Source organism: Protomyctophum parallelum (assembly GCF_964188405.1).
Source record: "Protomyctophum parallelum genome assembly, chromosome: 8".
NCBI classification, from domain to species: Eukaryota; Metazoa; Chordata; class Actinopteri; order Myctophiformes; family Myctophidae; genus Protomyctophum; species Protomyctophum parallelum.
In genome coordinates this window covers 53728153-53800241 of record NC_139703.1, presented here as the reverse complement: position 1 = coordinate 53800241, position 72089 = coordinate 53728153, and the positions used below count along the sequence as shown (strand labels likewise).

General features: G+C 42.5%; 3 protein-coding genes across 4 annotated transcripts; 2 read left to right on the top strand and 1 right to left on the bottom strand.

Moving 5' to 3' along the window:
* Positions 1 to 13867: 13867 nt before the first annotated feature.
* On the bottom strand, positions 13868 to 26956 carry rrp9 (ribosomal RNA processing 9, U3 small nucleolar RNA binding protein; the record flags this gene model as incomplete). Its single annotated transcript, XM_083771209.1, has 15 exons — positions 13868 to 14305; positions 17453 to 17526; positions 17734 to 17813; positions 18973 to 19130; positions 19545 to 19607; positions 19741 to 19875; positions 21217 to 21317; positions 22613 to 22705; positions 23141 to 23265; positions 23716 to 23842; positions 24017 to 24058; positions 24312 to 24379; positions 24497 to 24612; positions 25505 to 25599; positions 26885 to 26956. 15 exons carry the CDS (start codon positions 26954 to 26956, stop codon positions 14041 to 14043), a joined length of 1614 nt encoding a protein of 537 aa, XP_083627335.1. The 3' UTR covers positions 13868 to 14040.
* Positions 26957 to 27823: 867 nt separating this feature from the next.
* On the top strand, positions 27824 to 43590 carry LOC310863194 (uncharacterized protein). The gene is made up of 9 exons (XM_083771367.1): positions 27824 to 28009; positions 31237 to 31510; positions 32490 to 32546; positions 32727 to 32787; positions 35831 to 35961; positions 36293 to 36443; positions 37113 to 37297; positions 42573 to 42804; positions 43141 to 43590. Exons 1-9 carry the CDS (start codon positions 27825 to 27827, stop codon positions 43272 to 43274), a joined length of 1410 nt encoding a protein of 469 aa, XP_083627493.1. The 5' UTR covers position 27824; the 3' UTR covers positions 43275 to 43590.
* Positions 43591 to 46890: 3300 nt separating this feature from the next.
* LOC310863333 (uncharacterized protein) lies at positions 46891 to 61394 on the top strand. 2 transcript variants are annotated; one of them, XM_083771586.1, is made up of 6 exons: positions 46891 to 46935; positions 50381 to 50563; positions 50818 to 50971; positions 53090 to 53268; positions 54985 to 55216; positions 60989 to 61394. In XM_083771586.1, the coding sequence occupies exons 2-6, from the start codon at positions 50393 to 50395 to the stop codon at positions 61135 to 61137; spliced, it is 885 nt and encodes a 294-aa protein (XP_083627712.1). In that variant the 5' UTR covers positions 46891 to 46935; positions 50381 to 50392; the 3' UTR covers positions 61138 to 61394. The 2 variants fall into 2 exon arrangements, with proteins under 2 accessions (XP_083627712.1, XP_083627711.1); XM_083771585.1 differs by having other exon boundaries at positions 50381 to 50575.
* The last annotated feature ends 10695 nt before the right edge of the window (positions 61395 to 72089 follow it).

Below are 72089 nucleotides of genomic sequence, written 5' to 3'. Positions count from 1 at the left end.
CCTCCAACCCCACAAGGCCACTGGCCATGACAATATTCCCTCCAGATTTCTCAGAGACTCAGCCTTTTCCATAGCTCCAGTCATCACCCACATAGTTAACCTCTCCATCAAACAGGGACAGGTCCCCCAAGATTTTAAACTGGCCAAAGTAACCCCCTTGTACAAAAAAGGGAGTAAATTAGAACCCGGCAACTACCGCCCTATTTCTATTCTAAGCTCCATCTCGAAAGTGATGGAAAAAATAGTCTATGAACAGGTTGAAAAGTATCTTGCCACTAATAAATTGCTGTACGAGTTCCAATCTGGTTTCAGAACATCCCACTCCACTGACACATGCCTCCTCTATTTGAGCGACCACATCAAACACGAGGTGGATGCTGGAAAATACTGCGGCATGGTCATGCTGGACCTCCAAAAGGCTTTTGACACCGTGAACCACTCCATACTGGTTAACAAGCTTAAAGCTATTGGTTTTGATAGCACATCAGTGAGCTGGATGCAATCCTACCTGGAGGGGAGAGAACAGATGGTGGAGGTGAACGGAACACTGTCCCCTCCCCTCCCAGTGAGCTGTGGCGTCCCACAAGGAAGCATACTAGGGCCTTTACTGTTCCTAATTTATGTTAACGACATGACTTCAGCTTGTGACTGCAACTTGTTCCTGTTCGCAGATGACTCAGCACTGCTGGTCTCGGACAGGAACAAACTGCAGGTTGAAAAGACCCTCAGCTCTGAACTCGGTAGAATCTGCACCTGGCTCGCTGATAACAAACTATCCTTACACCTGGGAAAAACTGAATCCATCCTCTTCGGATCAAATAGTAAACTCAGCAAGGCAGATGGCTTCTTGGTTAGAGTGGGTGACAATATTATCACACGAAAAGATGAAATTACCTATAGGTTCCATCCTGGAGGCCAATCTTTCCGGTGATAAAATGGCCACCAACGTAATCAAAAAAGTCAATCAAAGAACAAGATTCCTTTACAGGATCTCCTCACTGGTCAGCAAAAACACCTTGAAGACCTTAACAGGAGCCCTCGTACAAGGTTTCTTTGACTATGCATCCACCTCTTGGTACCACAGCACCTCAAAGGCCCTTAAAACAAGGCTCCAGACCTCTCAAAACAAACTGGTCAGGCTCCTACTTGGCCTCACCCCCCGAACCCACCTCACCCCTGCCCACTTTGACAGGCTGGGATGGCTTAGGGTCGACGACAGAGTACAGCATCTTGCAATGGGTCTGGTCCACAAGATTCGATACACCACCAAGATACCCATGTACCTGTCTAAATACTTCCTTAATGTAAACAAAGTCCACACCCACAACACCAGAGGGAGTGCAACAAACCATGTACAACCCAGATTCGGCACAAACAAGGGACTAAATTCTTTTCGCTCCTATGCCACCAAAATGTGGAACGCCCTACCAACAGTCATTAAGACATGTGAATCCCTTGACTCCTTCAAAACCGCTCTCAAAGGGCACCTACGGATGGCTGCAATTCGAAACTGGCCTCTGTAAAATCTGAATCCCCCCCACCCCATTTTCCCTCACTGTATATTGTATCTTTTCCCTTTTTTGCTTCCCACATGATGAATTCCTGTTCTGTTCTTTACCTACAGAGAAATGTCTATTTGTATGTCTCTAAATGTTTGTATGTCTTTAAATGTTTTGATGAATTGAACAATGTGGACCCTGTTGTAAACAAGTGTAATGCTTAATTGGGTCGTCCACTCACAGTTGACAGTCTTTGTATTGAGTTTGTGCTTAAAATGTACTGTAAATTCTACAAACTGTTAATAAAGATTTCAATCAATAATCAATCAATCAATCAAAAAAACCGTCCGTGTTTAGCCCACGGCACAACGTTAAGGCGCGCAGCGCAGCGTCCGTGTTTAGCCCACGGCACAACGTTAAGGCGCGCAGCGCAGCGTCCGTGTTTAGCCCACGGCACAACGTTAAGGCGCGCAGCGCAGCGCGCAGCACATCTAGCCGACTGGAACAGGCAAGAGAGATAAAACATTGGATGATGATATGATCCAACTTAAACCGTCTTACCTTATTGTAACGTGCCTTGCGTCATGCGGTGTGTGTGCGGGTTTCCGTGCATGCAGCTCAGCTGTGCGCGCTTCTCTCCCACGGCGTGGTTTCATGTGTCCAAATGTAGTTCACTTTAAACATAGGCTATAAATGTCACGCAGGGCTGAGGCACCCTGTCCTGTCCGCGGTTCTGAACCCGGCCCGGGATGAAGCACCTGTCCTGTCCGTGGTTCTGACACCCGGTCCGGGATGAAGCTCCTGTCCTGTCCGTGGTTCTGACACTCGGCCCGGGATGAAGCACCTGTCCTGTCCGTGGTTCTGAAGTGTGCTTCACAACGGCCAAATCCCTCCTCGTGCGTTGTTCTTATATAGGCTCGCCTCGACGCCTATATATAATATATAACCAAAGATGAATTCAGCTGTTCAGCTGTCCCGATCGATACACGAGGTTATTGATAACCAATTATTCCCGTTTCCTTGTGAATACATGTGAAGTTAATAAGCTGCTGCCAAGCGGAAGATTCTCGCAAGACAACTAACTCCACCTCCATCCATTCATGCCTTTCAGAAGTTCTTCTGGTCGACAGCAGAAGCACTATGCAGCCACTCTGCTGGCGGTGGCGCGCTGTGTGTGCGCTGTGTGTGCGCTGTGTGCGCGGTGTGTGCGCGGTGTGCGCTGTGTGTGCGCTGTGTGCGCGGTGTGTGCGCTGTGTGTGCGCGGTGTGCGCTGTGTGCGCGGTGTGTGCGCTGTGTGTGCGCTGTGTGCGCTGTGTGCGCTCCGCTCTCATCTGATCTGAGACGCCAGGAGAAAAACCTCCTGATTCTCTGTCATCTGTACGTCGTGTCTGCACGACATGGTGGCCGGTGTATTGAATGGATAGGATTAGGACGTGATGATGAAGACAAATACAAATATGAATCCTTACTCTTTCATAATTCATCGTATGTAATGTTAATGTATAGGCCTACTGGATACTGGATGGATGGATGGATGGACTGATAAGTAGTATAGTGATATAAACTCACGTTCACAACATGCTATTTTTGAATTGCCTGAATAGAGAATATAGGAATATGTATAAAATATGTTTTATGTTTTGTTACATAAAAATGTTATTGAAATAATTGAACATTTAAAAAGTGGAGTAGGCGCAGTAGGCTATAAAGTATAGCCTATACAATTTGCCTCTGAGATGTATGAGTAAAATTATAGTAAAACTATTTGCTACTCAAGTATAGCCTACAACTTTCCACCTATACCAGGGCCGGGTTAACACCTCTGAGGGCCCCTGGGCACTGAAGCTCGAAGGGCCCCCCTTCACCCGCGCGCAATTTTTTTTCTGTTTTTTGGAGCCGTTTTGGGGCGGTTTTATGCCGTTATATTGGCCTATTTCCGGTCGCCTACCCCCCCCCCCCCCCCCCCCCCCAGAGTGACAGCCAATCTAGCGCATTGGTGCTGCTTTAGACACACAATTTGCACTTTTCAGCTGCCCTTAATTCTCACCAACAAATGCAACAATAAAACACTAATCTTTTTAGACACCATTTATTTCATTCGGATTAGCAGGGACATTTTCTGTGGGATTTCTTTTTATTTTATTTTTTTTTGAGGGGCCCCTGGGCACCAGGGGCCCCTGGGCACGTGCCCAAAGTGCCCATATGGTAGATCCGGCCCTGAGCCGCCCATCATCATCATCATCATCATCCTAACCATCATCTGTGTTGCCAGATTCAGCTAGGGAAATAAATATGCAGGCAATTTGGCCACTGACTCCATCCATCAAAACATAATTAAAATCCCTGTAGAACTGCTATTTTCAAACTGCCAATATATGGATTAAAGTGTTTCAACAAGCCTAGATTAGTAACTAGACCTATATTTGAGAAACAACCCCCCCCCTCCCCCGCCCCCCCCACCCCCCCCCCCAAATAAAAACAAACAAAAACAAAACAATGCAACCTGTAACTTTCAATATATTTTAAGTGACTTTACAGGAAACCAAGCCCAACGTTACAGTTTATATTATAATAAGGAAAACAAGCCCAACGTTACAGCTTATATTATAATAAACAGACTTGACAACACTATGCCTAGAAATAAAAGTTCTTTCACCAAATTTGGATTGGAAGGAAGGAAGTGGAAGCGCACGCATGTGCTCCAGAGATGATATATATATCATATATATATATATATATATATATATATATATATATACAGTATGTATTTATGCAGTATTACATCTAAATAGACCTTTTCACTCACAAACATTCAAATATAAATGGGTCACAGTTGATTTCCCGTCCCTGTCAGCCTGTTGCAGCTTCTGGATTTCAGTAGCTGACGAGAAGTATAGACATTATCACACGCCCCCAGATCATAATACTGTAATTAGATTAGTAATATAGAAGTAAGTAAAATAGAAGTCCTAAATCGACCCCAATATATCAGGCAGACAGGGTGCGTGCAGTGTTTGCGAATATTAACCCATTCTGACCTGAGATCAGATTCATACGAGGTTTCCGCCGGACACACACTGGTCTGATGAACCCATTCTGACCTGAGATCAGATTCATACGAGGTTTCCGCCGGACACACACTGGTCTGATGAACCCATTCTGACCTGAGATCAGATTCTAAAAATGTCAGTCGCTCTTCGATTTTTAAAAAATAGCAGACCTACAAGCTCTTATCGCGCCACTCGGTGGCGCGATAAGAGCTTGTAGATCTGCTATTTTTAAATAGCTAAAGCATAACATGATGCTGACACCAAAATGGGTGCCCGTTCAGAATGGGTTAATATTGGACACAAGCTGTTCCCTTTGACAAGATCTATGTGTAGGGATGCATAATTATTTAATCAAGTGCAAATCTTTATCTGTTTATAAGGGGGCTATATTGAGCTCATTACGTTCTGTGCTTGTTTAATCTTTATGGGCTGTTGAACCCCCCCCCCCCCACTGATGTGGTTTTAACAACTTAAAGTCCTATAATTATATTACTTCTCTTACAGTGAGTAGTGTAAATAGATGATCTGCAAACATGTCCAGATTAGTTTAATCTGTGGGCTAATTAAAGTTCATTCTATATAGCAATAAGCTGTCCTATTCTAAACCATTCTGACCGGGCACCCATTTTGGTGTTGGCATCATGTCGTGCTTTAGCTATTGAAAAATAGCAGATCTACAAGCTCATATCGCGCCACCGAGTGGCGCGATACGAGCTTGTAGGTCTGCTATTTTTGAAAAATCGAAGACACTTTTAGAATCTGATCTCAGGTCAGAATGGGTTAATAATGAAACTGTCAGGATGTAATAGACATTTTTAGAATCTGATCTCAGGTCAGAATGGGCTAAACATGGCATGCCTGGTGTCTCTCTTCTCTGTCTCCACAAAATAACATTACATCAGCAAACCTTCCTGTTTAATTAGTCAGGGAATGTGGAGAAAAAGCCAACCAATTAAGAGGTACACAACCCTATTAATCCATTCTGACCTGAGATCAGATTCATACGAGGTTTCCACTGGACACACATTGGTCTGATTGACCCATTCTGACCTGAGATCAGATTCTAAAAAATGTCAGTCGTTCTTCGATTTTTCAAAAATAGCAGACCTACAAGCTCGTAGCGCGCCACTCGGTGGCGCGCTACGAGCTTGTAGATCTGCTATTTTTCAATAGCTAAAGCATAACATGATGCTAATACCAAAATGGGTTCCCGTTCAGAATGGGTTAAAAGGAACACGAGCAGTTAAATGACAGCCAATTAAGAGACAACCTGGAAATGAGGACAGGGGAAATAATGTGAATGAATGAGGATTTTATTTCAAATGCTTTTTCTTCATTCATCTCTTCATTCATTCTTTCCTTTCGATAGAAACACAGTCAGAAGTTTCACAGTCACGCACACACACGCACACACGCACACACACACACACACACACACACACACACACACACACACACACACACACACACACACACGCACACGCACAACACACACACACACACACACACACACACACACACACACACACACACACACACACACACACACACACACATTGCCCCATTCTAGACAAATAACAGCTATATGGTTTGCAACAAGTGGTGTGTGTGTGTGTGTGTGTGTGTGTGTGTGTGTGTGTGTGTGTGTGTGTGTGTGTGTGTGTGTGTGTGTGTGTGTGTGTGTGTGTGTGTGACGTGATGTGCATGTGTCTTTTCTTATGTGCAGTGGCAATTAAAATGACTAGCTGTCCTCGCTGGTTGCATAATAGCCCTCAGCTAACACAAAGGGACCAATCAGCCCTCCGCTAACACAAAGGGACCAATCAGCCCTCCGCTAACACAAAGGGACCAATCATCTCCTGAAATAGAATTGTAGTCCCTCTTCCAATAGTCAGCGACTGGTGGGAGGAGGACACACATGCTCGGATTGGAACATGTCAATTAATGTCAATTTATCACCACTGGGTCTCAAGCTGTGGCCCAGGGCCCACTGGGTCTCAAGCTGTGGCCCAGGGCCCACTGGGTCTCAAGCTGTGGCCCAGGGCCCACTGGGTCTCAAGCTGTGGCCCAGGGCCCACTGGGTCTCAAGCTGTGGCCCAGGGCCCACTGGGTCTCAGGCCCAGGGCCCACTGGGTCTCAAGCTGTGGCCCAGGGCCCACTGGGCCTCACGCTGTGGCCCAGGGCCCACTGGGTCTCAAGCTGTGGCCCAGGGCCCACTGGGTCTCAAGCTGTGGCCCAGGGCCCACTGGGCCTCACGCTGTGGCCCAGGGCCCACTGGGTCTCAAGCTGTGGCCCAGGGCCCACTGGGTCTCAAGCTGTGGCCCAGGGCCCACTGGGCCTCACGCTGTGGCCCAGGGCCCACTGGGTCTCAAGCTGTGGCCCAGGGCCCACTGGGTCTCAAGCTGTGGCCCAGGGCCCACTGGGTCTCAAGCTGTGGCCCAGGGCCCACTGGGTCTCAAGCTGTGGCCCAGGGCCCACTGGGTCTCAAGCTGTGGCCCAGGGCCCACTGGGTCTCAAGCTGTGGCCCAGGGCCCACTGGGTCTCAGGCCCAGGGCCCACTGGGTCTCACGCTGTGGCCCAGGGCCCACTGGGTCTCAAGCTGTGGCCCAGGGCCCACTGGGTCTCAAGCTGTGGCCCAGGGCCCACTGGGTCTCAGGCCCAGGGCCCACTGGGCCTCACGCTGTGGCCCAGGGCCCACTGGGCGACTGCGAGGACATGGCAATTGGTCAGAATAAGAAGGAAGAAATCATTGTGATGTCAATAAGGCATACTATGTCCAGTTGTCCACATTCCAAATCTAACACTGGTTGTGTTTATAACCCCCCCCCCCCCCCCCCCCCCCGGGCAAATTAGGGTAAGTTTTAGTTATAGTTTTACTGAGGTCATAGGTTGGGTTTAGTCATAGGTCATAGGTTAGGTTTAGTTATAGTTTTACTGAGGTCATAGATTGGGTTTAGTCATAGGTCATAGGTTAGGTTTAGTTATAGCTTTACTGAGGTCATAGGTTGGGTTTAGTCATAGGTCATAGGTTAGGTTTAGTTATAGTTTTACTGAGGTCATAGGTTGGGTTTAGTCATAGGTCATAGGTTAGGTTTAGTTATAGTTTTACTGAGGTCATAGGTTGGGTTTAGTCATAGGTCATAGGTTAGGTTTAGTTATAGTTTTACTGAGGTCATAGGTTGGGTTTAGTCATAGGTCATAGGTTAGGTTTAGTTATAGTTTTACTGAGGTCATAGGTTGGGTTTAGTCATAGGTCATAGGTTAGGTTTAGTTATAGCTTTACTGAGGTCATAGGTTGGGTTTAGTCATAGGTCATAGGTTAGGTTTAGTTATAGTTTTACTGAGGTCATAGGTTGGGTTTAGTCATAGGTCATAGGTTAGGTTTAGTTATAGTTTTACTGAGGTCATAGGTTGGGTTTAGTCATAGGTCATAGGTTAGGTTTAGTTATAGTTTTACTGAGGTCATAGGTTGGGTTTAGTCATAGGTCATAGGTTAGGTTTAGTTATAGTTTTACTGAGGTCATAGGTTGGGTTTAGTCATAGGTCATAGGTTAGGTTTAGTTATAGTTTTACTGAGGTCATAGGTTGGGTTTAGTCATAGGTCATAGGTTAGGTTTAGTTATAGTTTTACTGAGGTCATAGGTTGGGTTTAGTCATAGGTCATAGGTTAGGTTTAGTTATAGTTTTACTGAGGTCATAGGTTGGGTTTAGTCATAGGTCATAGGTTAGGTTTAGTTATAGCTTTACTGAGGTCATAGGTTGGGTTTAGTCATAGGTCATAGGTTAGGTTTAGTTATAGTTTTACTGAGGTCATAGGTTGGGTTTAGTCATAGGTCATAGGTTAGGTTTAGTTATAGTTTTACTGAGGTCATAGGTTGGGTTTAGTCATAGGTCATAGGTTAGGTTTAGTTATAGTTTTACTGAGGTCATAGGTTGGGTTTAGTCATAGGTCATAGGTTAGGTTTAGTTATAGTTTTACTGAGGTCATAGATTGGGTTTAGTCATAGGTCATAGGTTAGGTTTAGTTATAGTTTTACTGAGGTCATAGGTTGGGTTTAGTCATAGGTCATAGGTTAGTTTTAGTTATAGTTTTACTGAGGTCATAGGTTGGGTTTAGTCATAGGTCATAGGTTAGGTTTAGTTATAGTTTTACTGAGGTCATAGGTTGGGTTTAGTCATAGGTCATAGGTTAGGTTTAGTTATAGCTTTACTGAGGTCATAGGTTGGGTTTAGTCATAGGTCATAGGTTAGGTTTAGTTATAGTTTTACTGAGGTCATAGATTGGGTTTAGTCATAGGTCATAGGTTAGGTTTAGTTATAGCTTTACTGAGGTCATAGGTTGGGTTTAGTCATAGGTCATAGGTTAGGTTTAGTTATAGTTTTACTGAGGTCATAGGTTGGGTTTAGTCATAGGTCATAGGTTAGGTTTAGTTATAGTTTTACTGAGGTCATAGGTTGGGTTTAGTCATAGGTCATAGGTTAGGTTTAGTTATAGTTTTACTGAGGTCATAGGTTGGGTTTAGTCATAGGTCATAGGTTAGGTTTAGTTATAGTTTTACTGAGGTCATAGGTTGGGTTTAGTCATAGGTCATAGGTTAGGTTTAGTTATAGTTTTACTGAGGTCATAGGTTGGGTTTAGTCATAGGTCATAGGTTAGGTTTAGTTATAGCTTTACTGAGGTCATAGGTTGGGTTTAGTCATAGGTCATAGGTTAGGTTTAGTTATAGCTTTACTGAGGTCATAGGTTGGGTTTAGTCATAGGTCATAGGTTAGGTTTAGTTATAGTTTTACTGAGGTCATAGGTTGGGTTTAGTCATAGGTCATAGGTTAGGTTTAGTTATAGTTTTACTGAGGTCATAGGTTGGGTTTAGTCATAGGTCATAGGTTAGGTTTAGTTATAGCTTTACTGAGGTCATAGGTTGGGTTTAGTCATAGGTCATAGGTTAGGTTTAGTTATAGTTTTACTGAGGTCATAGGTTGGGTTTAGTCATAGGTCATAGGTTAGGTTTAGTTATAGCTTTACTGAGGTCATAGGTTGGGTTTAGTCATAGGTCATAGGTTAGGTTTAGTTATAGTTTTACTGAGGTCATAGGTTGGGTTTAGTCATAGGTCATAGGTTAGGTTTAGTTATAGTTTTACTGAGGTCATAGGTTGGGTTTAGTCATAGGTCATAGGTTAGGTTTAGTTATAGTTTTACTGAGGTCATAGGTTGGGTTTAGTCATAGGTCATAGGTTAGGTTTAGTTATAGTTTTACTGAGGTCATAGGTTGGGTTTAGTCATAGGTCATAGGTTAGGTTTAGTTATAGTTTTACTGAGGTCATAGGTTGGGTTTAGTCATAGGTCATAGGTTAGGTTTAGTTATAGTTTTACTGAGGTCATAGGTTGGGTTTAGTTATAGGTCATAGGTTAGGTTTAGTTATAGTTTTACTGAGGTCATAGGTTGGGTTTAGTCATAGGTCATAGGTTAGGTTTAGTTATAGTTTTACTGAGGTCATAGGTTGGGTTTAGTCATAGGTCATAGGTTAGTTTTAGTTATAGTTTTACTGAGGTCATAGGTTGGGTTTAGTCATAGGTCATAGGTTAGGTTTAGTTATAGTTTTACTGAGGTCATAGGTTGGGTTTAGTCATAGGTCATAGGTTAGGTTTAGTTATAGTTTTACTGAGGTCATAGATTGGGTCGCAAATGTGCTTAAGGTTTTCAAGTGAAGGCCTGATACGGCGTTCTGTCACAAGTGTACAAATGGAACCAAATTGACACATTTGTACACTTGTTAAATCAACCCTGAGGATGTTGCAGTGTAGATTATGAATATGGATCAGAATCCTCTTTATTGTCACATTCATACCAGAGAGCTTTGCTGCGATTAAAACGAATCCTGCTGCGCACTGTCAGAAAGTGCACTTCGTTTGTCAGGTGTGAAGGCTCATTCGAATCCTAATGCGCAGCAAATAACCGCATTTTACTCCGCCCAAAAACGTGGGTTTCGCTTCGCTTCGAATCGAATCGCACTTGACTACGATTCGGTGCAGGTGTGAATGCAATCCGCAGTAAATAAAGGAAATGAAGCAAACATAATGTGGCGGGTGAGGAGCTGAACACAGTTGGAGACGGAGAAGGCATATTTTACGCAACGCAAAGATGTCCCGTTAACTGTGGATAGACGTGGTCGAATAAGGAGACTGAAGCCCTGATCGAAATGAGGACGTGTACATTAATCAATTGCTTAAGAAAACACATAAAAACACTGCAGTGTATTATAGCCTACATAATATTCTGTCTGTCTGTCTGTCTGTCTGTGCGTGCCGTAAACATGGAGTGCTGTCACTGTGTGGGACTGGGGAGTTATATCAGTGCGTTCATGCAGCGCTGTGCTGCATGCCCAAAAGAACAGTGTTTTGGCGGATGCGTGCGTAGAGAGAGAGAGAGGGGGGGGGGGGTCCCAGACGGCACGACACATGCACGTTATGAGTGTAATTTTATCACCATAGATTTCACTGTGTAGGCTATAGTTTATGAATGGAACACATTGATAAAGGTCCCCCCTGCTGCGTTTCCAATTGCTGCGAATGACAGTGTGAAGGCAAACCGCAGCAAATTAAATATGCAAGAATCCCAATTTCCCCGCCCATACGGATCTGAGTCTACCGAAGTATTAGGTGAGAATGTGACCTCAGAGACCTGTGAGGTTCCATTTGGACCCCTGGTGAGGCATGGACGGTGAACCAGTCAGTCAGTGTCCTGTCCATGTGTCTGATGTTCTGTTTCTCTGCAACTGCCCAGATTAAAGGACAAAATCATTTAGAAAACCAATCTGTTTAATGGCAAAAGGAATACAACAAATACAAAAGGATACAAACTTTATGCACTGTTTTTGATTGATTGATTCAATACTTATTAACATGCTTATTGACAGTAAAAACAACATCATAAGCCCATGCAGGGGATTGTTTCCATTGTTCATTATCAGTAATATACATGATACAGACAATACCCATTGCAGTCAGAACTGCAGCATCACTCCCAATCTTCCGCCGTAGCCTGAAAACCCACCTTTTCAGACTCCATCATGGCCCATAGCACTTACCCCACCCCCCTTAGATAGCATTTCTGTAGACTTAGATAGCATCTGATACAGACTTATAGCATGTTATGTAGACAGCACTATAATTGCATTGTATATAGTCATAGCACGCCATAGTACATATGTATAGCATAGTAGTATATAGTTTATATGTATAGTCTCATAATATATATATTCCACTGTTACTTTCTTAGCTTACGCATGTTTCATGATAAATGTTTTTATGTGATGTATTCCCATGCTTTTTGTTCTTGCTTAATGTAAGTCGCTCTGGATTAAGAGCGTCTGCTAAATGCCTAAATTGTAAATTGCAATACAATACAAAATATACTGCACAACAAATTGAATAAAACTCGTTCAAAAGGTATATAGACGGTGCTAGGGGCGGAGGGAAGGGCATTCTACGATCAAGGTGTTCACGGACATTCACAACGTTTCATCCCCAACAGAATCATCTTCTATATTATTATTTTATTTCATCCTTTTATTGCTATTCGAAAGAGCTTTTTCCCCCCAAGCCATTAGACTTTTGTCCCCTAACCGTTTCCTCCCATATGCTGCTATAAGGACTCCTATTATGCAATATCTGTCTCTCTATGAACTAATGGTGCTTTTTAATTCATTTGTTTTTAATGGTGGATTTTAGATTTTAATAGTATTTTAGTTTATCTTTTAACCCATTTTGGTGTCGGCATCATGTTATGCTTTAGCTATTGAAAAATAGCAGATCTACAAGCTCATATCGCGCCACCGAGTGGCGCGATACGAGCTTGTAGGTCTGCTATTTTTGAAAAATCGAAGAGCGACTGACATTTCTAGAATCTGATCTCAGGTCAGAATGGGTTAATCAGACCAGTGTGTGTCCAGTGGAAACCTTCGTATGAATCTGATCTCAGGTCAGAATGGGTTAACTAGCATACTAAAAGCCAGTGAAACGACATTTCGTTCTCTTATGCATTTTATGTATCTGCTGAATGACAATAAAGTTATCTATCTAAGATGGCTGCCTCTACAAGAAAGAATGGGGGTTGACCAGAAATGCAGAAACTTTATTTTCTGATTTAAACGCCCAATGCATTCTCTATGGCAATAGCACAAACTTTGGCATGCTACTAGTCCTACATACTTAAACCTACCAACCCCATTCTAGCCTACTTAGGTTCATCTTACGGTGGACATGTTTGCCTGAAAAGGAATCTTTGAAATCTTTCAGTTTTAGAAATATAGTGCACAAACTTTGGCATGCTACTAGTCCTACATACTTACACCTAGAAACCCCATTCCAACTATTTAGGTTCATCTTACGGTGGACATGTTTGCCTGAAAAGGAATCTTTGAAATGTTTCATAGTTTTAGAAATATACGGCTTTCAAATTTGAGACATTTAAAATGGGGCTCAATGGCAGCTCTATAGGCACGTCAAAAATCATTTTCACCTAGAAACTCCATTCACACTTTTTATTATTCAGCTTATTGTGGAGACACATGCTGGAACTTTTTACTTTGAAATGTTTTGTAGTTTATGAGTTATTTAACTTAAACGCCCAATGCATTCTCTATGGCAATAGCACAAACTTTGGCATGCTACTACTAGTCCTACATACTTACACCTAGAAACCCCATTCCAACCTATTTAGGTTAATCTTATGGTGGACATGTTTGCCTGAAAAAGAATCTTTGAAAGGTGTCATAGTTTTAGAAATATAGTGCTTTCAAATTTGAGACATTTAACATGGGGCTCAATGGCAGCTCTATAGGCACGTCAAAAATCATTTTCACCTAGAAACTCCATTCACACTTTTTTATTATTCAGCTTACTGAGGGCACACATGCTGGAACCTTTTACTTTGAAATGTGTCATAGTTTTAGAAATATAGTGCTTTCAAATTTGAGACATTTACAATGGGGCTCAATGGCAGACATTGGCACGTCAAAAAATCACTTTCACCTAGAAACTCCATTCACACTTTTTTATTACTGTGGAGACACATGCTGGAACGTTTTACTTTGAAATGTCTTGTAGTTTCTGAGTTATTTAAGGTAAAAAAAAGGGGGGGTTTTGGGCATACATGGTTTCCACCCGACAGACTATCTCATTATTTATCTACACAAAGTCACAATTAAGGCAATCTGTGTCGACTGTTGAGAAATAGTATATCCTGTATTGGCAGAAAAAGGTGCACTTTCACGCAATGTGGACGGCAAATCAATGAACAAAAACGGAGGAACAGGTGGTGACAATTTCTTATTTTATTATAGGTATTGGTGTGCGGCTTTTCCCTAAAGGGAACATTGAACTGTACACAATATAACAGGGATTTTATAAAGCTTCTCCAGTGGGACTAACTTTGCTGAAAAAAAACAAAAGAGCGAGTTCAATGCAAAATAAAAGAAAAATGGAATACATATTAAACAGTCTCCTGCTCTCTTGGCTCCACGTTATCATGCTTGGACTCATCCTTTTGAAGAGCGTCTTCAGTTTGAGGAGGGTCTTCAGTTTGAAGAGCGTCTTCAGTTTGAGGAGGGTCTTCGCTGTGAGGAGGGTCTTCAGTTTGAGGAGGGTCTTCAGTTTGAGGAGCGTCTTCAGTTTGAGCAGCGTCTTCAGTTTGTCTTTTAAGAGGGATAATGTAGATCCCATTCTTTGCTTCTTTCAATCTCCACCACCGGCCCAACCTTGAAGAAATGCAAAGAACAAACACATCAGAGCGAGAAAGAGAGGCACAGCGATACAGAGAGAGAGAGAGAGGGCGAGAAAGAGAGGCACAGCGCTACAGAGAGAGAAAGAAGTCTGTCTGTTGGCAACCAGACACTGAGGATGTTATGCATGCTGATGCATTAGACTAGAGCTATAAAATATATAGAAAAAAACATGCAGTAATCCTGGTCTCTATACTGCCTCCCCCTGGCCATCCGGTGCGCCTGATGGAGGGGAAAGGAACTGGTCTCTATACTGCCTCCCCCTGGCCAGCCGGGGCGCCTGATAGAGGGGAAAGGAACTGGTCTCTATACTGCCTCCCCCTGGCCAGCCGGGGCGCCTGATGGAGGGGAAAGGAACTGGTCTCTATACTGCCTCCCCCTGGCCAGCCGGGGCGCCTGATGGAGGGGAAAGGAACTGGTCTCTATACTGCCTCCCCCTGGCCAGCCGGGGCGCCTGATGGAGGGGAAAGGAACTGGTCTCTATACTGCCTCCCCCTGGCCAGCCGGGGCGCCTGATGGAGGGGAAAGGAACTGGTCTCTATACTGCCTCCCCCTGGCCAGCCGGGGCGCCTGATGGAGGGGAAAGGAACTGGTCGGAATAACGTGTTCCTTCCACGCGCTACGTCCAACCAGGGAAACTCCCCCCTGTCAGGTGTAAAGGAGCAACTTGGACACTCAAGCATGAAGGAAGCATGAGTTCAAGTCCGTTGCTCTCCCCTTGTCCCCCATATATGGGGACTAGGTTGGTCTCCCCTTGTCCCCCATATATGGGGACTAGGTTGGTCTCCCCTTGTCCCCCATATATGGGGACTAGGCTGGTCTCCCCTAGTCCCCCATATATGGGGACTAGGTTGGTCTCCCCTAGTCCCCCATATATGGGGACTAGGCTGGTCTCCCCTTGTCCCCCATATATGGGGACTAGGTTGGTCTCCCCTTGTCCCCCATATATGGGGACTAGGTTGGCGGAGGTTGTGTAGAGCCCAGGATCACATTAGATGATTGACACAGGGGTGAAAAATCAAAACAAAATTGTGGGATAAAAAATATTAAAAAGTATATATATATATATATATTTTTTTTAACAATACCAAAATTAAACGCAATTTCAAATCTAAAGCAATTACACCATGCAGCTCTGGAGATCCACGTGGAAACTGCATCACAGAGCAGTGTGGGCAGGCGATGAGCGCCATAGATGACATATCCATGATGTATGCATTGCTATTCAAATGTATCATCTGTAGTGGTATTTATCTAATGTCTAATTATGTATCAGCAACAAAACAATGCCTTCGAGTACAATCCCATAGCGCCATCATGTACTGTAGCTTCTATTTGAGCATAACATTCTCTGGCATTTTTCATATTAACCTCTAGGGGGGGGGGGGGGGGGAGGGGAGAAGGCAAATTATTAATCCTTCACTACCGTTAGAATGTAGTGATAATTAACACATTCTGACCTGAGATCAGATTCATACGAGGTTTCCACTGGACACACACTGGTCTGATGAACCCCATTCTGACCTGAGATCTGATTCTAAAAAATGTCAGTCGTTCTTCGATTTTTCAAAAATAGCAGACCTACAAGCTCGTAGCGCGCCACTCGGTGGCGCACTACGAGCTTGTAGATCTGCTATTTGTCAATAGCTAAAGCATAACATGATGCTGACACCAAAATGGGTTCCCGTTCAGAATGGGTTAATAGGGATTCAGTTCCCATGTAGTGCCTTGTAAAATGTCGCTATGAAATTTTAATCCAATCAAAACTAATACAGGCAGCGATTATATTAAATAAATCATATTTCATGCATTGAATACAGCATAATACACATGTTGAACATATGCATCTGCTTAAAAAGAAAGCTTCATAACAATTTCATAATACAATACCAACTGAGTCTGTCATAACATGCCGTCAATACTATGGAAGACATACCAATTACAAAACAATTGAATCTTCACAATAATCCATTGATTGAACTTGAATCCATTGATAATAACAAATTGGAAATTAATATTCTATGTCAATCTGTTGTCAATCTACGGCCCGCCCAGTACCGGCAAAGTAGTTCTGGAGCAGTGGAGTGTGTGTCCCTGGTTTCTCCCTAAGGGGACTGATCCAGGGTAGCTACTGGGACTTGATCACCCAGGCTGGGTCACCCGAGTGAGGGGTAGGATGTCGAGACCCGAAAAACCCAGATGACCCTGGGATACATCACTGAGGATACGTCCCAGGGGCATCCATGCCATGTTTGTTAGTTCTTTGTTTGTTACTAATGATTAGCCTACTGTTTATAGGCAACACACTGCCTATAAACATAGGCATCATACCATTCAAAGTCTGCTATGGCTTAATAGTGCCATCTAGTGGCCATCTATGTGTCATTGACACATGCAATGCACCGTCAATGATTAAGCACATGAACACTAGCCCCTATGCTGGGCCTGTCAATGCATTCAGCAACAATAGCTGATCTACAAGCTCACAACAAGTTACAACACGGAATGTTCAGTTAAGCTAGAGAAATGTCTATTTGTATGTCTCTAAATGTTTGTATGTCTTTAAATGTTTTGATGAATTGAACAATGTGGACCCTGTTGTAAACAAGTGTAATGCTTAATTGGGTCGTCCACTCACAGTTGACAGTCTTTGTATTGAGTTTGTGCTTAAAATGTACTGTAAATTCTACAAACTGTTAATAAAGATTTCAATCAATCAATCAATCAAAAGCTTGTAGATTTGGTGTAGAGGGAAAAAGGGAGAGGGACAGGAATAGATCTGGGGACCCCGGTCAACAAAGTGGACAGGATTCAAGTGGATAAAACTATTTCAGAACCACCAATAAAACAGTCATATTTAAAATAATAAACTAGATGAAGTGCCCCTCGGGCACAGGTCTCCACCGGGGCAGGTCAGGTTGTGACCTTTGACCCAGCCGACATTGAAACATCTTAATTACGTCACCATCAACAGCCAATTTGGGGGGTACGGATACCACTGTTGGTCCAGCCGACCACAATACCTGCGTGCTCTACTTGCACACGTAATATAAACATAACGTCCATTGCTCCATTTACCTGTGCTCTTAATAATAATAATAATAATAATAATATAATATTTACCTGTGCTCTTGTCCCACACCTGCCACCAGGAACTGACCAGAGCTGGAAAACTTCAGGCTGTTGACAAAGCCCGCCTGGGATAACGAGGAGAGAGACACACAGAATGAGAGTGCTTCAGAAAAAAAAGAAAACAAAATGTTAGCATTTCACTGAGTGAAAATCCAAGAATCAATTCGTTCCCGGGTAGAAATTCAGAACCAGGTTAACATGGCTGGGCAAAGTAATAAGTATGCAGCATCTTTTCTTTTTAGTAGTGGAAAGGAAAGGGGGTGAAAACTCACCACCGGTACGCTGAAGAGAGGCTTCAGACCTCTGAAGCCCGGGCCACACTGCCACAGTTGCACCTTTGAGTTGTGGGAACCTGAAGACAGAATCATTGTACATTTTGAAATATGAACTTTAAGTGGACAAGGGGCTCTTTATGCTTTAACCACATGCACCCTAGCAAGCCTATTCATGGCCATGTCATAATTTAAAGCCTATTCATGGCCATGTCATAATTTAGGCAAGAATTTTGCCAAAATGAGCAAATGTTCAGTGCAACTAGCCAATCGACAAGCTCATACGATTTTGTGTTATGCCACAACAAAGCAAAATTAATAAAACAATAATTCAGGGAGTTACTGTACTTCCTTGGCCTAAAGGCAGCTTGAATAAGAAGGTTGGGTTCAGTGGTTTGTGATATTAGCCCTGGACTCAGACTCAGGGGCTCTTTTAGGGGCTCTTTGCCATCCTTAAAAGATTTTGTGTGACCATTTTGCATAAATAGAATGTGAGCATGTGCCATGTCTGTCTACAGTCAGGTGACACAGTCAAGTTAGTCAATGGATTAACCCATTTTGGTGTCAGCATCATGTTGTGCTTTAGCTATTGAAAAATAGCAGATCTACAAGCTCATATCGCGCCACCGAGTGGCGCGATACGAGCTTGTAGGTCTGCTATTTTTTGAAAAATCGAAGAACGACTGACATTTTTAGAATCTGATCTCAGGTCAGAATGGGTTCATCAGACCAGAGTGTGTCCAGTGGAAACCTCGTATGAATCTGATCTCAGGTCAGAATGGGTTAATCAGACCAGTGTGTGTCCGTCGGAAACCTCGTATGAATCTGATCTCAGGTCAGAATGGGTTAATGTAAAGTGAAAAAACACAGTGCATCTTCTTGTTGTTACTCTCCCACACAACATAGACATGACATGCTATGTTGTGTGCTGCCCATGTAGAAACAACATGCTATGTTGTGTGCTGCCCATGTAGAAACAACATGCTATGTTGTGTGCTGCCCATGTAGAAACATAGACATGCTATGTTGTGTGCTGCCCATGTAGAAACATGTAGAACATGCTATGTTGTGTGCTGCCCATGTAGAAACATGTAGAACATGCTATGTTGTGTGCTGCCCATGTAGAAACATGTAGAAACATTTAGAACATGCTATGTTGTGTGCTGCCCATGTAGAAACATGTAGAAACATGTAGAACATGCTATGTTGTGTGCTGCCCATGTAGAAAAGGACTCTCACAGCTAGAAGCACCTGAGGCGACCGTGTCCGAGTTGTGAAGCGCTGCTACCGATGACACCCAATGAGGCGTCTCCGTCCCCGCCTCGCCCTGGACCCCGTGGGCCTGCTTCACAGTTCCCAACGGCTTCTTCTTGTTGACGCTCCAAAGAGACAGAGAGCTGCCAAACAAAACAGTAAAACAATACATAAGTAACTAAACATGTAGCCTTGAGAACCGCTGGTTCAAGTAACTACACCACATAGGTTCCCGTGCCATGTAACCCATAGGATTAGGAAGCCTATCTTCTGTTTGAGGTAAAAGTACACAGCCTGGACATGACACTAGTATGTCATATGTCATATGATGCACAAGCACAGCCCCTGGGCATGGCGCTAGGCATGTGTCACAGGGACTTACCCACAATACGACCCCTTGAGTGCCAAGCAGGCAGGCAGTGAGTGGGTTGGCCAGGGGCTGAACCCCTAACACTTTAACCATAAGGCCATGGTAGTGACCATAAGGCTGGTAGTGAGTAAGTTGTACCTGGTGAAAACAAAACTTGCTATTGGGCGATACAGTCTTATCGTCTTACCCGTCATCTGCTCCGGTTATCATGTGTTCCTCGTTGATGAGCTGGATACAGTCAATTGAGCCACTGGAAATGATCAAAGCGGAGGCAGTTACAAATACTAGGCAAGCCAATTAAAAAGACTAATTTCGTCATAGTCGAGGATTATTCTGAAATAAGACTCTGCTCTCCACCCACACTAAACAGTACAGTTACTCACTCGTGGCCATTGAACACCAGCTGGGACTCTTCTGCGATCTTCCACACCCTCACAGTTCTGTCTCTCCCTCCTGAAGTCACACAGCGCTCACGACTCAGGCAGTCCAGTCCAGTGATGACATCTTGGTGGCCAAACCTACACACACACACACATTCACAATGATAAACCAGTGACTCTCACACTTTCTCAAGGAGCCCTAGTTTGATTTGCTCATAACTGGGAGTGTACAAGTTGAAAGTTTGGTTCCCATCTATCCATCATTAAGCTGGTGACCCCCTAGAACCCCCTCAAGGACCCTTTGGCTGGGCATCCCGGGACCCCACTTTGAGCAGCACTGTGATAGACATGCTTTCCCAATTTAGACAAATCCACCGGGGGGCATAAAACAACATATCTTATCAAATCCACCTGGGGGCATAAAACTACATATCTTATCAAATCCACCTGGGGCATAAAACAACATATCTTCACCTGGGGGCATAAAACAACATATCTTCTGCATCTCTAAATTGTAGCCTCGGAAAGCCAGACGTTTACTAAATTGTGACCTTGATGTTTTCAAGCCAAAATAGCGATCTCTTCGGGAGCCTACTGATAATTCCCACTGGGTTCCATCATGACAATGGCCATTCAACCTTAACCCATTCTGACCTGAGATCAGATTCTAAAAATGTCTATTACATCCTGACAGTTTCATTATTAACCCATTCTGACCCGAGATCAGATTCTAAAAAGTGTCTTCGATTTTTCAAAAATAGCAGACCTACAAGCTCGTAGCGCGCCACTCGGTGGCGCGATATGAGCTTGTAGATCTGCTATTTTTCAATAGCTAAAGCATAACATAATGCTAACACCAAAATGGGTTCCCGTTCAGAATGGGTCAAGTAATTTAGCCAACCTTTTCAATCATCAAAATGTTTATCATCTCATCTCGTGTATTGATAATTCCCTCCTAGTGTCGTGAACATTTTGTTATACAGTTATCAAGCGAACACACAGACGGGACAAATGACCATATGCCTCACATTGCTGCGGGAAGAGTAATGACATTATCACGGTCAAGGGAAATGCTGCGCAGGCGCAGGTACTCACAGCGTTACTGTTACAGGTACTCACAGCGTTACTGTTACAGGTACTCACAGCGTTACTGTTACAGGTACTCACAGCGTTACTGTTACAGGTACTCACAGCGTTTCTGTTACAGGTACTCACAGCGTTACTGTTACAGGTACTCACAGCGTTACTGTTACAGGTACTCACAGCGTTACTGTTACAGGTACTCACAGCGTTACTGTTACAGGTACTCACAGCGTTACTGTTACAGGTACTCACAGCGTTACTGTTACAGGTACTCACAGCGTTACTGTTACAGGTACTCACAGCGTTACTGTTACAGGTACTCACAGCGTTACTGTTACAGGTACTCACAGCGTTACTGTTACAGGTACTCACAGCGTTACTGTTACAGGTACTCACAGCGTTTCCACGTAGGCATTCTCATCCACGTTCCACACCTTGACCGAGCGATCATGAGACGCACTGTACAGATCATGAGTTCCCCTCCTGAACGAAAGGCCCTGAATTAAAGTTGTTGAGGATTCACAAGAGGGTGTTTCAGATAGTACACAAGACAATGTGATTGAATTCATATATATATATATCTATATATATTAGAGCTGGGACTCGATTAAAAACATTAATCTAATTAATCAGAGGCTTTGCGATTAATTAATCTAGATTAATCGCATTTTAATCGCATATCATTATTTGACCCGAGAACAGTGAGAAAGCAATTTTTTCAAATGGATTTTGGTATACTAGTGAATCAATGAATAGTGAATACATAAGTTTAAGCAATAAAACATTGTTTTTGTAGTAATAGGGGTAATAATTATTTATTGAATAATTGCACACAACTGTGCTGTAATCCACGCTACCATCGGATAGCCTTTTAAATTTAAATTTCCAATCCACGGGGACAAGCAAAGTGATCTCAGCGGCTTCCCCCAGTCTGGTGAACCGTCTGCGGTTTCTGGTGGTGTTATTGTCTGAAGAGGACACGGACACTTGGTGCGCAGGTCCGTCTGAAAACTGCCCAGTGACAACGTTCCGCGGTGAAAAAAATAGTGCGATTAAAATGCGTTAATTCTTTTAATGCATTAATTTTTCTGTAGTTAATTCATCGTAATTAATCGCAATTAGTCCCGGCCCTAATATATATATATATATATCTATGGAGAGAGAGATTTTTTAGATTCTAGTCTACACAATATGACAATACAATACACAAGACAATATGGTCAACAGAGACTATAGGCCGTGGCCTCTGAATCGCTACGGCTTACAGTACGAGAGTTGACCAAAAACGCTAAACACAGCTTACATTTGGGAAAGGTGAAGACAGGCTGTTACCGTCTTTGCTAACGTTCAATGTCTGTGTACAAGTTCAGATGACAATTACTCGTGAGGGAGAAAAATGCTGATCAGACAGAATGATACAGAGGTTATTTAAATATATGTAACAGAGAGAGAGAGACTTTTCAATGTGTGACACCTTAGCGGGGAGAGAAGAGAGAGACTTTTCAGCGTGTTAACCCATTCTGACCGGGCACCCATTCTGGTGTTAGCATCATGTTATGCTTTAGCCATTTAAAAATAGCAGATCTACAAGCTCATATCGCGCCACCGAGTGGCGCGATACGAGCTTGTAGGTCTGCTATTTTTTGAAAAATCGAAGAACGACTGACATTTTTAGAATCTGATCTCAGGTCAGAATGGGTTCATCAGACCAGTGTGTGTCCATGTGGGAAAACCTCGTATGAATCTGATCTCAGGTCAGAATGCGTTAATGTGACACATTAGCGGGTCTTACCGACACCGGGCCCCGGTGTCCTGTGAACTTATAGAGGTGTTTACATGTCTCTGCCTCCCAGATCATAATCAACTTGTTCATGTCTCCGGTGGCCTAAAAAGGATAGAAACAGAGTAGATGTTGCTATCGTTACATAATAATAATAATAATAATAATAAAACTTTATTTGTATAGCACCTTTCATGACATCAAATGCAGCTCAAAGTGCTTTACAGAACAATGGAGAATAAAATAAAAGCAAAGCATAAAAGAGAAGCAAGGCAGCGACATTAAAAAACAAGCAGTAACAAAAAATATAAGATCACTTAAAGGCAATGTTGTAGAGGTGGGTCTTGAGCTGAGCTTTAAAAATGTCTACAGAGGCTGCCTGACGAAGGTACAGTGGGAGCTTGTTCCATGCCCGATGGCCCGTAGAAGCAAAAAGCTGCTTCCCCGTATTTTTTAGTTGCCATTTTTTTAGGCACATACGTCACATGTAACAGTACAATGAACAAATGAACCGTACCGAGCACTAGTACAGTAACTCACCAGGTATTTCCCATCTGATGAAATGGATATGCAGAGGACGTGGGCCGTGTGGCCAACGTGGCGAGCGTCTGTGCCCTTCCGTCCACCGGCGATGGTGTGCAGTTTCTTACCACTCCCTACATCCCCTGAGAAACAGCACGATAGGGGATGGTCAACCATCAGAGGAATAGTCTTCCACTATGTACAGTACAAAAAAGGACAAGACCACTTTTAGGTCTTAACCCATTCTGACCTGAGATCAGATTCTAAAAATGTCTTCTACATCCTGACAGTTTTCCATTCTGACCTGAGATCAGATTCTAAAAATGTCTTCTACATCCTGACAGTCTTCTGAAAAAGCTAATGTTTCTATGTCAGTGGTTCTTCGATAAAAAAAATAAAAAAAGCAGACCTACAAGCTCGTATCGCGCCACTCGGTGGCGCGATATGAGCTTGTAGATCTGCTATTTTTTCAATAGCTAAAGCACGACATGATGCTAACACCAAAATGGGTGCCTGGTCAGAATGGGTTAACGGCAAATGTAGCCGATCTACTTAGCTACTTTCGCATAATGTGGTTTACGGTGAATACTGACATTTAATAACGGAGCAGTCTTTAGCAGCAGAGAAGATGTACTTGTCATCAGGTGAGATGACCAGACAGGTCACTGGCAGTTTGTGCCCTCTCAACATACGGATCTCAGAGGCATCGGGGGCCAGGAGCTGAAAAGTCAGAACGGAAATCAGTCAGGTTTAAAAGGGTGTCGTTGTGTCACTGGTTTGAATTCACATTCATTCAGATTAACCAACAGTCCTATTACCGGTAGCTTTACTAGTTAATCAATAATAGCTAATTAATTCAGACAATGAACAAAAGGAGAGGAAAGACACACTCACATCTTTGGCAATGAGTCGCTGCAGCTTTCCTTTCTGCTCAAGCTGTAGGGTCAATATTACATCATCATCAACACCAACACACTGATAACATCACATACAGATGAAAGCTCATTACAAAACAATGATAACATCACATACAGATGAAAGCTCATTACAAAACAATGATAACATCACATACAGATGAAAGCTCATTACAGAACAATGATAACATCACATACAGATGAAAGCTCATTACAAAACAATGATAACATCACATACAGACGAAAGCTCATTTACAAAACAAAGTCATTCTTACCACTTCATCCTGAAGTCTTCCAGCAATTAAGTCATCCTGAAAGTCATCCTCTTCTGCTTTATTTTCCTCTGTTCAACAAAGATGCATACTTCATTTGATAAATTAATGACCACAACTGGTGTTATGACTTTGTCACGATGAATGGTTAATACTGAATGGTTAACGGTGCAGACCATGAGACTCACCCTCATCCTTTAATTGATCAAGATACAGTTTAGCTAATCTAAGTTTCTTCTCCTGTGGCGTTTCATCATATTCTATCTCCTCTTTCGACGGCCTCTTCTTCTTCTGCACTGCTGAGCTGTTGAGTGAGTAAGTACAAAAACATAATTTAACCATAGACTGTAAAAAATATGGACAAAGCGTTCCCCGGGTCTAACATGGACGTAAAATGAAGCCTGTTATTCCTGCACTGTAAGTGCCGTTTGGGCCCAGCTGGCCATTGGCTGGCTCCGTTTGGGCCCAGCTGGCCCATTGGCTGGCCCAGACAACGAGGCGGGACTTCCCCCCCTTCTTCTCCGTTGGTTTTTATTTTGACTCGAGTGGGAGGGGAATCCCGTTCATAGACTGTAACGGTAGCCACGCCCCTCTGAACATACGCAACTTTATGGTCATTTTTTTAATAAATGGGACCATAATTTTCCAAAAAGAATATTATGACATTAGAAATGAGACTTTAAACTAGTGACTGGAAGCAGAAAGTATTCATGACCATGTTTATTAAGGTAATACAGTCTAGGTGAAGTTGGGCCCAAATACATGGACTTCTATGGGGCTATGGGTTTTTCTGGGTCCAATGACAGCGCCACAACAGGCCATTATATGAACTACGATTTCCTTAGTGGCTTCACAAAATATCTGTCTGACTGCCCCCCTGAATTTAACATGTCTTTTAGTAGACCGGTCAGATCCATATCAGTGAGAACAATCAGTTCTAGCCCCAGAATGGCTGTGATTGATATTACATTTGTTTGTACATTTGATTTTGTTTCATATCCATGATGATGAGTCCCAAGATGAAGATGACAAGAGCTGACCCCAAACCGCAGCAATCAATAACTGGGTGAGTACACACACAGTGCTACAGGTTAAATACAGTGTGATGGAAGTGATCTACATTCTACAGTATAGCGCTCTCTCTCTCTCTGTGTGTGTGTGTGTGTGTGTGTGTGTGTGTGTGTGTGTGTGTTCACCTCTCTGTCTCCGAGTCACTGGAAATCTCTTCGTTGTATTTGGCCTTCATTTTCTTCACTTGTCCTTTACTAATAGTTCCTGAGCCCCCATCGACCTGAAACAATAGATAGATAGATAGATAGATAGATAGATAGATGTCAAAATGCTCAATAAAATCCAGTAGTCAGTAGGTTTGATACCAAGACAGAACGCCGCCTACTTGGCCAGGAGAGATTATTGCACTTATAAGCTTCAGGCAGTACTACTTATCCACCAGTAGGTGACGTCCTACCCTATGGTCTAAATGTGCCAATGAGAGTAGTATGATCATACTGTATGATCATACTGTATCATACAGTACATAGTATGATCATACAGCATGGTTAAAGCAGCGGTTCCAATGAGAGTAGTATGATCATACAGTATGATCATACTGTATCATACAGTACATAGTATGATCATACAGCATGGTTAAAGCAGCGGTTCCAGTGGGGTCCAGGCCCAGGGACCCTCATGATGGGGGGGGGGGGGGGGAGTTTCCAAACGTTTGAGGACCACATGTTTTTTTTTTTGTTTTTTTTAACTAAACGTGTCATTCATTGAAGCAATTTCTCTATTACTGTTTTAATGTCTGACAGTCTGTAATGTTCTTACTGGGGCCAACACAGCTGATAGTGAAAAGTGACCATTTGTTAAGACAACGTCAGACTTGTAGAATGAAGTATGGTTACAACTATAGCCCTGGTCCAAGGCTTACAGCGAGCCTCTCTCTGACGCCCTGTGGGAGTCCCTTCCACAGCCCTCTGGTCATATTTACACTCCCGTGCGCTGTTTTTATAATACCAGCAAATAAACAAAACGACGAAACCACTCACCGAAACAAAGCCTGCTAGACCTTAAGGTAAAAGTCTATTCTCCAACCTGGGAAGCGTCTCAGGTCCCCAGTTTCTCTCTAAAATGCACTTTGTGCCATTTTAATAACGCAATGTACCCTGAATATAACTAGGTAACGCTATCCTACACTCGCGAACCGCCAGGATCACATTACTGGCGGTTCGCGAGTGTAGGATATCGTTACCGTCATTAAATTCAGGGTACATTGCGTTATTAAAATGGCACAAAGTGCATTTTACAGAGAAACTGGGGACCTCAGACGCTTCCCAGGTTGTAGAATAGACTTTTACCTTAAGGTCTAGCATGCTTTGTTTCGGTGAGTGGTGATGTGGTTTTGTTTATTTGCTGGTATTATAAAAACAGCGCAAGGGAGTGTAAATATGAGCAGAGGGCTGTGGAAGGGACTCCCACAGGGCGTCAGAGAGAGGCTCGCTGTAAGCCTTGGACCAGAGGCTAGTTTACAACTACTTTACCACAAGTATCTGGATAATGTTATTTATGCTTACCTTTCTTTTCTTCGTTTGCTTTGCATCGCTTCCTTTTTGGTTGTCCTTCTTCTTCATGAAGAAAGAAGACATGGCGGAGAATGTTAAATAAAACACACGCCGACACGTCTAGATAATAAAGGCTTTTTTTAAAGTCAACATTTATTTATCCCACGTGGGTTTTCTCCTCAACCACACATGAGCTCTGAAACCCCGCCCCCCCCGCTGGACAAAGGTGCTTAGTGATTGGACGATACAGCCCCCATGTCCCGCCCTCTCTCCAAACGCAGGGGTTTCATTGGATGAGCAGCGTAGCACTTTTTTTTAACAGGAAACTGGTACATCTGCCAAATGATTCCCCCGGAAGATCATTTGCGACTAGCAGAGGGTTCTTTTCCTTTCCGCAAATACAACAAATTAATTAAGAAATAAAACATAAACCCACTACACATTTAACTTGGTATAAATGTATCATATATGTAGTGAATATATGCCACTGTAAAGGTCTACATTTCTCAGCACATCAGGGAGTGTAGATTATTATTATTATTATTTGGACAAGAAATAATATTTATTTGTGTGATTTCTTTCTTTCTTTTTTTGTCAAATATGTTTTTATTGAACAGATTACAACTCATTACAAACATTATGATATGAAATACATTTTTTTTAATGAAAGTGTAGATTTATTTTCTAAAGGAAGTAAACACACGTCGCCACTAGTGGTGTCACAGAGAGAGTGGTCCGTCCGTTAGAATGCAGTCAGCTCAGACAGAGGGGACTTTAATGAGAGAGACACGCTTCACTCTATAAAACTATAAAAGACACAAAATGCTTTTAAATGCATGAACAGAACCAAGGACCACCCGGCGGTCCCCGTCCCCGAGAAGAAGAAGAAGAAGAAGAAGAAGGCACACCTCCCTCCTCCGAAATAGTCGGACGTTTTGTGTTCAATTCGGCCATGACTTTAAGGGAGAAGAGAGACCTGTTCGACGCCAAGTTGGACGCTTCTCTGCTCGACTGCAAAGCGAAAAGTGTGAACAGTAACACGAACACGCCGCCGGCGGTGATCATCATGGCTCGTGAGACCTACGGCGGGATAGCGGCGTCCCTGGAGAGGCTGCAGGACGAAGAGGAGAAACCCAGGTTGGGATGGCTTAGGGGGGTAACAAGAAGACTCGCCCCGTTTCTGTTTTCCTCCCAGAATGTTCCCCAGTGAGGGGTTGGTGGGAGAGGCTGGACTTTGAATTTCTCTAACTATAAACTTTCATGACAGCAGAACAGCCTAAGTACAAATATAATTTATGAAAAGCTACTACAGTGAAGTCTGTTCTCAGAAGTCGTTGTAGGATATGTGGGGATTATCTGACGAGGTACCATTTGAGGGGGCAAAACCTTACATATACAAAATAATACTAAATTGTTTATAGGTTCAATATAAGTCAAATAATATAGCCTTTCCACAGGAGTATCTTTTTATATTTTTCCAAAAAGAATACAGCCAATAGCATATTACAAAGTTATCCCCCTCACTGGGGAAAATTCCGGGAGTAAAAACGGGCAAGCACCGGGGCGAGTAGTCCAGTATTCGTGAGGGGTGGGAGAGGCTGGACTTTGAATTTCTCTAACTATAAACTTTCATGACAGCAGACAGCCTAAGTACAAATATAATTTATGAAAAGCTACTACAGTGAAGTCTGTTCACAGAAGTTGTTGTAGGATATGTGGGGATTATCTGACGAGGTACCATTTGAGGGGGCAAAACCTTACATATACTAAATAATACTAAATTGTTTATAGGGTCAATATAAGTAAAATAATATAGCCTTTCTACAGGAGAATCTTTTTATATTTTTCCAAAAAGAATACAAACGGCCAATAGCATATTACAAAGTTATCCCCCTCACTGGTGACAATTCCGGGAGGAAAAACGGTCAAGCACCGGGTCGAGTCTTCCGGTATTCGGTTTAGGGTCGAGTACAGCATCTTGCAATGGGTCTGGTCCACAAGATTCAATACACCACCTAGCCGCAATTTGCAACTCTAGATTTTTTTTTACAATGGGTTGAATCTAGAGTTGCAACAAGCTCCATCCACTTCCTATTCATCATTTTTGGTTTGCGATCTGCTTGTCTTAAACGACGTTAAACTCACCAACATTGCAGCTGTAGTCCAAGCTTGAATTATCCTCTTTCAATCTGCCGAGCTTGTTTTTCATAAAAATCCACCGTAGAGATGTTATGAGATACTTTCTGTCAAGACATCCTCTGCAAGTGATTATTTTGTGTTGGAGTTTGGAAGCACTCGTCGTACGTACCTGTTTCGAATTTGCACATAATGCAGGAGGCAGCAGCGCGACCCGTTAACAGAAACGAGTGCTTCCAAACTGCAACACTTAGAAAAAGAATCACTTGCAGAGGATGTCTTGACAGAAAGTATCTCATAACATCTCTACGGTGGATTTTTATGAAAAACAAGCTCGGCAGATTGAAAGAGGATAATTCAAGCTTGGACTACAGCTGCAATGTTGTCGAGTTTAACGTCGTTTAAGACAAGCAGATCACAAACCAAAAATGATGAATAGGAAGTGGATGGAGCTTGTTGCAACTCTAGATTCATCCCATTATAAAAAAATCTAGAGTTGCAAATTGCGGCTATACACCACCAAGATACCCATGTACCTGTCTAAATACTTCACTAAGATACCCATGTACCTGTCTAAATACTTCACTAAGATACCCATGTACCTGTGTAAATACTTCACTAAGATACCCATGTACCTGTCTAAATACTTCACTAAGATACCCATGTACCTGTCTAAATACTTCACTAAGATACCCATGTACCTGTCTAAATACTTCACTAAGATACCCATACCTGTCTAAATACTTCACTAAGATACCCATGTACCTGTCTAAATACTTCACTAAGATACCCATGTACCTGTCTAAATACTTCACTAAGATACCCATGTACCTGTCTAAATACTTCACTATAAGATACCCATGTACCTGTCTAAATACTTCACTAAGATACCCATGTACCTGTCTAAATACTTCACTAAGATACCCATGTACCTGTCTAGATACTTCACTAAAATACCCATGTACCTGTCTAAATACTTCACTAAGATACCCATGTACCTGTCTAAATACTTCACTAAGATACCCATGTACCTGTCTAAATACTTCACTAAGATACCCATGTACCTGTCTAGATACTTCACTAAGATACCCATGTACCTGTCTAAATACTTCACTAAGATACCCATGTACCTGTCTAAATACTTCACTAAGATACCCATGTACCTGTCTAAATACTTCACTAAGATACCCATGTACCTGTCTAAATACTTCACTAAGATACCCATGTACCTGTCTAAATACTTCACTAAGATACCCATGTACCTGTCTAAATACTTCACTAAGATACCCATGTACCTGTCTAAATACTTCCTTAATGTAAACGAAGTCCACACCCACAACACCAGAGGGAGTGCAACAAACCATGTACAACCCAGATTCGGCACAAACCAGGGACTAAATTATTTTCGCTCCTATGCCACCAAAATGTGGAACGCCCTACCAACAGTCATTAAGACATGTGAATCCCTTGACTCCTTCAAAACCGCTCTCAAAGGGCACCTACGGATGGCTGCAATTCGAAACTGGCCTCTGTAAAATCTGATTCCCCCCCCCCCTTTCCCCTCACTGTATATGTATCTTTTCCCTTTTTTGCTTCCTTTACGATGAATTCCTGTTCTGTTCTTTAGCTACATAGAAGTGTCTATTTGTATGTCTCTAAATGTTTTGATGAATTGAACAATGTGGACCCTGTTGTAAACAAGTGTAATGCTTAATTGGGTCGTCCACTCACAGTTAACAGTCTTTGTATTGAGTTTGTGCTTAAAGGACCACTTCACCACTTTTCAACCTATCTTCATATAATAGGTCCTCACTAATAATCATGATAAAATTATCTACAGTCTGTGTCTCATAGGAGGGCTGTGGGCAGTTTAGAAACTGTCTTCCAGTGACATCATCATTAGGCAGATTGTTTTTTTACAAAAATTGTTAGATTTTCATTATCGTGAGAACGATGGCTTCCATTTTCGCATTGCAACTTTTCAGGACTAGAAAGCCTGCAGTTTCTATTAGCTTGTATTCCCCACTGATGATGTCACTGGAAGACAGTTTCTGATTTGCCCACAGCCCTCCTGTGAGAGACAGACAGAGTAGAAAATAATTGCGCTATTTTTTTCATGGTTATTAGTGAAGATCTATTATATGAAGATAGGTTGAAAAGTGGTGAAGTGGTCCTTTAAAATGTACTGTCAATTCTACAAACTGTTAATAAATATTTCAATCACTCAGGTCCTCACAGGAGCACAGCTGGCTGAGGATGTACAAACTGGTCGATGTCGACGGGGTGAAGAAGATCGCCAGGAGAGGGTTAGGGGTGAACACTTCGCTGCTCGTCGTGGCCAAAGAGGACCTGTTCGACGTCATCCAAGAAGCCCACGTCAGGACGGGACACGGGGGTCGCAAGGCGATGGACAAGGAGCTGCGTCGGTCCTTCTGTAATGTCACGCTGGAGAGCATCAACGTGTATCTGGAGCTGTGTGAGGAATGCCAGCAAAGAAAACTGGTGAGAAGAGTTGTCGAATTATGTGTTGACCCCCCCCCCCCCCCACACACACACACACACACACATTAAAAGTCACCATAATTTTACAGGATGCACACTACGCACTGCAGTAAGGTTTTACGTCATCATAACACAAACAAATAGTAGCTGAACATGCTTTGTATAAGTCACTGGTTCTCAAAGTGTGGTCTGAGGACCTCGCCCCAAGGTAGCCCCATATGTGCCCTCTCCCTACGCTCATTCTGTAGCTCCGAGATGAGGTCACACACTGGGCCCCTCCCACCGCGGTTCAGAAACGGCGCAAGTTTCCGCAAGCATCGTTTCTTATCCTTACCAGACCATTAATCCAAAACGTGTAGGGCCCATGTAGGTTTACACTAATTCAAACTTAGGATCGGCCCAGAAAATCCAACTAGAGATTTGAACCGAGCCTTTACGTCCCGTATTTTGTCAGTCGCTTCCATGTTTATCAAGGAAGTTGAAAAGCTTTAGCGCCTCCCCGGCGCCTCCCCTGGTCGAAAATGTCCAACTGACTTCAGTTCACTCGACACGCACGCGCACACGCACATTTCCTTGATAAACATGGAAGCGACTGACAAAAGACGGGACGTAAAGGCTCAGTTCAAATGGCGAGTTGGATTTTCTGGGCCGATCCTAAGTTTGAATTAGTGTAAACCTACATCGGCCCTACACGTTTTGGATTAATGGTGTGGTAAGGATAAGAAACGATGCTTGCGGAAACTTGTGCCGTTTCTGAAACGCGGTGGGAGGGGCCCAGTGTGTGACCTCATCTCGGAGCTACAGAATGAGCGTAGGGAGAGGGCACATATGGGGCTAGCCCCAAGGGTGTGTAACTCATGGTCCATTTTGGTTCTATTAGTGCACCGAATTATAGAGGTGCTGGCCCTATGCATAGTTTGAATTTTGAAATGAAATGGTTTGAGAACCGCTGGTAACGCAACTCCAACACTTTTTCCAGACGAGTAAACCTATGCCACCAAAGAGGGACACGGTGTCACAAACAGGCCAGCCACCAAAGAGGGACACGGTGTCACAAACAGGCCAGCCACCAAAGAGGGACACGGTGTCACAAACAGGCCAGCCACCGAAGAGGGACACGGTGTCACAAACAGGCCAGCCACCAAAGAGGGACACGGTGTCACAAACAGGCCAGCCACCAAAGAGGGACACGGTGTCACAAACTGGCCAGCCACCAGGCAAGATGGTCAAGAAAGAGACACTGCGGGACTTTGGAAGGTGGTGCGTTGCTGTTGAAGGTGGGTTAAGAAATTCCAAATGGGTCGATATATTTTTCAATACTTTATACTAAGGATGTGACGGTTTGAAAATTACAAAACCGGGTCGATATTGAATAAAAAATCGACCGAAACGGTAAAACCGACTTTGGCCACTGGAGGGCGGACTTGAGTCATTTTCGTTTTTTTCCATAGCGGTGTAAAGACCATAATTTGAACAACAAAGTGACAGATTTAACACATTTGTCTTTATTTCTCAATGCTCACACAAATGGAAACAAGCCATAGTGTTTTCTTGCCTACTTGGGATCAATTCTTGTATCAATCAATCAATCAAGCATTGTATTTGTATTAAACAATTAACGCATCGTGATGCATCTGCACCAGGCCAGCTATATAGGGTCCATGAGAGTCCAAAACATATCGCTGTCGTGTCCAGTGTCCAGTCCAAATGTGAGCAACTGTACCTACTGTTTAAAGCCACTGGCCGCTTGACTTTTCGCTGACGAGAAACCCCTCTCCCCTGTCGCAGGGTAAACAAAACGTCATATATAGCACATGGCTAATGTGCCAGGGAGGAGGAGGAGGAGGCGCGCGGCTGTAACTTTCTCCAGGCCAATAATGGATTTAATCATTCCAAATAGGTCTCTCCATTCATTGCTACGGTCGACATGCTCGTCTCGCTGTCTGTTTAGTTTTGACTAACGCAAAGCTACTGCTGCGCTGTGCAGAAGAGCCATTGAAGTTTAAGACTCCCAGATTTGCGACATTGAGGGGGCAGAAAACTGAGCGCTCGAACACTGTTCATGCAGCCTGGAGTTAAGTGGAGTGGGACTAGCTGGAGTTTAAGAGTTGAGATTGTAGAGCTTGTAGATCTGTCTGTTTTTGCAGCGCCGGTGTCAGGGTAACAAAATAAGAAATTACAGGCAGAGATGAAGGAACTGCCAAGCAGCAGCAGCAAGTAGAGATGAGTCGGTCATGAACGAACGAATCAAAAGAACTAGTTATTTTTGGTGAACGAAACCGATCCGGTCACTTCCGTGAACGATATGTTCAAAATGCAAATGACGGGGAATCGCCCGGCCAGCAAGCTACGCTAAGCTATTAGCTAAGTTAGCTAACATCACCACCACCATGGCTGGTGTTGTGTTAGCTTAGCAGCTAAGCCTTAGCTTCTTGCAATGCTATAGCATTCTCACTGTGTGGTCTCATGGTGCGGGAACTGTGGGCTGCTGCTTGGGGAGATGAGGGGTTTCTACAGGCGGCTGCTATGACCAAATTGATTGTGTGCAACATGACAACTGTTTTAAATTATTGTACAGTGACTATTGAAACTTTATTGTAAACAAACAACACTGCGTGGTCCACCCAGCTCCACCCCCCTGCCCCCATTCACTTGAAACCTGACACCTGGTGTGTGTGTGCTGGGCTGCTGGCCGCTCTGCAGGCTACAACAGGCAGCCAGCAGTGAGCCTGAGCACCGCAGCGAGCGTTGTGACCGCTTCCGTCGGCAAACATAAAAATACGGTTCGGTCGGTTTAAATAAATTAATCCGGTTTACTAGATGAAACCAGATCGTCCTGGTTGAACCGGAAACCGTCACATCCTTACTTTGTACTTGTAACGCCACTCTACATCTCGGAGGCAAATGTTATACTTGCTTTTACGCCACTACAATTGTTTGGCAGCTTTAGTTACTACTAGTTGCTTTTCAAATTCAGATTACCACGGTGGCACAGTTGGTAGTGCTGTCGCCTCACAGCTAGAAGGTCCTGGGTTCGATTCCCGCTCGGGGCGCTGTGGGTGCTGGCGGCGTGTTTCCTCCTCCGCGTCATCAGTGCCCATACCCGAAGGCGGGGTTGGCGAAAGGGCCTTTCTGTGTGGAGTTTGCATGTTCTCCCCGTGTCCCCTAGGGTAGATACCCTCACATGTTCTCCCCGTGTCCCCTAGGGTAGGTACCCTCACAAAAACATGCAGTAATCCTGGTCTCTAAACTGCCTCCCCCTGGCCAGCCGGGACGCCTGATGGAGGGGAAAGGAACTGGTTGGAATAACGTGTTCCTTCCACGCGCTATACGTCCAACCAGGGAAACTCCCCCCTGTCAGGTGTGAAGGAGCAACTTGGACACTCAAGCATGAAGGAAGCATGAGTTAAGTCCGTTGCTCTCCCCAGGTTGGTGGAGGGTGTGTAGAGCCCAGGATCACATCACAGGATGATTGACACGGGGGTGAAAAATGGGTTACAAAATCGTGGGTCAAAAAATATAAATTAAAAAAAAAAAAAATCTGATTACCACCACCAAGTGTGGAATGCCCTGACACCATCCCTTTGATCACTGGATCACTGTGGAATGCCCTGACACCATCCCTTTGATCACTGGCTTCCTTCAAAACAGGCCTGAATAGAAAATCCATCTTTCAGGAGGCTAAAGGGGGAGGTTAAGAAGATGATGTCATTCACTGCCCCCCCCCCCCCCCCTCTAGCCTCTACTCTGTACATATAATGTCTTATATTTGTTGATGACCTTGCAGTTGTGTGCTTTTACGCTGTTGATGAATTGAATACATAGGACCACAATGGAAACAAGTCCCCAGGACATTTTGTGTTATACTTTTAGCCCAAATGTGTGAATACCTTGTGCGGTATGCTTTTCTGTCTAATAATGTATTCAATCAATCAATAGGTCCCAATCATATTACGAAACCGCATTATACTCCGGCTATTCAAATCAACAATTGTTTTACTGTACTTTTGCTTAACCCATTCTGTACGGGAACCCATTTTGGTGTTGGCATCATGTTATGCTTTAGCTATTGAAAAATAGCAGATCTACAAGCTCATATCGCGCCACCGAGTGGCGCGATACGAGCTTGTAGGTCTGCTATTTTTGAAAAACCTAAGACACTTTTAGAATCTGATCTCGGGTCAGAATGGGTTAAACAGGTATTTATTTTTATTCAAATAAAATATGAGTCTTCTTCCACCACTGCAGCCAACACAGCCAAGATGATGGAGGTTAACTCAGAAACACAAATAAAATATGAGTCTTCTTCCACCACTGCAGCCAACACAGCCAAGATGATGGAGGTTAACTCAGACACACAGGACGTTGAAGGGGGTTATCCTCCTGTTGTTGAAGATGATGAGTTCAGAGAAGCTGAAGATCCAACCTACTCGCCTTTTTCAAATCACCAGGTGAAGTATTGAACCTCTTCGTATTGTATTCATCTTAAACCATTCTGACCTGAGATCAGATTCATACGAGGTTTCCGCCGGACACACACTGGTCTGATGAACCCATTCTGACCTGAGATCAGATTTCTAAAAATGTCAGTCGTTCTTCGATCTTTTCAAAAATAGCAGACCTACAAGCTCGTATCGCGCCACTCGGTGGCGCGATATGAGCTTGTAGATCTGCTATTTTTTAAATGGCTAAAGCATAACATGATGCTAACACCAAAATGGGTGCCCGGTTAGAATGGTTTAAATGCCTTGGATTACCAACATGTTTTTATTTCTTGGGCAGACTGAAGAAATTATCTTTGAAGACAATTCAACTCCCGGGACAGACACGGACACAATAAGACTTCTGATGAAAGTAGAAAAACTCCAAGCAGAACTCCGATATGAACGCAGATGTAGAATGCTGGCTGAGCGAGAACTGAGGGAGCTGAAAGGTGAGGCTGAATATCTTTTATTAATACATTTCCGCTGTCATGTGTAAAATGATTATTTTTCAGGAAAATTGAAACAAGAACCTGTGTTCGATTGGATCCAATGTAGCTATTATTTAGTTAAAAGCTCCTGTTAATACTTTACATTGGTTAAACATTTATAAAACCAAACCCACCGACAGACTTAAACCACTTTTACTTTCAAGATTTTTCTAAAATAGAGAAAATAGCTGACCTACATACGTACATGTAGGCCCAACACATCGCATTGTGTTGTGAGCTTGTAGATTGGCAATTTACAACATACAACAACATGGAGATACAAGGTTTCACCCAACATCATAATACAAGAACAAAACTATCAAAAAAAGGTGATTCTGATTATTGAATGGTGGTTGTTGTGGGTTTTGAATTTATCATTCTGAGACATGGCATAATGTGTTTCTTTTTTTAATCCTGTTTCAGAGATGAATGCCCTCATGATGCAGATGAGACACACAGCATAATGTGTTTCTTTCTTTAATCCTGTTTCAGAGATGAATGCCCTCATGAGGCAGATGAGACACACAGCATAATGTGTTTCTTTCTTTAATCCTGTTTCAGAGATGAATGCCCTCATGAGGCAGATGAGACACACAGCATAATGTGTTTCTTTCTTTAATCCTGTTTCAGAGATGAATGCCCTCATGAGGCAGATGAGACACACAGCACATGAACTCCGTGTTGCCATGGACCAGGTCCGACATGGAAGTGATGCAGAACTTCCAACACAGAACAATGACGAGTCCATCTCATTTATTACTGACAATGAGACGGAGAATGAGACAGAAACAACATTATCTAATCATATACCACAGGTCAGTGTACACACATAATATGCACAGTGTTTCTCAGTCGGAACTGATCTTGGATCAGGCCCGGGCCGCTGTCGTAAACGGTCCCAGCACCTAGACTACGATGTAGCCTGACATTGTGCTGTGGGTTCGAGTCCCGATCCTGAGTCCTGAACAGGTCTGCTAAAAGGATGAATCCAAGAAAGCCTACTGGCTTGTTTCCATTGGGGGGGGGGGGGGGGGTTTACTTTTTATTAGGGCAACTTCCGAACTTGATGACTGTTGGTAGTACATTCCACATTTTGGTGGCGCAGGATTTAAACCCTTGTTCATGCCAAGTCTGGTTTGAACGTGATTTGTGGAGCGCTCTCTGGTGTTGTGATTGTGGACTCTAAGTAGTTAGACAGGTACCTGGGTGTCAATGAGGTGTAAGACAGGTACCTGGGTGTCAATGAGGTGTAAGACAGGTACCTGGGTGTCAATGAGGTGTTAGACAGGTACCTGGGTGTCAATGAGGTGTAAGACAGGTACCTGGGTGTCAATGAGGTGTAAGACAGGTACCTGGGTGTCAATGAGGTGTAAGACAGGTACCTGGGTGTCAATGAGGTGTTAGACAGGTACCTGGGTGTCAATGAGGTGTAAGACAGGTACCTGGGTGTCAATGAGGTGTAAGACAGGTACCTGGGTGTCAATGAGGTGTAAGACAGGTACCTGGGTGTCAATGAGGTGTAGCGTCATAGGCGGCGGGTGCGTTTTACCTTTGGGTAGGCTATAGAATTGCGTTGGGGGGGGATTCTCGCGGCCGAGCGGAGCGAGGCCGCCGCCGCGGATTTATTTATTTATTTATTTCCCAGATGGTCTAAAAATGAGTTATTTAGCATACTTTTACCAATGAATTAGCCTATACACAGACAACGACTTTTGGACGTCTTTTTCTCAAGTCTCGAGTCAGTCAGTCAGTGACAGTGTAGATTACCCGGCGGTGTTGGCGTGTTGCTGCCCCTCCGGGAGTCGCGGCTCATGGCTCTCCACAGACGGCACAGAGACAGCAGTCACTCCACTGAACGTGCCAGTGTTGCTGCAGTGGTGTGAACTGTGAACCGTGCGGGCACTGGCGCTGCTGAGTTCTGACACCTTCTATAATGCTGCGCACATATATTATATATATAAAAAAAATACCCAGCATAATTTTTGGGAAGGCTAAGCCTTCCCTAGCCTTATGCACCCGCCGCCTATGTGTAGCGTATCCTGTAGACAGGTACCTGGGTGTCAATGAGGTGTAGCGTGTCTTGTAGACCGGTACCTGGGTGTCAATGAGGTGTAGCGTGTCTTGTAGACCGGTACCTGGGTGTCAATGAGGTGTTAGACAGGTACCTGGGTGTCAATGAGGTGTTAGACAGGTACCTGGGTGTCAATGAGGTGTAGCGTATCCTGTAGACAGGTACCTGGGTGTCAATGAGGTGTAGCGTGTCTTGTAGACCGGTACCTGGGTGTCAATGAGGTGTAGCGTGTCTTGTAGACCGGTACCTGGGTGTCAATGAGGTGTAGTGTATCTTGTAGACCGGTACCTGGGTGTCAATGAGGTGTAGCGTATCCTGTAGACCGGTACCTGGGTGTCAATGAGGTGTAGCGTGTCTTGTAGACCAGTACCTGGGTGTCAATGAGGTGTAGCGTGTCTTGTAGACCGGTACCTGGGTGTCAATGAGGTGTAGCGTGTCTTGTAGACCGGTACCTGGGTGTCAATGAGGTGTAGCGTGTCTTGTAGACCGGTACCTGGGTGTCAATGAGGTGTAGCGTGTCTTGTAGACCGGTACCTGGGTGTCAATGAGGTGTAGCGTGTCTTGTAGACCAGTACCTGGGTGTCAATGAGGTGTAGCGTATCCTGTAGACCGGTACCTGGGTGTCAATGAGGTGTAGCGTATCTTGTAGACCGGTACCTGGGTGTCAATGAGGTGTAGCGTGTCTTGTAGACCGGTACCTGGGTGTCAATGAGGTGTAGCGTGTCTTGTAGACCGGTACCTGGGTGTCAATGAGGTGTAGCGTGTCTTGTAGACCGGTACCTGGGTGTCAATGAGGTGTAGCGTATCTTGTAGACCAGGCCCATTGCACGTTGCTATGCTCTCGTCTCTTCTACCCTGAGCCATCCCACCCTAGCAAAATGAGCCGGGCTTTTATTACTTCTAGATTGAAGGATTGTCGTGGAATTCTGAATCAATCGGTAATCAATGAGGCAAATGGGAGTCGAGACAATATTCTCACGTGTTGATGTTTATGCTTTATGTACATGATGTCATGGGTAGTAGAAGTACAATAACACTCAGGTCAGTGGTACGGTAGGTCAAAACTCATAGTTATACTGTGGCTTTTAGAACAGTCAAAACTCATAGTTATACTGTGGCTTTTAGAACAGTCAAAACTCATAGTTATACTGTGGCTTTTAGAACAGTCAAAACTCATAGTTATACTGTGGCTTTTAGAACAGTCAAAACTCATAGTTATACTGTGGCTTTTAGAACAGTCAAAACTCATAGTTATACTGTGGCTTTTAGAACAGTCAAAACTCATAGTTATACTGTGGCTTTTGAATTCCAGCATGGCTCAGTGTTCACGCCTGACGGAACGTGCTGTAGATCAGGTGACTTAAAATTAGAGCTATGGCAAGCTCTGATCAGAATTGGTCCTCATCTGCAGCCGTTCACTGCAAAACGTATGTTGAGTGTTGTTACTGTAGGTTACTGTAGGTAGTGTTGTTACTGTAGGTTGTTACTGTAGGTTGTTGTGGAATCTTGCTGGCCACAGTTGGATAAGTGGGCTCCCTTCTGATTGATCTCCTCCGCGGGCAATGGTATTTGACAACGTGATATCCGCATGGCAGGATCAATGTACCGGTATCTCTCTGAGTCCCAGCCATAGACTGTAAAAAATATGGACAAAGCGTTCCCCGGGTCTAACATGGACGTAAAATGAAGCCTCTTATTCCTGCACTGTAAGTCGCCATCTTTCTAGATCCGTTTGGGCCCAGCTGGCCATTGGCTGGCTCCGTTTGGGCCCAGCTGGCCATTGGCTGCCCAGACAACGAGGCGGGACTTCCCCCCTTCTTCTCAGTTGGTTTTTATTTTGACTCGAACGGGGGGTGGCTCCCGTTCATAGACTGTAACGGTAGCCACGCCCCTCAGAACATACGTGACTTTATGGTCATTTATTTTATAAATGGGACCATAATTTTCCAAAAAGAATATTATGACATTAGAAATAAGACATTAAACTAGTGACTGGAAGCAGAAAGTATTCATGACCATGTTTATTAAGGTAATACAGTCTAGGACGGTGAAGTTGGGCCCAAATACATGGACTTCTATGGGGCTATGGGTTTTTCTGGGTCCAGTGACAGCGCCACAACAGGCCATTATATGAACTTTCAGGAGTTTCAGGCTTCACAGAATATCTGTCTGACTGCCCCCCCCCCCCTGGTCCCAGCACCTACCAGTGAAACCACCTGTATTTTGGAAACAAAACTCACACAGTGGTTTCCCTCCCCCATTCATCAACAATATATTTTCCAAAACAATATTTAATAACATTTTCATAACGAGTTCAACATGGTGTGTGTGTGTCTGTAGCTATTTTGATTGATGCTTCCCCTCGTGGGTTAACCTTGCAGCTGTAAACAAGGTGAGATTCACGGTTGTACTTTATTGTTACATCTTGTGTACAGGGACATAGCCAAAACAGACAAAACATTGTTTTGGCTTCCTTACAGACAAAGGTGATAAGAAAAGCACACAGTACATACCTCTTGCATACATGTATAATCGTTCAATGAAACTAAATGTCATTGGGTTTTATTAAGGTTAGTCAATAGTGATTTGGTTAATTAATTTGCATTAAATGTCATTGACATACACAAAAAAGCAGTAGCCTGAGCAGTTTGTTTTGGGATGTCTGAAGCCTTGTTTGTAAGGCTTTTGTGCTGCGTGTCTCTCTCCATCTCGCTCTCCGCATTTTCAGGTCTCATCCATAAAATTAATATAACCTTAAACAGACCTGTTTGAAAAATGTTCAGGGGATAGGATGGGATATCATCCTAAAATGTTCAGGGGATAGGATAGGATATCATCCTAAATGTTCAGGGGATAGGATAGGACAGGGGTCTGCAACAGGCGGCTCTAGAGCCGCATGCGGCTCTAGAGCACACCCCTAGTGGCTCCCTGTAGCATTAAAAGTAGCAATACATAATTTTCATGTATGGTTTCTGTAGGAGGTCAAACGTGACAAGCATTCTTAATATTTATTCAACACATTTTTACAAAATTGGAAAACTTAATAAACTAAAATTTGCGTCATAGCATGCGACACACTCAGTGCCGTGCCAGCCAGGTGTCTATTATAAACAAACCGGTGGGTGTGTGAGGCTGCTGCCTGCTACGCTATGGCTTCTACAGGGAGAGAAATAAAGATAGCCGACGAAAAACAGAGGATTTAACAGTTCGTGGACAGAGGCTTTTGCCTTCACAGCCAATGCAGATTGACTGCCTGTATGTTTAATCTGCAGTGAGAAGCTATCAAACAACAAAAAAAGTAACGTTGAAAGACATTTCCAGGGAAAGCATGCTAAATTCTGCTAGTTTCGTTGCAACCCGGGACTCAATAAAGCTTGGCAAGCTGCATTATAATGCGTAATTTTCTTTGCGGCTCCAGATAGATTTTGAATTTATTTTTGGTCGAAAATGGCTCTTTCAACATCTTGGGTTGCAGACCCCTGGGATAGGATATCATCCTAAATGTTCAGGGGATAGGATAGGATATCATCCTAAAATGTTCAGGGGACAGGATAGGATATCATCCTAAATTCCACCCAACACTAAACCAATTTAGTGAATTTCATATTGTCACTGTCGGGCAGAAACATCATATTTCCACGTTTTACATTTGATGTTTTTCTGTAAGTTAAAATCAGGTAAGTTCACAGCGAGTCATGCTCCATGTCCCTTATGTTGGAACGGGTTTGAACAGGTTTCCACCCATTGGCAACGATATTTGACTATTTCAAATGTATTTATTTGTTGTATTTTCAATATATACCGTAATTTCCAGACTATAAGCCGCACCGGACTATAAGCCGCAGCTACGTTAGCTCAGAGCCTGAGATGGCTCTGCGTTAGCTGTAAAAATCCATAGATTAGCCGCACCGTTGTATAAGCCGCAGGGTTCAAATCATGGGTAAAAAGCCGCGGCTTATAGTCCGGAAATTACGGTATTTGCCTTTTATGAAACATAATGTTTTCCTTTTCATTCCCAGGATGATGATGAGAACTATCTGTATCTCTCAGAGGGCCTCAGAGTCCCACGGATCCTCTATGAGCGAATCCCACAGATCACAGACTACAAAAAATACGTGTCAGCCCTGCTGATGATTCTGTTCGAGAGGGAGACCATGGCCACACATTCTCTGGGCGGTCGGACCAACGTCACACAGGATGATTCCCCCCATAAGCCCCATCTCCCAGCTGACACCATGAAATGTATTATTGGTAATGATGAGTTTTATTTTTACATTTGGACAATATTGTCATGAAATAATAACACTACTGTAAAAACAAAGTTGAGGAGGTTAGTGTTTGTAGAGCAGAGGCTGCGTGCAAAGGTTTGTGGGGAGACCATTTCTTTAAGGTAGGAAGGAAGGAGCATTGTTGTGCATACTTCTACTAATCTAATTCTACTAAATTTAATTAAATTGAGCAGAGGATATTGTAGCCAATTGACCATTTTTATTTTTGACAGAATGAAAAATTCTGTTACGTATTTGAAAATGGAATGATTAATCTTTTGACTGCTTCTTGCATCCCCCCCCCCCCCCCCCCCCCCAGATCATGTGGCGATGAAGTTTGGCGCGCCTGTCAGCCAAATAAAAATTGCAATCCGGACAAAACTAAGTAATGAGGATAAATTATTAAAGAAACGCCAGGGAAAGCAAACAGACGTTGACCCAAAGCCTTCCTGAAGATTTACATTCCATTGATTCAGTGATTGTATATAATTTGTACCATTTATAGTTGATGATGCTGGTTGTTTTTTATTGGGTTCCAGATGGTAGCTACTGTATGCTTTGGTAGCCTGTGCTTTTTTTTGTATGAATAATTTTGTACATTTGATATTGGAAATAACAAAAAAAAAAAAAAGATGATTCTTTGTATATTTTACAGCTTTAATTTTTGTCTCGTTGTGTTTAAACGTTGTCGTCTAGCCTGACATGACCAGACTAATATCACTGCGTAGCTATAAGTCTGGAACTTCGCTGTTGAAGATTTATTTCCAAGGGGCAAAAGTCACTAAAGCCAAATTCCAATACCGGCTACTCGCTCACTCACACTCAGTCACTCCAGCAAGGTGGTGTTATGGTGGAATTGGTGACCTGCTGAAATATGTGACAACCGTGTGGACAATCACATAATGTAAATGTGTCCTAATGTCAATTGTTGCAGTTTGTTCATTAGCAGAGTTCAACCTAACTGTATTTAGGGCCATGTATTTAAAGACTTCCATGTAATAGTTGTGTGAACAAGATGGTCACATATTTGGCAGGTCACCAATTTCACCGTCATTTGCCATGCTGGAGTGAGCGAGTGTGAGTGAGCGAGTGGCCGAGATATTGGGTATTGGAATTTGGCTAAAGAAATTCCAACGTCACTGCATCTCTGGATTGAATAGTGGGCTCTGATTCGTCACCCACAACTCTGGGGTGAGCAAAATTTGATTCAAATTTAGGAGAGCAAAACCAATTTCCCCAGGGATCGTTTTTTTATTTTTTGAGTGGCCCTAGCCCTCGTCTTGGCTGAGCAATGTGTGTACCCCATAGCAATGATTTGTTTGGCTACACGGAATGTGATGTATGATAAGAGTGCCCCTCACTTCACACGAGTGTGATTTTCTTTTATTTTTTCCCCTGTGGCAAATTTGTCAAAGTAATTGGCAAAATGTAAGTTTGCTTCAATTGATGAAAAGGTACATTAGCTGGTTTAGGACGCTGAAGTCATAGTATTGAAAAATAAAATTACGTAATTTGAATCATGATAATATTTACATTTATAACTAATGATTGTGCAGTAAAACAAATATAATATTCATTCAAATCATGTTTACACGTAATCTGTAATTCACAGCCATTATGTGTTTGTTCACACACATGCTACTGTACTTAATGTTTGGGGTCATTGATGTCTACTTTGGGTTGTTTTTTGGGTTGTTTGATTCAGTATTTAGATATTTGATATTGATTTAATCCCTATATAAACCCATTCTAACGTCAAACTTAATTTTAACCATGATATCATTGAAAACATGCATCATTCTTTATTATTGACCTGATGTGAGTGAGTGGTCTGTGTTTTTTCAATTATGTATATATTTCTAATTATTTTTCCAAATGAATCAAACTTGTAAGAGTTAATTGAGGGGGGAAAAGTGACTCAAATGTGTTTGAAAGTGACATATCTCTTTGACGGTAATATAAGTTATATTGTTTGGTAAAAGAAAATTGTGAAAAGGTTAAAGCTGTTGTGATAGTAATCATTTCTATAGAGTGTTTGTGAGTGTGGCAAGCCTGATTTCAGAACACACTATCGCGACCAAATGGGACCAGAGACACGCAGCACTGAGTTCAGTTGGAGTTGGACATGATTTGACGACGATGCGCGAAAGAAGAATTTCAATGTTCCACTTCCAATTTTGTCAGCTTATTTCTTAGTGGCGATGACACTCTCCTGATTGGATAAAATTAGTATACTGACCTGAAAATGCATTTTCTATTCACTAGAAAACTGGAGCTACAGGGATATACCCCTGAACAAACACTAGATTCACTAGAAAACTGGAGCTACAGGGATATACCCCTGAACAAACACTAGATCCACTAGAAAACTGGAGCTACAGGGATATACCCCTGAACAAACACTAGATTCACTAGAAAACTGGAGCTACAGGGATATACCCCTGAACAAACACTAGCAGTGATGACTAGAATGGAGCAAATTAACATTATTTTAACCAAAGAAAATCACTCACGGCACCTTTAAACCCTTTGTGTTGTCTTAAAATGTACTACAATAGACTGTCAGACTGTCAAACTTGTTGTTTGCTGTGTTATTGCCTTAAGAACCAATAAACTGTCCTGCTGTGTTCCTTCCTGCTTTCATCCTTCCCCCTACAATGAGTAAAATATTGTTGAAATGCCAATGTCAATAATGTAATCATTAACCCATTCTGACCGGGCACCCATTTTGGTGTCGTCATCATGTTATGCTTTAGCTATTTAAAAATAGCAGATCTACAAGCTCATATCGCGCCACCGAGTGGCGCGATACGAGCTTGTAGGTCTGCTATTTTTGATAAATCGAAGAGTGACTGACATTTTTTTAATCTGATCTCAGGTCAGAATGGGTTCATCAGACCAGTGTGTGTCCGGTGGAAACCTCGTATGAATCTGATCTCAGGTCAGAATGGGTTCATCAGACCAGTGTGTGTCCGGTGGAAACCTCGTATGAATCTGATCTCAGGTCAGAATGGGTTCATCAGATCAGTGTGTGTCCGGTGGAAACCTTGTATAAATCTGATCTCAGGTCAGAATGGGTTAAAAAAACAAAGAATGAGTCGATAATGCAACATGAACTAAACTAAATACGTTGTATGCACAAACAATACTGGTTAATTAATGGTTGTATCAACTCAGTTGATCACCTCATAGTCCAATCTGATGACCCAATAACTTAATTATGTGAATCACCTCCGATCTGTAATAATCATACGATTATCTCAGTTAAGTATGCCAATAAGAAATATACATTTGAAAAGTTTGAGAGCAAGAGTGTCTGTCCTGTTGTCTTTGTTTTGTTTGTCTGTTCACATTTGTCATTGTTTAACTGTTTTTTGTTTTTTCGTGTTTATCACATTTATATATCTTTTTTATTATGTATTGTATGTGGAATTTACATTACCTGTCATTATCTTTCATTTTATATAACTGAATAACTCATTATCATTGTCAAGGATATTCTGAAGTTGTCATATACAAAAAATGCCTAATAAAAACAGTATTAAAAAATATATATATATACATTTGAGTTATCAAATCATATATTTAACCCCCAAAATCCATCATTGCAACAGCATCACTATAATGAGCTTTTACACCCTAAACACTGAACCAGGGTGAACCCAGGCTTTTAATTGGATGACGTAGAACAAAATGTGAAATACGATTGGTCAGAAAACCCAGAGGAAACTGGTACAGCGGCGAAACGTTTCCTCAGGAGATCATGACATCTGCATTTTTTAGTTCCGCACATATTAGTACAAATAAAAAATACTACACCGCATGTTTACTCCACGCAAACATGTCACACGTGTAGCCAAATATACATGACACATCAACGCCTCCCCGTCCGCTTTTCTGGGGACATTCTGCGCACGTTTTACAACATGTATTTAAACTAGGATCCATGTACGCGCACTACTGTAGTACTACTACTTCCTCTACTACGCAGTACTTCCATTTATACTGCCTGTCTGTCTGTCTGTCTGGTGTCTTTTGTCCTCAACTGACTCGCGGTCGGTCGGTCGGTCGGGTCTGTCATAGCATTGTGTCGAAAAGCCACTAACAAGTCAAGGTGAGGATATATCATGGCAGGAGGAGACAGAAACATAATGTTATGTAGGCTGTACAGTTGTGTTTTATTACAGAGTGTTCATTGACGGCCAGCTTGAGGAGAAGTGGAGGTACTGTAGAAACGGGGAGGGAGGGTTTACATTTAGGAGGAATGGATGATTCACTAGGAACTTTTTCCTCGTTCAAAAGCAACATACACTAACAAGACAAACATGTATGATTGATTGATTGAAATATAGTATTAACAGTTTGCAGAATTACAGTACATTTCAAGCACAAACTCAATACAGAGACTGTTAACTGTGAGTGGACGACACAATTAAGCATTACACTTGTTTACAACAGGGTCCACATTGTTCAATTCATCAAAACATTTAGAGAGTAGAGACGTACAAATAGACACTTCTATGTAGTTAAAGAACAGAACAGGAATTGATTGATTGATTGATTGATTGATTGAAATATTTATTAACAGTTTGTAGAATTTACAGTACATTTTAAGCACAAACTCAATACAAAGACTGTTAACTGTGAGTGGACGACCCAATTAAGCATTACACTTGTTTACAACAGGGTCCACATTGTTCAATTCATCAAAACATTTAGAGACGTACAAATAGACATTTCTATGTAGTTAAAGAACAGAACAGGAATTCATCATAAAGGAAGCAAAAAGGGAAAAGATACATATACAGTGAGGGGAAAAAGGGGGTTAGGGTTACAAACATGTATGATCCCCCCCCCGAGGGAAATTCATGTGCCTATAGTTACCATCAATACCACTAAAGCATGAAACAGCATAATATGTTTAAGAGTAGACAGATGAGAATATAAGGTGGAAAACTGGAAACATGATAATGAAATAAAAATGAAATTGACAAAGTCTGTCTGACCCCCAGACATTTGCACTTGGTCTGACTGAGTTAACAATGTATATTGTATCAATAAGTATATGTCTAGACTAGCCCCTCTCGGAACCCTCCATGAAGCTTTTCTGAAATGTTGATGTCGCTTTGTGTAGGGTCCCTGTTCATATTTATATTTTCGTATGGGAATTTTGGAACGCGGACATAAATATGCTCACTAACATCGTATCTGCGCCGTTTGACGGCCTGTTTCCCTTTGAGGGCTTCTGAAATCGTGAACTATAAGTACCTATACAAACCGCTGCGAATATCTCCTGTGGCGCAGAAGCCGTTAAGTATTTTTAATCTTTGTTTGACCGATTTGGTCGCTTTATTTCTTCTTGTTTGTTTACCGTTTATTGTACCGCCTCCCAGTGTGCGGTTGGCTTGTGCGGCTACGTCCCTGCCTCTGATCTGCTGTGTCATAGCTATAGCGCCACTAGCTAGCCAGATAGGCGGTACAATGAGGTGTCAATAAACAAGGAAGGAAGAGAAGAATCAAAGCGACGAAATCGGTCAAACAAAGATTAAAAATACTTAACGGCTTCCGCGCCACAGGAGATATTCGCAGCGGCATGTATAGGTACTTATAGTTCACAGATTCAGAAGCCCTCACACGAAAAAATTTCGTCAAAGAGCGCAGACAGGCGTTATCCACGGTGTTTATGTTTTATGTATGTCCGCGTACCAGGTGGCAGGATACTGCTGGAACAGGACCCCATGGTCTGGGTCTAAAAAATGTCAGAAACTTCAGTACCATTGGGTTCTGCTTGGAGGGCTAGTCTGACCCCAGACATTTGCACTTGGTCTGACTGAGTTAACAATGTATATTGTATCAATAAGTATATGTCTAGACTACCAGTGAATATCATGTACATTCTGCACATCACTTATGCATCGATATACGATTTTTCATAAATAGCAGACCTACAAGCTCGTAGCGCGCCACTCGGTGGCACGCTATGAGCTTGTAGATCTGCTATTTTTCAATAGCTAAACATAATGTTTAAAACACCAAAAGGGGTTGAGAGTAGACAGATGAGAATAAGGTGGAACACTGGAAACATGATAATGAAATGAAAATGAAATTGACATTTCATTCATTCATTTCATTCAGACATTTGCACTTGGTCTGACTGAGTTAACAATGTATATTGTATCAATAAGTATATGTCTAGACTACCAGTGAATATCATGTACATTCTGCACATCACTTATGCATCGATATACAGTACGGGTATTCGGGTAATATGAACACTATACTAACAGTGGATATAGGCTATGTGGATAATAATGTACAGCATATATTCAGTAGGGCTGTGAATCTTTGGGTGTCCCACGATTCGATTCCGATTCTTGGGGTCACGATTCGATTCAAAATCGATTTTTTCGATTCTACGATTCTCCAAAAACGATTTTTTTTTATTCAAAAGATTTTTTTTCCAGATTCGAAACTATTCTCTATTCAAAATGATTCTTGATTCAATACATAGGATTTCATCACAATCTACTCCAACCAACTGAAGTGATTAACTTGAAAATGACTAAAGACATGATGTTTACTGTAAGGGTGAGGGTTAGGGTGAGCTTACATTTCATATTATAAACACCATGTAGTGATATGACTGAAGACATGATGTTTACTGTAAGGGTGAGGGTTAGGGTGAGCTTACATTTCATATTATAAACACCATGTAGTGATATGACTGAAGACATGATGTTTACTGTAAGGGTGAGGGTTAGGGTGAGCTTACATTTCATATTATAAACACCATGTAGTGATATGACTGAAGACATGATGTTTACTGTAAGGGTGAGGGTTAGGGTGAGCTTACATTTCATATTATAAACACCATGTAGTGATATGACTGAAGACATGATGTTTACTGTAAGGGTGAGGGTTAGGGTGAGCTTACATTTCATATTATAAACACCATGTAGTGAAAACTCCTGTAACTAACCAGAAATCAAATCTAAAATATATATATATATATATATATTAATAAATAATAATAAAAAAATCTATTTTTGGAAATTATGAATCGATTTTGAATCGTTCATAACGGGAATCGCGATTCTAATTCGAATCGATTTTTTTTTGACACCCCTAATATTCAGTCAATCACCACTGAATATAAATAACATCATTAACATATACATCTATCAACAATTAAACTTGTACAGCAGTTAATTCCTTAACCCATTCTGACCGGGCACCCATTTTGGTGTTAGCATCATGTTAATGCTTTATCTATTGAAAAACAGCAGATCTACAAGCTCATATCGCGCCACCGAGTGGCGCGATACGAGCTTGTAGGTCTGCCATTTTTGAAAAATCGAAGAACGACTGACATTTTTTTAATCTGATCTCGGGTCAGAATGGGTTAATCAGACCAGTGTGTGTCCAGTGGAAACCTCGTATGAATCTGATCTCAGGTCAGAATGGGTGTTAACAAGCATCTGTAATGGTTTGACAATATCCCAGACAGTACAGTCCCATGTTTTGAAGTAGGGTAAAGGCTGTGCCCAACTCTTTTCCAGATTACTAAACCTATGCCGCCCAAGAGGTACGCTGGGTCACCAACAACAACACAGCCACCGCCCAAGATGATCAAGATTAACCCACAAACGCACAGCTTCGGAGGTGATCCGAACATTGTTGAAGACGGCTTCTCACAGCATGAAGAGCCAACCTACTCCCCTACTCATTTTGTAAACCACGAGGTGAAATACGAGGTGACATTATTATGTTTAATGTATATTTAACTCATTTAAAACCTCAAAATCAGTATTTCTCACTATTGAGATTTTTTTCAAAAATGTTCAAAAATAGCGGCATGTACTGTACAAGCTTGGGCTGAAGTGACACACTGTGAGCTTGTATATCTGCTATTTACTATTTAGAAAACCTTTTTTTTTATTTCGACGTCAGGCCTGATTAAATACCTTTGCCTAACATGTTTTTCTTTCTTTGGCAGACTGATGAAATTGGCTTTGAAGAGAACTGTGGAAGTCCTGGGATTAGAACAGACACAATAAGCCTTCTGATGAAAATAGAACAGTTGCAAGCGGAACTCAAATATGAACGCAGATGTAGAATCTTGGCTGAGAAAGAGCTGAGGGAGCTGAAGGGTGAGTTGATCTAACATTCAGATAATCCTTTATGAAATCATATACTCAAAACTACCACAGTGATTGTTTATTCTATTGCGTGAATACTTAAGTAACATGTTTATTAACAGTACAGGTAGTAAAGTTAAATGTTATGCTAAAAGGATAGTACAAAAATCCCTATGGGCATGTTTCTATTGTAGTCCTTTGTACTCAATACAAAGGATAATACTCAGTAATACAAACGATACTATACAGAAATATACAGTAAAGATAAAGTAGGGTCAGGGGTTGTTATAACCCATGTTTTTTGAAATTTTAATTTTTTTCAAATCCTCAAAAATGATGAAAAACGGCGTGCTTTAGTATGCCGTACGGTAGGGGCTATAGCCCATGTTCAAAAATGATGAAAAACAAGGTTAAGAAAAATATCAAAAATTCTAAAAACGATGGGCTATAACCCATGTTTTTGAACAAGTTGTTCAAAGAGTTCAACTCTGTTCACTTGTATTTTGAGTTTGGGTAGGGAGTCGAGCTCCTTTATGTTTTTTTCACTTTCCACTGTTGGTGGCAGCATCGTAGAATGTATTCTATAGAATGCATCGTAGAATGCATTCTATAGAATGCATCGTAGAATGCATTCTATAGAATGCATCGTAGAATGCATTCTTACTCATGTTTTGAGCCGGATTTTCGGGGGATATGAGGTCTGGGGCCTGTTTCACGAAACCTGGATTAACTAATCCAGGATTTAGGCCAAAGCCAGGCTTTTTAAATCCTGGTCTTTACAGCCTGGTTTATTCCGTTCCACTAAAGCCAAGCGAGGCTCAGAATTGGTGGATTTGGCGAGCCGGGATCAGCAAGCCAGGCTTAATAGACAGTCTGGCTTTTTGTCTCTAGACCCCTTATGTGGATCACAGATTTACTGATCCTTCTTCTTCATGGGGTATTAAGGCAGTTTGCATCCTTAATAGTTGCATTACAGCCCCCTTCTGTATATCTCATTATCTTTACTAATCTATTCAAGACTTACTGATACAAGGACTTAAGCTTCTAAAATAAATACTGCTGCTGTAATTAAAGAGAGAACATACTCTCAATAGTGGATAGACTGAATGATTAACTACCCCAAAAATATAGTTTACATTTTACCACTACTATTAACTTAAAAACAGAATTCTTAAAATTGTAAGCATAATGATATTGTCGCATTGTGTTATTTGGCCATAACTCCCTCCTCTGAGGGAGCTACCTTTGGAGAAGGGGGTTGTGGTCCAGACAGGGCCGGGTCATGGTTCATGTAGCATGCCAAAGTTTGTGCTATTGCCATTGAGAATGCATTGGGCGTTTAAGTTAAATAACTCAGAAACTACAAAACATTTCAAAGTAAAAAGTTCCAGCATGTGTCTCCACAGTAAGCTGAAATTTACAAAGTGTGAATGGAGTTTCTAGGTGAAAGTGATTTTTTTAAGTGCCACTATCTGCCTATAAATGTCTCAAATTTGAAAGCACTATATTTCTAAAACTATGAAACATTTGGTTATTTGATTTTATATAGTGCTTAAATTAGTCCTTTAATGCAGACCGATACAAATAAGGCAACATAAAACCATAATAATTGAATAAATCTGGAAAACATCATTGGTTTGTGATCAGTTTGACTGCTTAATGAACAGTAAAGACATCAGGATTAGGTTAAACCTGGCTGTTAGCCTGGTCCGGAGCAGGCTAAGTCCAAAGCATTAGTTTCCATAGTAATTTATGTAGCATCACTTTCATGAAACCAAATCAAGCCTCAACATATCCAGGTTAACTGGTTAAGTTAATCTGGCAAGATCAACCAGCTTTCATGAAACCGGTTAAGCACTGATCCAGGATATATTAAACCAGCATATGTGTTAAAGCCCGGCTTAATCTCTAATCCAAGTTTCGTGAAATAGGCCCCTGGTCCTTCTGATGTTGTCTCCACGTACGTTAATCTTCAATGATTGTGTTCTTGTGAGGGTTTAACCCATTCTGAACGGGAACCCGTTTTGGTGTTGGCATCATGTTATGCTTCAGCTATTGAAAAACAGCAGATCTACAAGCTCAAAAAAAAGTACAAAATATTATAAAATGGTGTTTTCTATTTAATTCCAGACATGAACACCCTCATGATGCAGATGAGACACACAGCCCATGAGCTCCGTGTTACCCTGGATCACGTCCGCCATGGCAGCGACAGAGAGTTTCCCTCACAGAACAACGACGCTGACGAGTCCATCTCATTTATTACTGACACCGAGACGGAAGCCAGGTTATCTCATCATATGCCAGAGGTCAGTGCATGTTTCTCTGTTTAAACCACTGGAAAGGGGAATTTCAGATTTAGCTAGTTTAGTTAGTTGTTTTCAACTGTGTGTGTGTGTGTGTGTGTGTGTGTGTGTGTGTGTGTGTGTGTGTGTGTGTGTGTGTGTGTGTGTGTGTGTGCGTGTGCGCGTGTGCGTGTGCGTGTGCGGAACAGCACATATTTTTGCCAAGAATATACAGAATATGAACATTACTAAAAGGATACAACAGAAGAGGAAAAAAACTACAGTAAAAAAAAGACATAATTTTGACATGAAATACAAGACACTCAAGAAAACTATTAGAATGGGGCACAGTGGCAAAGCTGGTACTCTGTAGGTTAGCGCTGGGGAAGGCTCTTCGCCTTTTGTTCATGAAACTTAAACAAAGCTGGTACTCTGTAGGTTACCGCTGAGGAAGGCTCTTCACCTTTGTTTATGAAACTTAAACAAAGCTGGTACTCTGTAGGTTACCGCTGGGGAAGGCTCTTCGCCTTTTGTTTATGAAACTTAAACAAAGCTGGTACTCTGTAGGTTAGCGCTGAGGAAGGCTCTTCGCCTTTTGTTTATGAAACTTAAACAAAGCTGGTACTCTGTAGGTTAGCGCTGGGGAAGGCTCTTCGCCTTTTGTTTATGAAACTTAAACAAAGCTGGTACTCTGTAGGTTACGGCTGGGGAAGGCTCTTTGCCTTTTGTTTATGAAACTTAAACAAAGCTGGTACTCTGTAGGTTAGCGCTGGGGAAGGCTCTTCGCCTTTTGTTTATGAAACTTAAACAAAGCTGGTACTCTGTAGGTTAGCGCTGAGGAAGGCTCTTCGCCTTTTGTTTATGAAACTTAAACAAAGCTGGTACTCTGTAGGTTAGCGCTGGGGAAGGCTCTTCGCCTTTTGTTTATGAAACTTAAACAAAGCTGGTACTCTGTAGGTTACGGCTGGGGAAGGCTCTTTGCCTTTTGTTTATGAAACTTAAACAAAGCTGGTACTCTGTAGGTTAGCGCTGGGGAAGGCTCTTCGCCTTTTGTTTATGAAACTTAAACAAAGCTGGTACTCTGTAGGTTACCGCTGGGGAAGGCTCTTCGCCTTTTGTTTATGAAACTTAAACAAAGCTGGTACTCTGCAGGTTACCGCTGGGGAAGGCTCTTCGCCTTTTGTTTATGAAACTTAAACAAAGCTGGTACTCTGCAGGTTACCGCTGGGGAAGGCTCTTCGCCTTTTGTTTATGAAACTTAAACAAAGCTGGTACTCTGTAGGTTACCGTTGGGGAAGGCTCTTCGCCTTTTGTTTATGAAACTTAAACAAAGCTGGTACTCTGTAGGTTACCGCTGAGGAAGGCTCTTCGCCTTTTGTTTATGAAACTTAAACAAAGCTGGTACTCTGTAGGTTAGCGCTGGGGAAGGCTCTTCGCCTTTTGTTTATGAAACTTAAACAAAGCTGGTACTCTGTAGGTTAGCGCTGGGGAAGGCTCTTCGCCTTTTGTTTATGAAACTTAAACAAAGCTGGTACTCTGTAGGTTAGCGCTGGGGAAGGCTCTTCGCCTTTTGTTTATGAAACTTAAACAAAGCTGGTACTCTGCAGGTTACCGCTGGGGAAGGCTCTTTGCCTTTTGTTTATGAAACTTAAACAAAGCTGGTACTCTGTAGGTTAGCGCTGGGGAAGGCTCTTTGCCTTTTGTTTATGAAACTTAAAACGGTTTTCTTTTTACTCCCAGGATGGCGACGAGAACTATCTGTATCTCTCAGAGGGTCTCCGAGTCCCACGGAATCTATACGAGCGAATCTCACGGATCACAGACTACAAAAAATACGTGTCAGCCCTGCTGATGCTGCTGTTCGACAGGGAGACCCTGGGCACACATTCACTACAAGGCCGTCGGACAAACGTCACGTCAGAAGACCTCCAAAAGCCTCAACTCCCGCCTGACACCGTGAGAAGTCTTATTGGTAAGTAACCCTGTGGCCCCCGTAGGTCAGGAGCCTATCTCCTGTTTCTGTGGCCTGAGGCAGCTTGATGTAACCCTGTGGCCCCCGTAGGTCAGGAGCCTATCTCCTGTTTCTGTGGCCTGAGGCAGCTTGATGTAACCCTGTGGCCCCCGTAGGTCAGGAGCCTATCTCCTGTTTCTGTGGCGTGAGGCAGCTTGATGTAACCCTGTGGCCCCGTAGGTCAGGAGCCTATCTCCTGTTTCTGTGGCCTGAGGCAGCTTGATGTAACCCTGGGGCCCCCGTAGGTCAGGAGCCTATCTCCTGTTTCTGTGGCCCTGTGGCCCCCCCGTAGGTCAGGAGCCTATCTCCTGTTTCTGTAACCCTGTGGCCCCCGTAGGTCAGGAGCCTATCTCCTGTTTCTGTGGCGTGAGGCAGCTTGATGTAACCCTGTGGCCCCCGTAGGTCAGGAGCCTATCTCCTGTTTCTGTGGCCCTGTGGCCCCCCCGTAGGTCAGGAGCCTATCTCCTGTTTCTGTAACCCTGTGGCCCCGTAGGTCAGGAGCCTATCTCCTGTTTCTGTGGCCTGAGGCAGCTTGATGTAACCCTGTGGCCCCTAGGTCAGGAGCCTATCTCCTGTTTCTGTGGCCTGAGGCAGCTTGATGTAACCCTGTGGCCCCTAGGTCAGGAGCCTATCTCCTGTTTCTGTGGCCTGAGGCAGCTTGATGTAACCCTGTGGCCCCTAGGTCAGGAGCCTATCTCCTGTTTCTGTGGCGTGAGGCAGCTTGATGGTACAAGTTCACCCCCTGGACATGACGCTAGTGTGTCACATGATGTACAAACCCAGACATGCACTAGTACGTATAGGGGGCGGGGCCTGTATGTATAGGGGGCGGGGCCTGTATGTATAGAGGGCGGGGCCTGTATGTATAGGGGGCGGGGCCTGTATGTATAGGGGGCGGGGCCTGCCATCGGATCCAACCGCACTTGTGTCAGTGGTGTGTCGCTACACACTATAATAATAATAATAATAAAACTTTATTTGTATAGCACCTTTCATGACATGAAATGCAGCTCAAAGTGCTTTACAGAACAATGGAGAATAAAAGAAAAGCAAGGCAACGACATTAAAAAACAAGTAGTAATGCAATACAGTGAGGACATGAATAACAAAAAATAAAAAATAAATTATCACTTAAAAGCAATGTTGTAGAGGTGGGTCTTGAGCTGAGCTTTAAAAATGTCTACAGAGGCTGCCTGACGAAGGTACAGTGGGAGCTTGTTCCATGCCGACGGCCCGTAGAAGCAAAAAGCTGCTTCCCCGTATTTTTTAGTTGCCATTTTTTTTGGCAAAGCGAGCAGGCCAGCCGTGGAAGACCTTAGGGGGCGGTTTGGGACATATTTAGGCAGGCAGTCATGTAGGTAGGAAGGTTTGGGACATATTTAGGCAGGCAGTCATGTAGGTAGGAAGGTTTGGGACATATTTAGGCAGGCAGTCATGTAGGTAGGAAGGTTTGGGACATATTTAGACAGACAGTCATGTAGGTAGGAAGGTTTGGGACATATTTAGGCAGGCAGTCATGTAGGTAGGAAGGTTTGGGACATATTTAGGCAGGCAGTCATGTAGGTAGGAAGGTTTGGGACATATTTAGACAGACAGTCATGTAGGTAGGAAGGTTTGGGACATATTTAGGCAGGCAGTCATGTAGGTAGGAAGGTTTGGGACATATTTAGGCAGGCAGTCATGTAGGTAGGAAGGTTTGGGACATATTTAGGCAGGCAGTCATGTAGGTAGGAAGGTTTGGGACATATTTAAGCAGGCAGTCATGTAGGTAGGAAGGTTTGGGACATATTTAGGCAGGCAGTCATGTAGGTAGGAAGGTTTGGGACATATTTAGGCAGGCAGTCATGTAGGTAGGAAGGTGCGAGACCATTGAGAGCTTTATAGACAAGTAAAATAATTTTAAAATCAATAATAATATGTTCTCTCATCTTAGTTCTAGTTAAAACTCTGGCTGCTGCATTTTGGACAAGTTGTAATCTGTCAGTTGTTTTCTTAGGCAGTCCTGAAAAAAGTGCATTGCAGTAATCAAGCCGAGAAAAAACAAAGGCGTGGATTAGCGTTTTTGCATCGTCCAAGGACACATAGGCTCTGATTCGTGCAATATTTCTAAGGTGAAAATAGGCAATCTTGGTAACATGATTAATGTGTGAATTAAAATTCAATTCAGAATCAATAATAACCCCCAGGTTCTTTACTGTACTGTTACTTTCTACAGTCAGGTTGCCAAGTCTGCTTATTATGTGCAGTGCACTATGCACAGTTATAACTAGGCGATGAAGAGACGTAATCTGACGTCAGCTTCATCAACGTAATTTTAGGATTAAAGTTTAAATAAACTTGCCTTGCTTTCTAAACGAAGTTGATGTTTCAGCGCAAATGCATTCATAATAAGATATGCCACCCAACATCAGAATCAGTGTAAAAGTGGGTGCAATTATTTTTTGTGCAAGGTTAAAATAAGTAATATGGTCTTTTAAAGAAAAGAGTATTTTAACCACGTCTTTTCAAAGTTTACTGTTCGCCCTGATGGCAGACACTGTTGGACAGTGCACTTGTTTCCCTACATGAAGACATTTCTGATCTCAATGGGATTCTACTGATCCTAAGAACGAAAAAACATGGCATGGATGCACCTGGGACGTATCCTCAGTGATGTATCCTGAGGTCATCACCTGGGACGTATCCTCAGTGATGTATCCTGAGGTCATCACCTGGGACGTATCCTCAGTGATGTATCCTGAGGTCATCACCTGGGACGTATCCTCAGTGATGTATCCTGAGGTCATCACCTGGGACGTATCCTCAGTGATGTATCCCAAGGTCATCACCTGGGACGTATCCTCAGTGATGTATCCTGAGGTCATCACCTGGGACGTATCCTCAGTGATGTATCCTGAGGTGATCGGGGTTTCACCTGGGACGTATCCTCAGTGATGTATCCTGAGGTCATCTGGGTTTCACCTGGGACGTATCCTCAGTGATGTATCCTGAGGTCAACGGGGTTTCACCTGGGGACGTATCCTCAGTGATGTATCCCAAGGTCATCGGGGTTTCACCTGGGACGTATCCTCAGTGATGTATCCTGAGGTCATCACCTGGGACGTATCCTCAGTGATGTATCCCAAGGTCATCACCTGGGACGTATCCTCAGTGATGTATCCTGAGGTCATCACCTGGGACGTATCCTCAGTGATGTATCCTGAGGTCAACGGGGTTTCACCTGGGACGTATCCTCAGTGATGTATCCTAAGGTCAACAGGGTTTCACCTGGGACGTATCCTCAGTGATGTATCCTGAGGTGATCGGGGTTTCACCTGGGACGTATCCTCAGTGATGTATCCTGAGGTCAACGGGGTTTCGGGTCTCGCAAACATCACACCCCTCACTCAGGTGACCCAGCCGGGGTGATCAAGTCCCGACTTACAATACTTCCCAGTAGCTACCCTCAATCAGTCCCACTAGGGAAAGGCACACAGTCCAAAGTGGATTGTTCTTCCTTCCTCCATATTAGCAGATCTACAAGCTCAGAGCTTGTAGGTCTGCTATTTTTGAAAAATCGAAGAACGACTGACATTTTTTAGAATCTGATCTCAGGTCAGAATGGGTTAATCAGACCAGTGTGTGTCCAGTGGAAACCTCGTATGAATCTGATCTCAGGTCAGAATGGGATATTGCAATTTTGGGTCATGGTCATGGCTGGGATGGCCGGCTTGGAAGGACATGTTGAAACATGTTTAGTAGTTCCGCCCGGTGTTGAGTTGACAAACCCTGACCCTGAAGGGCAGTTTGATCCAAAAGCACTCAGTCTGAGGTCGGACACTCTAACCACAAGGTCACAAGGTCACTGGGGCGACTGTGGCTCAGGAGGTAGAGCAGGTCGTCCAATGATCCATGGGTCGGCGGTTCGAATCCCGGCTCCTCCTGTCTACATGTCGAAGTGTCCTTGGGCAAGACTCTGAACCCCAAATTGCTCCCGATGTGCTGGTTGGTACCTTGCATGGCTTCCGCCGCAATCGGTGTATGAATGTGTGTGTGAATGGGTGAATGTAATGCACAATCTCTGTAAAGGTGTATGAATGTGTGTGTGAATGGGTGAATGTAATGCACAATCTACGGTATGTAAAGCGCCTTGGATAAAGGCGCTATATAAATGCACCATTTACCATTTACCATTTTACTGGGCTTTGTTATTGGTATTGTAGGTAGAAAGATCTCTCTATGACTGAAACGTACACACAAGTAACCCCTCTCAGTGCCTCTGGTACTTCTGTTGCTGTATGTGTTTGAATTAGGGCTGTCAATCGATTACAATATTTAATCTGATTAATCGCATGATTGTCCATAGTTAACTGTGATTAATCGCAAATTAATCGCATATTTTCTATCCGTTCTAAATATACCTTAAATCAGTGGTTTTCAAGATTTTTCATATCAAGGTCCATTATTGTCTCCACCAGGCCGAAGGCATGTGGGGAGAGTATGTTTTGCACTCCGTCCGTCCGTCCGTGTGTCCGTGTGTCCGTCCGTCCGTCCGTCCGTCCGTGAGCAGCTAATATCGGCCACCGTTAACCCGATCGATGCCAAATTTTGCACAGACACTCCCTGGATGCCAACGATGAACCTCTGCCCCAAACTTTCCACAACGGCCTGTTATAGCCCCACCAGGAGGGCGCTTTGTGCAAAACAAGTTTTTGCACAGTACACCTACAGATTTTGTCCAAACATCACGCAAATTGGTACACAGTCTCTCTAGAGCCATTCAACGAAACCGGTCTTTCAGATTTCTCACACTCCATCCTGATTGGTTAAGATTGTCTTCCAAAATTCACAGGAGTGCTCAGTTTCAAACAAAATGCTGCAAATCATGAGCACATCGCGTGATTTCCGTGAAATTGTGCACCCACATTCCCACTAGGCCGAGGACGAAATGCCACATGAACAATTTCAACTCAGACTCAAGGTGGCGCTATAACTGGCCGAAAAGTGTTTTTACCTCTAACTGCACGGATCTGTGGATAACTTTGTATGCCAACTCCCTAGAGGCCAAGGAAAAACCTTTGCCTGGAATTTTTCACATCTGCTCTTTATAGCGCCACCAGGAGGCCCACATATGTAAAACACATTTTCTATTATTACTCCTTCAGATTTTATCCAAATTTCACGCAAATCGGTATACACTATCTCCATAGTCATGTGATCAACACGGAGCGGCACCATTTCCCATCTTCCATCCTGATTGGCTAAGATTGTCTTCCAAAGCTCACACGATTCGTCCATTTCGAAAAAAGGCCACAAATCACAAACACAGTGTGCAATTTCCGTTAAATTATACACGCACATTTTCACTAGGCCGAGGACGACATGCCACAATTTCTTCCTCAAAATCAGCCTCACGGTGGCGCTATAACAGGCCAATTCCTGTTTTTAGCTATAACTGCATCGATCTGTATACAACTTATGTATGCACACATGGAAAAACATTGTACCTGCATCCCTCCAACACGAACCTCCGGCCCAAATCTTCCTCAACAGCCTGTTATAGCGCCACCATGAGGCCACAAACTGTCAAACTTCACAGTGCGTTAATCGCGCGTTAAAAAAAATAGTGCCGTTAAAAGGATTGTGAGTTAACATAATAATAGTGCGTTAACTTTGACAGCCCTAATTTGAATGTATTTGAAAAATGCAAAACCGTGATTAAAAACTTTGACTGCATGCTTCTTTTCTTTCCAGATCATGTGGCGTTGAAATTCGGTGTGGATAACTGCCAAATCAAAATTGCAATTCGGACAAAACTGAATAATGAGGACAAGTTATTAAAGAAACGACTGGGTTTAACGACCGTTAAACCCGAAGGCGTCCCTTCAATTTCCATCCGTTGATTCAGTCGTAGAAAATAATTGCCGTCGTTTATTGTTGACGCGGGTTATTTCTCTTTGCCATGTCCTATTATGGCTGTCAGTATTTCATGGCAGGTATAGCTACTGTATTGGTAGCATGTGTTTTTTATAGGACTTACAGTATTTAGTAGACGTACGTACATTTGATATTGAAATATCGGTTTAATCATTTGAAATGTATGAATATTTTACACTACGTTTTGTCTAACATTTCATGTTACGGCTGTAGAAAAGGAGATATTGAATGTTTTCTGTTTCAGTTAATACAAAAAAATAGATAGATTTTAATTAAGACAAAGTCATCGTATGGAAAAGTAATTACAATTTGGGTCTTAACCCATTTTGAGCGGGAACCCGTTTTGGTGTTGGCATCATGTTATGCTTTACCTATTGAAAAATAGCAGATCTACAAGCTCGTATCGCGCCACCGAGTGGCGCGCTACGAGCTTGTAGGTCTGCTATTTTTGAAAAAATCGAAGAACGACTGACATTTTTAGAATCTGATCTCGGGTCAGAATGGGTTAATCAGACCAGTGTGTGTCCAGCGGAAACCTCGTATGAATCTGATCTCAGGTCAGAATGGGTTAAGACAAAGTCATTGTATGGAAAAGTAATTACAATTTGGGTCTTAATATAGGTACAGTGCTATGGGGAAAATTGGATTCACTCATGTATCACGACTTTTAATGCCACGATTAGTTTCATGTCAGAAAGACTCTCTGACATTATCCGGCTGCATTAAGATTCAACTTGTCACGGTTTACGTATATTGTTTCTAATTGTCAATAATGTTCCAATCGCAACAATCGTTGAATCGCAGAATAGCAATATAATTAAGGATCGCAATATAAATCTAATTGGCACCCTGGCTATCGAGATCGTATCGAAGTGAATCGTCCCACCGCTACTTTAGAACTGTTGAGGCAAAAAGTATATACAATTTGCATTCAAATTGACGTAGTCTAGATCAGAATATATAAACTGTAATCCACACTCACAGCAGTTTGTGTGTTCACACTGAAGTGCTAACTGTACTAAGTATTTAATTCAGTTTGTGTGTTCACACTGAAGTGCTAACTGTACTAAGTATTTAATTCAGTTTGTGTGTTCACACTGAAGTGCTAACTGTACTAAGTATTTAATTCAGTTTGTGCGTTCACACTGAAGTGCTAACTGTACTAAGTATTTAATTCAGTTTGTGTGTTCACACTGAAGTGCTAACTGTACTAAGTATTTAATTCAGTTTGTGCGTTCACACTGAAGTGCTAACTGTACTAAGTATTTAATTCAGTTTGTGCGTTCACACTGAAGTGCTAACTGTACTAAGTATTTAATTCAGTTTGTGCGTTCACACTGAAGTGCTAACTGTACTAAGTATTTAATTCATGTTGCAAACTAGGGTTTAAGATGCACTCCCTGCATCTTAAAATATCCGTCACATCACTTGTTTGTCTGGTTTGTGTTATTGCCTTAAGAGCGAATAAACTGTTCCAGGTTATCCTGCAATTTGGGTTATGTTTTTATTTTAACAGTTTGACTGTTTTTTACGCTTAACCCGCATTTTAATCAACCCCCCTTCACTGCCGAGATTGTTGTATTACCTTTAGAGCATACGCTGAATTATTTGGGCTTTTAATCCGCGAAAATCAAGCGAAAAAGGTTTCCTCCGTTTGTTATGAACGATCACACCACCCGCCATCTTGGTACACCCGGAAGACGCAGCACAGGAGCCTCCTCCATGAGGCGTTGAACCCCATGCATTTCCATTGGCCTCAATTTCCCAGAAGCCCTAGCAGCCCACAGCATGTGACGATTTCCGGTTTCGTCATCAAAGCGAATGCATCTCGTCTCTTTCTCCGCGACGAAGACGGATTTTCTGTTTATTTATTACAATACAGCGGATTAATCACATAAAACAAATGGCGGTATTAACGGGGTCGGCAGCGACAGTAACCGAGTAATCCATTCCCGGCACGGAAACTGTAACAGTATTTGCTTAGCCTTATCAGACTTATCAGTGCAGTGGGCGGGGTCTATGCCTGGATACAACCAGGCTAGTGTTTGCTCCGGATAAATGTGGGGTAGTTTCCCCAAAAAACAACAGATGTCAGCGCAGAGCTCTAATTGTTTTATTTTTATTAGAGCTTTTTGCATAATACATAAAACGCACCCTTCAGATCCATAGGGAACAAGAAGGACAACGCGATAACAAAACATACATGGTATGGAATACTTTTATATTTAAAAAAAAAAACGCACACAAAGAAAGGAAGAAGGCCAAGACATTGTACATTGCACCTTTTCAGACTCCATCATGGCCCATAGCACTTATCCTAACCCCTTAGATAGCATTTCTGTTGACTTAGATAGCATTTGATACAGACTTATAGCATATTATGTAGACAGCACTATAATTGTATTGTATGTAGTCATAGCACTCCATAGTGCATATGTATAGCATAGTAGTAAATATGTATAGTTTATATGTATAGTTTCATTATATAGATATTCCACTGTTACTTTCTTAGCTTACGCATGTTTCATGATAAATGTTTTATGTGATGTATTCCCATGCTTTTGTTCTTGCTTAAATGTAAGTCGCTCTGGATTAAGAGCGTCTGCTAAATGCCTAAATTGTAAATTGTAACCGTTCGTCGATCTATATGGAGATTTAAAAAACATTGATTGTGCTTTTATTACTTTGTACAAGACACAACTAACATTTCAAAATGCAGGAACACACATTACAGAATATATAGTATCCCTATTCTGGCCATGTCGTAATAAGCAAACTTTCTCTCCTCAACAAAAACATTTGGTGAGGAGGGGAAGAAGAGTCAACAATGTGTATGGGGTTTAGAGTTTAAAGTTTAAACCTGTATTCACATACTGTATTACATGTGTATGGGGTTTAGAGTTTATAGATTAAACCTGCATTCACATACTGTATTAAATGTAATACAGTATGTGAATGCAGGTTTAATCTATAAACTCTAACCCCCATACACATTTAATACAGTATGTGAATGCAGGTTTAATCTATAAACTCTAAACCCCATACACATTTAATACAGTATGTGAATGCAGGTTTAATTTTTTTCTTTAACTTTTCCTTTGAATTTGATGCATTGGTGATTTACACTATTGTAATTGCGTATGAATGATGCTTACAGGTCACACCAGAGCCTATAGGTGCCTGGGTCACACTCACACAATGGACCATGGTTTTCACCTTAGCACCACCCACCTGAACAGAAGCCATTTGTTTGTTCCTTCGTTCATTGGGTCACCCATGCCTCCGTATATGGTCACACCTTGTGACTTGACGCCTCGTGACATCACACTTCCATATATGGTCAAGCCTCGATTGTGACATCACACCCCTATATATGGCCACGCCTTGTGACATCACGTGACATCATGGAGACCCTTACAGTACCTTTTAACAGCGGGAGACCTTATAGAGACCAATGGCGAGTGTCGCTTGAATTTCATTGGCCACTATCGGCGGGCGACGTCGCCCAAAAGATGAATTATTTGTATCTTTTCGGCCGACGTTCCTCCGCCCACTTTTTGACCGTCGCCTGTTCGCCTGCTATCGCCTCTATCGCCAGTAGTTGCCGGGTCTGCTGTTAGATCTCCATATATGGTTGTCAGTCCAACCACTGTGGTTGCTGAGACGCGACTTGCAAATGAACCAAGTTGGTACAAACGAAGTCCACACCCACAACACCAGAGGGAGTGCAACAAACCATGTACAACCCAGATTCGGCACAAACAAGGGACTAAATTATTTTCGCTCCTATGCCACCAAAATGTGGAACGCCCTACCAACAGTCATTAAGACATGTGAATCCCTTGACTCCTTCAAAACCGCTCTCAAAGGGCACCTACGGATGGCTGCAATTCGAAACTGGCCTCTGTAAGATCTGAATCCCCCCCACCGCCCCCCCCCCCCTTTCCCCCTCACTGTATAATGTATCTTTTCCCTTTTTGCTTCCTATATGATGAATTCCTGTTCTGTTCTTTAGCTACATATAAATGTCTATTTGTACGTCTCTAAATGTTTTGATGAATTGAACAATGTGGACCCTGTTGTAAACAAGTGTAATGCTTAATTGGGTCGTCCACTCACAGTTAACAGTCTTTGTATTGAGTTTGTGCTTGAAATGTACTGTAAATTCTGCAAACTGTTAATAAATATTTCAATCAATCAATCAAAAACAACACATGAATCTCCATATGTGGAGCTGACTATCATCATCTGCATCTTATATATGCATATCACGCACACTGACCTCATTAAACCCTGGATAGCTATAGCTATACAGTACATAGTTTATATTATGTATTTATATTTGGAGCCGGCCAGCAACTCACTGACACCAGATTAATAGTTTAAGGGCCGATTCATACTCCTATTTTACCGCTGTTTCGGCGCTGTAGAGCCGAAATGATTTCGGCTCGTCAGAAATTTTCAGTAGCACCGAAGAGCCGACTTTAGGACGGTACCCGCCCCCCCCGAACCTCAAATGACGTCAAATTGTAGGCTCTACAGAGCCGAACCGACTTTTATTCGGCTCTAAAATAGGAGTATGAATCGGCCCTAACTACTGCTTCTCAACTGTGCCTGTTTAATTGTTTCAGTGCGACCTCACCCTTTTGGGTGCTTCTCGCCTTCAGGGTGTTTTACTGGTTATAAGAATATGAACAAGAACCCAATAATAATAATACATTTTATGTACAGTATATTGCATTTTTGAAACAAATCTTCAGTGTTCAAATGTATCATGTCCTCACTGTATTGCATTACTGCTATTATTTTAATGTTATGCCTTCTTATCTTTTTTCCCCCCTTCAAATAAGGTTTTATTATTATTATTATTATTATTATTATTATTATTATTATTATTATTATCAATGCAATGCAAACTACAGATGTGACTGATAGGCCCTATTAATACCCAAAAGTGTATTCATGAATCAAAGCTTACTTTCACTAGTCAACTACAAATCCCAAGGTGCATTGCAAGCTCACGTAAACAAAAGGCAAATGTGATTGGTTCAACGACAGGAACTGCGTGACGTCACGCCAGTTAGCAACCAATCATTCCTCTCTGTTTGAATTCCGACAGGCGGCCAACCTGTTAGTACCGGTGGGTTCTGTGAACAGACTTCACTGTAGTAGCTTTTCATAAATTATATTTGTACTTAGGCTGTTCTGCTGTCATGAAAGTTTATAGTTAGAGATATTCAAAGTCCAGCCTCTCCCACCAACCCCTCACTGGGGAACATTCTGGGAGGAAAACAGAAACGGGGCGAGTCTTCTTGTATTCTTTTATTTACTGCGCTGCTACAGAGTACAGACCCCACTGTGTCACCCCAGACACAAGCTGAAGCTATTCCCCTCGTGAAAGTCAAAGAAAGGATATTAAATTAACTTGGATGGATCACATACCAGGTAAGATTAACAGTAAACAGCAATGTGTGTAACTGATTTGTATTTAGCAACATTACTGTAGCTATATGGCATGCAAATGGATGTTAGCATGCTTGCTAACGATACGTTAGCATGCACGTTATTTGTTATTATTATTGTTTTTACTGGTCTATGGACTAGCTTGCACCTAGCCCCATATGTGCCCTCTCCCTACGCTCATTCTGTAGCTCCGAGATGAGGTCACAGGATGGGCCCCTCCCACCGCGTTTCAGAAACGGCGCAAGTTTCCTAAAACATGGTCTCCTATCCTTACCACACCATTAATCCAAAACGTGTAGTGCCGATCCAGGTTTACACTAATTCAAATTTAGGATCGGCACAGAAAATCCAACTCGCCATTTGAACTGAGCCTTTACGTCCCGTCTTTTGTCAGTCGCTTCCATGTTTATCAAGGAAGTTGAAAAGCTTTAGCGCCTCCCCGGCGCCTCCCCTGGTCGAAAATTTCCAACTGACTTCAGTTCACTCGACATGCACGCGCACACGCACACTTCCTTGATAAACATGGAAGCGACTGACAAAAGACGGGACGTAAAGGCTCAGTTCAAACGGCGAGTTGGATTTTCTGGGCCGATCCTAGGTTTGAATTAGTGTAAAAAAGGATCGGCCGTACACGTTTTGGATTAATGGTCTGGTAAGGATAAGAGACTATGTTTTCGGAAACTTGCGCCGTTTCTGAAACGCGGTGGGAGGGGCCCATCCTGTGACCTCATCTCGGAGCTACAGAATGAGCGTAGGGAGAGGGCACATATGGGGCTAGCTTGCACCATGTGCGTCGGTGCAACACGAGTATTAACAATATTCCTATCATGTATATTCATAATGTTTTTTCCAGGGACAGTGCACATGTTAGCACTACTTAGCCAGTTAGCCAGAAGCTGATTGTAAGCTGAGTGCAACAAATCATGTACAACCCAGATTCGGCACAAACAAGGGACTAAATTCTTTTCGCTCCTATGCCACCAAAATGTGGAACGCCCTACCAACAGTCATTAAGACATGTGAATCCCTTGACTCCTTCAAAACCGCTCTCAAAGGGCACCTACGGATGGCTGCAATTCGAAACTGGCCTCTGTAAAATCTGAATCCCCCCTTTCCCCTCACTGTATATGTATCTTTTCCCTTTTTGCTTCCTATATGATGAATTCCTGTTCTGTTCTTTAGCTACATAGAAATGTCTATTTGTATGTCTCTAAATGTTTTGATGAATTGAACAATGTGGACCCTGTTGTAAACAAGTGTAATGCTTAATTGGGTCGTCCACTCACAGTTAACAGTCTTTGTATTGAGTTTGTGCTTGAAATGTACTGTAAATTCTGCAAACTGTTAATAAATATTTCAATCAATCAAACAATCAATTGTCACAGCAGGCTGTTTTTGAAAGTAGAGTGACATCAATATTGATGTAGAAAATGTGGAACTATAATATATAGCCTACATCAGTGGTTCCCAAAGTGGGGTCCTTGAGGGGGTCCCCAGCTAAATTATAGTTGGGAACCAAATGGACCCTTATGGGTTTGTAACTCTGAGAGTGTACAAATGGACCCTTATGGGTCCAATTGGTTCCATTTAGGGTCCATTTGTAATACACTCTCAGAGTTAAATTAACATTGTTTTTTCAATATAAACTGGGGGTCTAAGAGTTAGAAATGCTATTAAATGGGGGTCCGTAGACTAATTCATGTCAAATTGGGGGTCCTTGAAAAAAGAATGGTTGAAAAGCACTGCTAGAGCCGTCTCTTATGGGGGCATATCTTTTCAAATACAAAGTTTTAAGAAGGCATTAGGAAATAATAATTAATTTTCATTCTGAAGTACGACGGTGAAGTTTGAACGTGCCTTTCGTGCAGTCTGAGAAGTCTGGTCCTGCTAATGTTATAGTTAGACGTTTGGTTATGCTGGTATTTTATAATGAACAATATAACTATAATATAATAATGAACTCTCTTGACATTGATCTAAATGTAGAATTATGCAATGTTTGAGGACCCCCCCCCCCCCCCCTTTTCTTTTTTTTCCAGAATCACGTACCAGTTTCAAGACTGCAGCATTGAAGAAAGAAGAGCCGTTATAGCCAAGTCAACAAATTAGTGAGAGTGTTCATAATGGTGAGTTACCAAGCAGTCTCATAACATAATATTCTGGCACGTTTAAAATATCTGTATTGTCTCACATTGTATTTGATATTTTTATTAAAGTAGTATTTGGGGCAGTGAATTTTGCTTTCATCCATGTATTTTATCCCTGGGTCAGGGAAATGCATTCAATCTAGAGAAATCAGCTGAATGGAAATCAAACATTTTCTCACATGGGGGCTTACAATAGAGCACCGAAGTCCTGACGTAACTCGCTCATCCCGACGATTCCCCTGGTTCGCGGAAGTGATTTCTCTATGGAGAATAACATGGGGTGATCTTAATATCGTCTACTATAAGCGTTGTGGTCCAAAAATAAACAAGCTGTCTCGGCGTTATTGTCAGGGAGGTGTCTCTGTATCGTTTCCAACAGTCAGTCACTCATATATGATACAGTCTGCTTCTAGCGAAAATCTAACTAATTCAGCAGCAGTAACATTAGCGTTTTCTCTCAGTCAGTTGATTCTTCATATCCATATGAGTGAAGCGGCCGGGGTGACATGTTTATTTTTCAAACACAGTTGTTATATGAGGCGATCTCAAATCGCCTCAATGGGGATTTCAATGCAACTAAACAAATACATGAACCTGGGGACAGACGCCCTCTACTGAAAGTGACGTCAGACTTCGGTGCTCTATTTGTAGACTAATTAAATCACACTGTCATGTTTTGTGTAAATGTTGCACCATTTGTTTCCTCCTCTAGACTTCTTTAGAGGAAACTATCACCAGTTTGATCCAATGCAGTAAAACTATAGTGAAATATATATATAACAATGATTTTGTTTCTACAGGGATGTCGGGATACAGCTCAGGGCAGTACAACAGCCCGCCTGGTGTTCCACAGCGTAGACAACATGGTATGCCATTGTACATAACAGATACATCAGGTTTTAAATGAGTTAAATATACATTAAACATAATATGAGTTAAATATACATTAACATATTCTATACATAGGACGTCTGAGAATGTCATAAGGACCCCGAAATATTAGTACTAATGACGTGTGAGGACGTCCTAGCGACGTCCCAGCGACGCGGGGCGAGATATTAATATTCAGAATTTTTCCTATTATTTATTTTTGGCATTTTGCTTTTCGCTTGCCGTATGCTAACGCTCAGTGCAACTATTAGCTTGTTATTGACTCCCATGTTAGCGAGACGGAAAGAATGACTCGTATCTCCTAATCCAGGGCGCTCTCCGTGGTGATGAATAGAGCGATATGCTGGCGCTTCATTTCTGCTCCTCATCCGTCTCTCCCGCAAAATATTAACGCTTTTTGGAGCGTAAAACAATATATTAAGATGATCGGGGATCTGAGGTCCCTTTGTAAAGTCAACTTTTTTAGGCAAGTGTTTCCTGTTTCATGGCTTTCAAAGTAAAAGCGATCAGACAACTCTGGCACTCTATAGCCTTTATTTTTAAGGCACTTCCTGTACTAAATGTGTTAAGGAACCCAAATTACTACATGCAGTGTATGTAATGTGATCTATTTGTAGACAAATTAAATCACTCTGGTCATGTTTTTTTTGCATTTGTTTTTCCCTCCAGACTTCAGAGAGAACAACGTCCTTCAGTATGGTCCAGAGATGTGCAGTTCATCAAGAAGGAGTTGGCTGAGGGCAACAGGACACCGGTGGGACCAGGGGACACCGGGTGGTCACCACAAACCCTATGCTCCCCTTCCAGTGAACAAGACAAACCCTATGCTCCCCTTCCAGTGAACAAGACAAACCCTATGCTCCCCTTCCAGTGAACAAGACTTCAATGTGGCACAATCATTACTGATGGAACAATCAGTCCGTCAAAAGATGGTAATTTATTGAACTGCATTCATTTATCAAATGTGGATCATTTCAGTGTGGTCTTGTTCGTTTTTCCTCAGGGGAAAATGTGTTTAGTAGTAGGGGAGGCTGAACAAACAGCCAAAAAGGACACGCACGTCTATAATATATACCGATTTAGGCTGGATTAAAGTCATACATGAAAAATGTGTTTAGCACTTTCTAGTTCAAAACGTGTCGCAGAGCTTGTATATCTGCTATTTATGAAACGTTTTGAAATTGTTCAAATATACCGTTTACATATGGACAGGAGGGTTAAACATAACGACTGGCATGAACACTATGGGCTGGAATATCAGTGCATGCATAAAGTGTGTATAAACAAGTTGGTTGCTCTTGTGTTCATAAAATAAATGGTATGCTGTTTCTAACGCAGGGCCTTCATGTTCTCTCTGATTTAGATTTCTCGCCTGGCTTTGGTAGGAGGCACCAATTCAGAGAACCTGATCAGACTAGAGCTGCCAACGAATATTCGTGAATAACCGAATATATCAAATTAAGGTCCGAATTAAAAATAATAATAAAAAATATATTTTATTTATTATTATTATTAGTTTTCGCGAGACGGTGCCATGGGTAAGCGACGCGTTGTGACTTGTGAGCTTGTAGATTAGTTATATTTTTCCACGCGACACGCCGACACCGGCATACATTAAAGAATAAATCATCTCTGCCTCGTACTCTTCCTAAACGCAGACTGCGCAGCCTGCGTAGTGAGCACAGGGCGGGCGGGGCCGCGGGAGCGTTTTACGTTCTTTGCGCAGTGAGTGTAGGCTGCACAGAATGGTGACATCTTCCGTCAACAGCGTATCTAGTGATCAGAATCTGGGTCGTTGTTTTGGACAGACGGGAGAATCATGAAGCGACTTTATCCTTCAGGAAATTATAAGAAGATAAATAAAATGCGTAAGGATGAAATGTGGTGCCGGTCCGGCAGCAGCAGCAGCAATGCAGTGTTCTGTTCTGTGAATTAAATTAATACTGCCTCCGTGCCTCGTTTTGATAAGGCTGTGTGGTAGGATTGCTCATTTAAGAAAAAAAAAGTTTTACTGGAGAAAGGAGAATGCATGCGTTGTGTTCCAACTTGCTTTTCAGCAGCACCAATGCGCGGAGAGAGAGTTGCGCCAGCAATGCGATCATAAATGTTATGTCTCAGGTTGTATTGGTGTAAATGTAATTATTAATAAATCCGAATGGCTCGAATTGAAATCCGAAATCCGAATGGGTCGAATTGCTCGAATCCACGTGGGTTTTTAAAACGAATATCCGAATCCAATTTTTGGACAATTACGGCAGCACTAGATCAGACTGATGTTGAAAACTACTATGAGCAACACCCTGGCCAGTGGGTTCAACTGGGCTGGACAGAAAGACAAGCGTTGTTCAGAAAGCAAGAAGCCATTCAAGCACACAACACTACAAGACTGCATGTTTGGTGAGCAAACTGCTTCATAG

What these genes read in the sequence shown, in the direction of transcription:
- LOC310863333 (XM_083771585.1), top strand. Translation starts at nt 50,393, where the DNA reads ATGCCGCCCAAGAGGTACGCTGGGTCACCAACAACAACACAGCCACCG. An exon ending in AGAGCTGAGGGAGCTGAAGG is followed by an intron (nt 50,972 to 53,089) that starts GTGAGTTGATCT and finishes ATTTAATTCCAG; the next exon opens with ACATGAACACCCTCATGATG. An exon ending in TATCTCATCATATGCCAGAG is followed by an intron (nt 53,269 to 54,984) that starts GTCAGTGCATGT and finishes TTTTACTCCCAG; the next exon opens with GATGGCGACGAGAACTATCT.
- LOC310863194 (XM_083771367.1), top strand. Translation starts at nt 27,825, where the DNA reads ATGACTTTAAGGGAGAAGAGAGACCTGTTCGACGCCAAGTTGGACGCT. An exon ending in GACGAAGAGGAGAAACCCAG is followed by an intron (nt 28,010 to 31,236) that starts GTTGGGATGGCT and finishes TCAATCACTCAG; the next exon opens with GTCCTCACAGGAGCACAGCT. An exon ending in CACCATGAAATGTATTATTG is followed by an intron (nt 42,805 to 43,140) that starts GTAATGATGAGT and finishes CCCCCCCCCCAG; the next exon opens with ATCATGTGGCGATGAAGTTT.